The 56,111-nt window shown below is 49.0% G+C and overlaps 3 protein-coding genes and 1 non-coding gene across 7 annotated transcripts in view; all 4 read left to right on the top strand.

Annotated features, from left to right (window-relative positions):
• Window positions 1-18,771: 18,771 nt before the first annotated feature.
• MSL1 (MSL complex subunit 1) lies at window positions 18,772-29,540 on the top strand. Of its 3 annotated transcripts, none has more exons than XM_004591167.3 (9): window positions 18,772-20,310; window positions 22,722-22,945; window positions 23,898-24,280; window positions 26,206-26,253; window positions 26,710-26,774; window positions 27,655-27,722; window positions 28,065-28,189; window positions 28,356-28,428; window positions 29,183-29,540. In XM_004591167.3, the coding sequence occupies exons 1-9, from the start codon at window positions 19,543-19,545 to the stop codon at window positions 29,271-29,273; spliced, it is 1,845 nt and encodes a 614-aa protein (XP_004591224.1). In that variant the 5' UTR covers window positions 18,772-19,542; the 3' UTR covers window positions 29,274-29,540. The 3 variants fall into 3 exon arrangements, with proteins under 3 accessions (XP_004591224.1, XP_036352085.1, XP_058531204.1); XM_058675221.1 differs by lacking the exon at window positions 18,772-20,310 and adding an exon at window positions 21,490-21,725; XM_036496192.2 differs by lacking the exon at window positions 26,206-26,253 and having other exon boundaries at window positions 18,777-20,310.
• A 4,639-nt stretch (window positions 29,541-34,179) lies between these two features.
• On the top strand, window positions 34,180-48,035 carry CASC3 (CASC3 exon junction complex subunit). The gene is made up of 13 exons (XM_004591169.2): window positions 34,180-34,468; window positions 34,736-34,763; window positions 35,263-35,300; window positions 40,400-40,552; window positions 40,649-40,800; window positions 41,363-41,539; window positions 41,713-42,395; window positions 45,672-45,736; window positions 46,228-46,342; window positions 46,549-46,647; window positions 46,888-47,105; window positions 47,717-47,839; window positions 47,972-48,035. The coding sequence occupies exons 1-13, from the start codon at window positions 34,238-34,240 to the stop codon at window positions 47,993-47,995; spliced, it is 2,106 nt and encodes a 701-aa protein (XP_004591226.2). The 5' UTR covers window positions 34,180-34,237; the 3' UTR covers window positions 47,996-48,035.
• On the top strand, window positions 37,953-38,059 carry LOC118759678 (U6 spliceosomal RNA). The gene has a single exon (XR_004996336.2). It is a non-coding gene; the product is annotated as a U6 spliceosomal RNA (small nuclear RNA).
• Window positions 48,036-54,267: 6,232 nt separating the features above from the next.
• The window catches only part of RAPGEFL1 (Rap guanine nucleotide exchange factor like 1), an 11,631-nt gene continuing 9,787 nt past the window's right edge, over window positions 54,268-56,111 (top strand). The window contains exons 1-2 of one of the 2 annotated variants that reach the window (XM_058676097.1): window positions 54,268-54,824; window positions 54,912-55,235. In XM_058676097.1, the coding sequence (XP_058532080.1) occupies window positions 54,716-54,824; window positions 54,912-55,235 (433 nt within the window). In that variant the 5' untranslated portion in view covers window positions 54,268-54,715. Of the gene's footprint in view, window positions 55,236-56,111 lie in introns of both variants that reach the window. The other variant, XM_058676096.1, reaches the window with a different exon arrangement.

Here is a 56,111-nt window from a genome sequence, read left to right as displayed (position 1 = left end):
TTTCTTCTACAAGAAATGAGACAGAGGAGAAAAGGTTCCTCCTTGGCTTCAGAAACTTCTCATCTGCCACTCTTTTCCTTTCTCTGCTGGAAGAAGGGATGAGGCTGTGCAACCCCTGTTGTCTGTTTGGCACTTGGGGAAATGGGGACCTGAAGTAAAATCTTGGCCTCTGTTTGACCTCAACCTTAGCTTTAAGTCAACAGATGCATCTAAACACATCCTCCCTCTCCCTCTTATCAGGTGAACATTCCAGTTTGCCACTACACACACACTCACACACACACACACGCCATTCTTTTCATAGCCAAATTCAGAACAATAAGAGACTGGAAAAAAATTTCATGAGCCCGGCACTGTGGCCTAAATAACTGAAAAAAAGTCTTCAGCTTGAATGTGCCAGGATCTCATATGGGAGCCAGTCCTAATCCTGGCAGCGCCACTTCCAATCTACCTCCCTGGTTATGGCCTGGGAAAGCAGTTGAGGATCGTCCAAGGCTTTGGGACCCTGAACCCACTTGGGAGACTCAGAAGAGGCTCCGGGCTGCTAGCCTCAGATCAGCGCAGCTCCAGCCATTGTGGCCCGTTGGGGAGTGAAGCATCAGATGGAGGATCTTCCTCTCTGGCTCTCTCCCTCCTCTCTGTATATCTGCCTTTCCAATAAAGATGGATAAGTCTTTTAAAAAAAATTCATTTGATGGGGGCCTGGCACGATGGCTCAATGGCTAAATCCTCACCTTGCAAGTGCCAGGAACCCATATGGGTGCCAGTCTGTGTCCCAGATGCTCCATCTCCCATCTAGTTCCCTGCTTGTGGCCTGGGAGGGCAACAGAGGATGGCCCTGCACCCACATGGGATATCTGGAAAAGGCTCCTAGCTCCTGGCTTCCAATCAGTTCATCTCTGGACATTGCAGTCATTTAGGGAATAAGCCAGCAGATCCCCTTTCTTTCTCTGTTTTTTCCTTCTTTCTCTGTTTTTTCCTTCTTTCTGTGAATCTGCCTGTGAAATAAAATAAATACTTTTGAAAAAAATTATTTGAGAGGCAAAGACTGAAAACTCCCGTCCACTGGCTCATTCTCCAAATGCCCACAACAGCTGGTACTGGGCCAGACTAAAGCCAGAAGCCAAGAACTCAATCTGTGTCTCCTATATGGGTGGTAGAGACTCAAGTTACCTGAGCCATCACTTGCTGTCTCCCAGGGTGTGTGTCTGCAGGAAGCTGGAATTGGGAACTGAGCCAGAACTTGAACCCAGATACTCTGAGATGTGAGCATCCTAAGCAGTATGCACCAAATGCACAGGCTGAGCTGGACGCTATTTTTTTTTTATTTTATTATTATTTTATTATTTTATTTTATTTTTATTATTGTTTCATTATTATTTTATTGTTATTTTTAAAGTTTTTTCTTTATTGAAAAGGCAGATATACAGAGAGAAGGAGATACAAAGAGAAAGACCTTCTGTTGGCTGGTTCATTCCCCAAGTGGCCACAATGGCCAGAGCTGAGCCAGCCCGAAGCCAGGAGCTAGGAGTTTCTTCAGGATCTCCCACGTAGGTGCAGGGTCCCAACACTTTGTGCCATCCTCTATTGCTCTCCCAGGACACAAGCAGAGAGCTGGATGGGGAAGTAGAACTGCCAGGATTAGAATCTGCGCCCATATGGGATCCCGGCGTGTTCAGGCGAGGACTTTAACCACTAGGCCACCACACCGGGCCCTTTTAACTTCAGTTTAAAAGACAGAGTTGTGCCCGGCGGCATGGCCTAGCGGCTAAAGTCCTTGCCTTGAACACTCCGGGATCCCATATGGGCGCCGGTTCTGATCCTGGCAGCTCCACTTCCCATCCAGCTCCCTGCTTGTGGCCTGGGAAAGCAGGCGAGGACAGCCCAATGCTTTGGGACCCTGCACCCGCGTGGGAGACCGGGAAGAGGCTCCTGGTTCCTGGCTTCAGATTGGCACAGCACTGGCCGTTGCGGTCACTTGGGGAGTGAATCATCGGACGGAAGATCTTCCTCTCTGTCTCTCCTCCTCTCTGTATATCTGACTTCGTAATAAAATAAATAAATCTTTGAAAAAAAAATAAAAGACAGAGTTACAAAGTGAAAGAGAGACAGAGAGAGATATCTTCCATTTGCTGTTTCACTCCTCAAATGGCTGAAATGGACAGAACTGGGCCAGTCCAATGCCAGGAGCCAGTGATTTCTTCCAGATTTCTCATGTGGGTACCAGGGATGACACAAGGAATTGGACTATCTTTCCCTGCTTTCCCACACACATCAGGGAGCTAAATTGAACACAGAACAGCCTGAATTCAAATCAGTGCCCAAATGGCTTATTGTTACCACAGGGGGAGGATTAGTGTGCTATGCCGTGGCACCAGCTCAGGGACTGCACTTGTGATCACAACGCTCAGCTTGGGTCTGCGTAGAACAGATGTATACCCGAGACTTGGCACAGCAAGGTGCGCTATGAGATTCCATCCAGATCCCAAGGTATTCTGGGGACTGAGTTCACCATGGCAGGGGAGTGTTGGCTTCTTGGTGTATGTTTCCAAATGTGTATTTCATGCTGGATTCTTCGGACTAAGACAGCAGAAATCTAGTAGAAGAAGGATTGAGTGAGCAACCGTATGCTCTGGCCACTGTGTGTTAGAGAGAGAGAGAAAAATAAAAAGAGAGTGTAGGAATTGTGAGCATGGGCTGTGTGTCTGTGTGAGGGCAAATGCTAGGCATATACGTGGGTGTGTGCATTTGACCCATGATCTTTTCTCCTTGTCAGTAGGTTGTTTTAGGTAACAGGGCAACGCCCTGTGCCAGTCCAGAGTGTCCTACATCTAGGGCCCACTGCTTCACTTACTGACTGAGGGCGGATCCTTGTAGAAAGCAGGTCATGCTTCGCTTTGGGAGGTGCCTTCCCATCCCCCTCCTTTCTCACCAAGGAATCCTTACCCAAAGTAAAAAACCTGTTTGCCCAGGTGAGGTAAACCTGGGACAGAAACCCTGGGGATGCCCTTGAACCAGAGAAGCAGCCATGTGTGGGGGGAGCCTTATCCCCTGGCCTCTTGGATCCTTCTCCTGGTCTATGAAAGACTGGGTTGCTTTCCTCAGCCTCACCCAAAACCTCCAGGTCTTGGAGAGAAATCCCACAAGGAGGGGCAAGGTTGAACCCACTTGATCTTAGGGGAGAAAGGCATGACCCAGGCCTGGGTTCCACAAAAGCATTTTGCCTCAAAGTCTATCTCATCCTCATTTTTGGCTCTTTCCAAGGAAGGGAAATAATAAATATGTATCCAGCACTAACTGTATGCCAAGGATTGTGCTAAGGGCTTTACACACATTTTCTCACTTAATATTCACAGTCATCCCATGCTGTGGGTCCACATTCTTATTTTAGAGATGGGGAAACACACTTAGAGATGCCTATGAACTTGCTCAGGGTGCCAGATCCTAGGCACTCGTCTTGAAGCTGCACAAAGCACATTTCTGAAGATGGAGAAGATGTCCCCTCAAGGAATGGCGGGATTGGTGGAGATGATTGGAAAGGCTGAAGCTCCCCGACACACACCAACACCTCTTGAAAGTATCATTATCATTGTCACAGTGAAGGTGCAGGGTTGGGGACTCAATCCCAGGGTCCCAAAGAGGAAAATTTCCACAATCCACAGCTGCCCTCTCTAGAGAGAATAACGGCCCCATGCAATGCCAGATTCTGGCATTTCCCAAATGATGATGGTGCCTGGTTGGTAGCAAGCTGAATCATGGAGAAAGGAGCCTGAAGTGCCCTCTGCTCCCAAAAGCTCTGTTCATGCCACACTTTCTCTGTCCTTAAACTGGTCTCTTTCTCCAACCCACATTCTCCTCTTCTGACTGTACAAGGGAAAGGAAGCCAGGGTAGGGTACAGAAAGCAAGCCCACGGAGGCCAGCATGGTGGCATGGAAGGTGAAGCTGCTGTGATGCTGGCATGCCACATGAGTGCTGGTTAAAGCCCTGATTGCTTTGCTTCAGCCCCTGCTCCCCGCTAATGCCCTGGGGGTGAAAGCAATAAAAGATGGCTGGAATGGTTGGGTCTCTGCCATTCATCCAAAGTCATAATCTAGAGTTCCCAGCTCCTGGCTTCAGCCTGACCCAGCCCTGACGGAGTCATTTAGGGATTAAACCAACAGACGGAAGCTCTTTCTAACTTCTCTAACTCTGTCTTTCAAACACATTTGGTTTTTTTTTAAAAAAGATAAGAAAACCTGCTGTGCCACGTGTCATCCCAAAAATGAATATATCTTTTAAAAAGATCAATAAATTGGACTCAGCATGATAGGCTAGTGGCTAAAGTCCTCACCTTGCATGTGCTGGGATCCCATATGGGCACCCATTCGGGTCCTGGCTGTTCCACTTCCCATCCAGCTCCCTGCCTGTGGCCTGGGAAAGCAGTAGAGGACAATCTAAGACCTTGGGACCCTGTACCTGTGTCCGAGACCCAGAAGAAGCTTCTGGCTCTCCTGGCTTTGGATCAGCTCAGTTCCTGCCATTGTGGCCATTTGGGGAGTGAATCAGCAGACAGAAAATCTTTCTGTCTCTCCTTCTCTCTCTAAAATCTGACTTTCCAATAAAAATTAAATAAATTAAAAAAAACTTTTTAAGTCAATTCACTTTAAACAAGTAAAACCAACAAGCAAAACTGTCCCATATGGAAGCCGGCACGGTGGCACAGCAGACTGAGGCCTTCAGTCTGCAATGCCTGCATCCTGTATGGGTGCCAGCGGTGCGAAAAGTTGTAAGGAAGCATCTAGCCTTCTATGTGCCTGCTGCAACAGCATACCCTTCTAGAACTAGCTCTTCCTGACCCAATGCTGTTCCAGCAGATGCTATGGGAAGCTCCACGGAGGGCTCTCCTTTCAGATTCCAGCCATCTCCCACACCATAGGACCCTGGAGAGGTCAACTGTACCTCAGGCATCGCTTCTTCTATCCTTGGGAGCCTCATTGTGAGCAGGGGGCAGTGGCATCCAGGTCATGCAATGCCAACGCCTCTTTCCCAACGTTTGCCCTGCTGCTCCTAGAGCCCACTGGTGATGTCATCTTCCAAGCCTTTGCACCTGCCCACCAGCTGTCCTTGAGGCAGGGAAATGTGTGTGTGTGTGTGTGTGTATCTGCCTGTGCACATATACACAGTGTATGTGTGTGTGTGTGGGGGGGTGAGTACCTATGTTCTGTTTTCATCCCAGCCTCTTACCCCAAGCTCCATCACCAGCCCTCTCCTTATCTGGCATCTCTCCATTCCTCAGACTTCTACATGCAGCTGCCTGGGGGAGGCCAGAGACTCATGACAGTCCTCGTGAGTAGGCCATGGCCTGGGCAGGCATTAGGGGCCGTGTGTAGCTTCTGGGAGACTTACGTAAACACTGACTGGGGTGAGGAGGAAGGGGGGTGTGTGTGTGTGCAGTGGGCTGCCAGCCCAGGCTGCAGGGAAAGGCGGCAGAACAGGGCTCACTTTCCCTCCTCCCACCCTTCTCCTCTGGTCTGCAGCTGTTGGGCTGGAAAGACTGCAGTTTCTTGGGGGAGGGAGGAAGGGAGGAGGTTGGAGAGGATGAGATTTTGCAAACTCGGGATCCCTCCTCCTCTTCTAAATGAAGGGGGGAGGGGAAATAAGCAATTTGCCAAAGAGATTTTCAATGCGGCAGGAAGAAGCTCTGGCTCATTAGAATGCGCAGTTTGCACCCTGTAGAAAAAAAAAATCTGTGCTGGTTGCAAAAATGCAGACGTGTGTAGGGGCCTAGCAGAGATTAGGAAGAGAGAAAGAGGAGGGGGAAAAAAAAAGCGCTAGCTCTGCAATGCAGGATCTGCGAAGTTTTGGTGCGATGAGGAAATGTGGGTCGTGCTCATTTCATTCACTTGTTCCTGCTAACCTACTGTCCGCCTGACTCCAGCACAGTCTCATATCCCAGCAAGAGGCATTGCGCACAGAACAGGGTCACGGGCTGTGGGGGCAGGGAGCGGGAGCAAAGCCCGGGGAAGGGGGTGGAGAGGTTAGGGTGCTAAGTGGGTGACAGGGGTGGTATGGGGAGGACATTTAAAGGAGGTACGGATGCTGAACTTGTGCCTATCGCTCCTGTTTGTTCTCCAGCAAGGCAAGGGTTAGCAGCACGAATGCTTTGCTGGGTCTTCCCCAGCTCTGGGCTCCTCCCCACCCACAATCAATCTGCAGAGGGACTGTCTGCTTCCTGGACCCGCCCCCTTACAGACCACTGTTGCAGAGAACCCTCGGTTCGTGTCCCTGACCCCACAAATCCCTGAATTCTTGTTTTGATCTTGGAATGGGCCGTTGCTGCCTTCGCGGCAGGGGGCGCGGAAGGCGGCCAGGCACCCTCCGTCTTAGAGAAAGAGGGGGTTGGGTGGCCTAGTTGGGCTGGGACGGGCCGGTCTGTGTTCTTGGCATGGGGATCTTCCCTTGGTTCTTTGGGGGCATAGAGCCCTGAGTGGTGCAAAGGAAACCGGGTTGTCTGGGAGCAGCATTTCTATGCTGTGTGTTTGCTCGCCTGGCGGCTTGGGCCAGCCCAACCACCCAGGCCGAAGAAGCAGGCAGAGCCAGGAGCCCAAATGCCCTTTTCCCTCCTTCCCTGTTCTTGCCTCCTGTTTGCCCGGCCCGTGGAGGACAGGGCCGAGTGTGTTTGTGCGGGCGCTAGGCTCACGCGGGCTGCCGGGGTCACATGGCCTGGGCATGTGCAGCCTGCTCCATTTCTACCACAACAACTCGCTCATAAACAGCCCGGCTGCTGCGGCGGTGGCGGAGGAGACATGTGCGAGCGAGGGGGTGGGGCACGTGGCCCTGCCCGAGCCAAGGGAAGGTGCTCGCTCAGCACTGCCTCCACCCCTCCCCGCGCTGGGGCTGCCGCGCCACAGGAAATTCCTAGTGCTCCCTCCGCCGCCGCCCGCTGCAAAACATGTTTTTTGGGAAGTGACTTTCAATAAGGATGGAGTCAACCGGACCATTTAAACAAAGGCAGCCTGAGACCGGTTCACACTTGCCCTGGCCCCTGGACACATATTCTAGGGATGGGAGACAGAGCGGGAGTCACTGGCTCATGAGCCTCACTGTTCTTTTCCTCCTAAATCACACAACTCGGGAATCCATCTAAGTCTACCCGGTGAACACTGGTGGTCAGGGGCTGGGGGTTCTCTAAAACAACTCCAGCATCACCTTGGGAACCTGGTAGAAATGCACGTTCTCAGGCCTGAAGTTAGCTGACCTGGCAGAGTCCCGCAAGCCCTCAAGTGATTCTGATGTAGGCTGAAATCTGGCACCCACTGTGGAGATCTCGGATCTCAGGGACGAGAACCCGTGGGTGCTACCTGGCTCTGGGGCACGTGTTGCATGATTCACCCACTTATGTTACTGTCAACTTTGCAAAGATGCCAGCAACAGAGTAAAGATGGAGATGGTTTAGGACGCAGCCATTGGCACTGCATGGAAATCCTGCAGTCCGTGACAGGGATCCCTTAGCTGAATCAGTCCTGCCATGCCCTCAGCTGCTGACTCAAATATGGGAGAACCCTTTCTGAGGGTAAAAAACCTGAGTATGTCACATAATACAATGTAATAAATAAATAAATAAATAAATAAATAAAACCTGAGTAAAAAACCTGAGATGCTGATCTAAGTAATCTCGAGTCACAATAAACCTCAGTCCCAATCTTTTAGACTTCACCAATCAAGATGGAGGGTCCATATGAACACAGAACAGTCACTGCACAGAAGGATGGGTGGAATGAAGATTTGGATATAAAAACCCAGGGTTACGGGTGTGGCACAATAGTTCAGTGGCTAAAGTCCTCACTTTGCATGCACCAGGATCCCATATGGTTGCTGGTTTGTATCCCGGCTCCACTTCCCCTCCGGCTCCCTGCTTGTGGCCTGGAAAAGCAGTAAAGGGCGGTGCAAAGCCTTGGGACCCAGCACCCACACGCGAGACCCAGAAGAGGCTTCTGGCTGCTGGCTTCGAATTGGCTCAGCTCTGGCCGTTGCATCTACTTGGGAAAAGGAGCTGGGTACAATTCATTAAATATAACAAATAGATCATGTAAGATAAAATGCTAGAGCCCAGCACAATAGCTCAACTGGCTGATCCTCCACCTCCAAGTGCCAGAATCCTGTATGGGTGTCAGTCCGTGTCCCAATGCTCCATTTCCTGCTAGTGGCCTGGGGAAAGCAGTAGAAGATGGCCCAAAGCCTTGGGACTCTACACCCGCGTGGGAGACCTAGAAAAAGCTCCTGGCTCCTGGTTTCAATTAGTGCAGCTCCAGCCATTGTGGCCATTTGGGAGCGAACCAGCAGATGGAAGACTTGTCTCTTCTCTGTCTCTCCTTCTCTCTGGAAATCTATCTTTCAAATAAAAATCAATAAATCTTAAAAAAAAAGATAAAATATTAACAATAGGGGGAGATGGGTGAGAGCTTTTTTGGGAACTATTTTCTGATGGCTACCACGGTAGTAGGAGAAGGGTGGAGTTTGCCTCCAACCAAACCCGGAATGGATGGCAGAATTCTGGCGGGCCCCTCAGGGTGTGAGGCCACCGTTGCACCAAGGAGGGGCACAGACCCATATCCCCCCACCAATAAGGGCTGAAGCAACCCCAGTCTTGGCTTCCATGTCAAGGAGAGTTTAAAAGGGCCCCTTCCCTGTCTCCTTTGCACTCTTCTTCCTCTGCTTCACTCCTCACGTCTCTCCTTTCTGCAGCATGGGGAAGGGAAGCCTGTGACCGTAGTTCCCTGAAATAAAGGCCATGTAAACTTTTTTTCATATATTTGGCTGAGTTACTCTTTTCCTGGTGGTCAGCAAATCTGACATTTTGGCGAGCGGCGAATCTAACACTTTCTTTTTCACAATGTTTGTTTTGTACATTTAAAAACTATCCTGAAAGAAGACACACACACACATAACAAAGTTCAGCTGGAGAGCGTGGCCAAGTTTACTCTGACTCAGCATAAAAAATATTTGCTGAGTGCTTCTTGTGTGAGGATTCTAGAAATGGGGGCAAGAGGCACACCAGTGGTGGGAGAATGAGCTGTTGGGGGAAGAGAAAATGTTAGAATATAAAATTTTAAAAAAAAGGCTAAATACTCATTGTTGATCTTTCCTCTGTCTTAACCTAATGCTCTTCTCATCCTGGGGGTTCCACAACTCATTGTGACTGAAGTGGACATCAGGTCCCTTATTTATTTTTTGTTGGCCATGGGGACCCCCAAACTGCCTACAGTCATAGGTCCTGGACTCTCCAGGTACTCCTAAACTAGTACCAGGAGCAGGCATACGCCTCCCTCTCTCAGAGCCAAGTGAAGGAACAAGGCTCCAGAGGACTGGAAGTTCCCAGGGCCAAACGACTTTCACAGATAACAAGCAGGAAAAGTCTCAATAGAGAAGGGTGGAGCTAGTCAAGCCTGCTCCAGCTTCCGGAGACACATAGGCTTGTGGCCAGAGGGTTCAGAGGGTCTCTAAGGCCAGTCCCAAAGGCTCCTGAGTCTTCAGAGGGGTTGGAGATTGGGGGATCACACAGCAGGCTCCAAAGGGCTCCCTTTTGCAGAGGCAAACCGAGCACAGCACAGAGAGGATGGGGAGGAGGGAGGAAGGTCCTGGCCCTCTCCGCCCTCTTTCCCTCCCTCACTCTGCACAGCAGGGCTCAAACCAGGCCGGGTGACTCTTGGCCTCTCCTCGCCTCATTTTCTGAGCACTATGCTTTGCTCTGATTCTCACGGCACCCTTTTCTTTGGCGTCTTTGCAAGCTCTCCTCTCCCTTCTTGAAATGCTCTGGGCTGAAGCAGCCAACAGCCCTGCAGGCTCAGCGGCAGTGACCTACATGGGCTTCCCCTAGGCCCTGGGTGTGGGGGCTGAGGTTTCAAGACAGGAACTTGGGAATCTGGCACAGCTCTAGCAAGAATGATGTCAGGCAGAGGAGGCTGCAAAAGTGGCGTGGAGGGGATGAGAAGCAGGGGGCACCACAACACTGAATGCTCACTCAGTTGGGGAGGCTGTGAGTGGGAAATACCAGAAGATTCTTCAAATGCAGACATGCTTTTGAGCAGTGATCCCTTGGAGAGGAGCCAGAGATCCCTGACAGGCCTGCTCTCTATCTCGGAGATTTGGGAGTGATTTTGGCCTGTTCCCCACACTGAACCCAGCTGTCTGCTGCAGTGGGCTGGAAGGAGTTTCTTGGTCTTGAGGTGGAGGAGTGAGTTCAGACTTGAGCTGATTTATTGGAGGGAAATGGAGGCTGAGCTGGGGTTAGCTATGCAGAAACCCATGAACTTCCAGGCTTAACTCTGTATGAAGATCTGCAGTTTCTTTAGCTTCCAGGGTTCTGAGGACTCCCCGGGGAGGATTGCCATTTATAGCCCTTGACCTTGGGATCCCAGCAATTGAATTCCTCCTTCCAGCATCTTGCCTTTTGGAACAGGGAAGGCAGTTTCTGAAATAGGTGCTTACCCCCAATCACCCGATATAAACCATATGTTTCAGGACGACCATTGCCCTCCTCCCCCATTGTGCATGTTTTGTTCTGGAAAGGAAATCCTATTGTGGGAGAAGGAAGTTAGGTGTCGGAGACAGGGAATGATAAATGGGCTTTTTGCTTAGCACAGAAAGTGGGCAGGCTCCACAGGACTGGGTGGTTCTCCTGTCCAAAGGGCTTCTCCCTAGCCAAGTTCCACCCCACAGCCCAGGAAGTCTACAGCTTGATACGCAGACAAGCTGACACCATTCCTTGGGACTCCCACAGACCTGGGAATGACTCTCACCCTGCGGTGGGGGGGAGGGAAATGAGGACATGACCCCAGAATGGAGGATGAGGACAATAGGTGCCGGCTATTACCCAGTGCCACACATCTCCCGAGGCCCGAGGCTGGATGCCTTCCGGAACAGCCACGAGCAAGGTTTGCATCCCTATAGTAGTGACCCCTGGGTCACCTCTACGTTCAGGGTCATTCCTGAAGTATCCGGCAGTCAGTTCCCTGGCGGTTCACTGGCTTGCTGTCTCTCCCCTTTGCTTGAGGGCTGTGGTTGAGCTCGGGAGCCTCTGAGTGGCTAAAAGCGAGAACTGCAGCTGTGGTGGGGGAGGAGCCCACTGGGTTTCCCTCTGCCTCTCCACTTCCGCTCCTCCCACTTCCTCCCCCAGCCCAGGCTTCTGGAAATAGCGCCTGGTAATGGGAGCCCGGACAGATGCCGAGTTAGAGGAGAACAAGTGTCCTGGACACAGGCCTCAACATTCTAGCTTGATTGATTTTGGTCGTCCGGCCTTGAAAGTAGATGTTCCTCCCATTCTCTCAGCGATTGCTCCTTGATTCGGTTCAGGGCAGTGTGTTTGACTACAATGAGATCCCTGTTAGGGTCCATGCCTTGTAAATGTTTCACCTTGTTATTATGAGTCGTGACCCCCATGACCTTGGAGGAAAATGGCACCTTGTCAAAACAATTCTAATTTCAGACTGACCATTCCTTGTACACACAACGTAGCCCTACTTTTCTTCTCTGAGCATTGCCCATGACCCTTTCTCCCAGTCAGCCACCCCAAGCCAATCGACTCCATCTTCAGTGTGGGGAAAAGCCCAGGTCAGAATTTTTCTCAGAGAAACTGATTCTCTTTTTGGCTTCGCTTGACCTTTTTTTTTTTTTTAAGATTTATTTTTATTGCAAAGTTTTATATATATGTATATATATATATACACATACACACAGAGGAGGAGAGACAGAGAGGAAGATCTTCTGTCCCATGATTCACTCTCCAAGTGACCACAACAGCTGATGTTGTGCAGGTCCAAAGCCAGGATCCAGGAACTTCTTCTAGGTCTCCCACACAGGTGCAAGGTCCCAAGGCTTTGGGCCATCCTCAACTGCTTTCCCAGGCCACAAGCAAGGAATTGGATGAGAAGCAGGGTTGCTGGGATTAGAACTGGTGCCGATATGGGATCCTGGCGTGAGCAAGCTGAGGACTTTAGCTGCTAGGCTACGTGCCAGACCCCCAGGGAACTTTTTTTGGGGGGGGGTAAGATTTATTTTTTTAATGGAAAGTCAGATTTACAGAGAGGAGAAACAGAAAGACCTTCCATCCGTTGGTTCACTCCCCAAGTGGCCACACATGGAACTTTTTATTTTTTTATTTTTTAAAGATTTATTTTATTTTTATTACAAAGTCAGATATACAGAGAGCAGGAGAGATAAAGAGGAAGATCTTCCGTCCGATGATTCACTCCCCAAGTGACCGCAATGGCCGGTGCTGTGCCGATCCGGAGCCAGGAGCCAGGAACCTCTTCCAGGTCTCCCACCGGCTGCAGGGTCCCAAAGCATTGGGCCGTCCTCAACTGCCTTCCTAGGCCGGCCGCAAGCAGGGAGCTGGATGGGAAGTGGAGCTGCTGGGATTAGAACTGGTGCCCATATGGGATCCCGGTGCGTTCAAGGAGAGGACTTTAGCCACTAGGCCATGCAGCCGGGCCCGTAACTTTTTTTTTTTTTTTAAGATTTATTTTATTTTCATTACAAAGTCAGATATACTGAGAGGAGGAGAGATAGAGAGGAAGTGGAGCTGCCGGGATTAGAACCAGCGGCCATATGGGATCAAGGCGAGGACCTTAGCCACTAGACCATGCTGCTGAGCCCCGGGCCCGTAACTTTTTAAAATAAGATTTATTTGTTAGGGCCAGCACTCAGTACAGCACACTCATGCCACACAGGTGTCAGTTCGAGTCCTAGCAGCTTCACTTTATTTTCATTTTATTTTTTGTTTAACATTTATTTTTTAAAATATTTATTTGTGTTTATTGGAAAAGCAAATTTACTGAGAGGAGAGACAAAGATGTTTTACCTGCTGGTTCACTCCAAAAATGGCCATAATGACCAGAGCTGAACTGAACCAAAGCCAAGAGACTTTTTCTTTCTGTTTTTAAAAAAGACTTTATTTATTTTTTATTTGAAAGTCAGATTTACAGAGAGAAGGCAAAACACAAAGATATTCCATCTTTTGGTTCACTCCCCAGGTGGCTGCAATGGCCAGAACTGAGCCACTCTGAAGCCAGGAGCTTCTTCTAGGTCTCCCAGGCAGGTGCAGGGTCTTGGGACTTTGGGCCGTCCGTTACTGCTTGCCCAGGTCACAAACAGCGAGCTTGATAGGAAGCGTAGCTGCCGGGATTAGAACCAGCACCCATACATAATCACGGTGTGTGCGAGGACTTTAGCTCCTAGGCTACCGCTCCAGGCCTGCAGGCAGTACTTTTACTTGCTACACCACAACACGGCTCCCATCAGGGAGCTGTTAGTTCTTGCTTGGCATGAGGGGATCAGATCATCATGCTAACATCACCAATAGTTCTAGTGGAAACGCAGCTGAAGTGGCATTATCGTACGTTGCCGCCTTGGTTTGAAAAGTTTACCTAACTCCACCCCAAAGCAGTTTCTTCTGAAGAGATCCATTTTTAATTTGTCTGCGTTTTTACTTACACTCCTTAGTCATTAAGCAGCCATGTGGCCTGGACGCTGTAAGCATTAGCAGCCACATTTCCCTGTCGTGCTGTGCCACACACAGCCTGAAGGGGGCGCTTTAGTCCAGTCTTTTGCTGGTGCCAGAGCCCCAGGAAGGAAACACAACAATCGGTCACGTGCTGCGGGGCGGGGGAGGGGTGCTCGCAACGGCTGCCGGGACCGGGAAGGGAGGTCCACGTGGAGTGGGCGGGGCACGCTGGAAGTTTTGGCGGGGCTAGCGGACCGAAATCCAAATTTGAGCAGTGGTTTCATTGATGTGGAGGGAAAAAAAAAAAGGGCAGCAGGGAGGGTGTGTCCTACCTACGTAGGGCGAGGGCCCCGCGGAGGAGGCCAGTGGCCTGGGACGCTCCGCTCGCGGCGTGGAACGCAGGCCGGCTCTGCCAGAAACGTCCGGCCCAGGGGTTGGGGACCGGAAGCCGTCGCCCGCAGCCCTGGGGAAGGGAAAGGGACCATGGGCAGCTCTGCCCCGCGGTGAGCTCGGGCCATGGGTTGCTCTGCCCCGCGGTCTGCTTTAAGCAGCCGCCCGTTGAGCCCTTCCCATGGGGGGGAGAAGCCAGAAGAGCTATCTTATTTAGTTCTGTCCCAAGGTTAGTGGGGGGAAAGCTGTTGCACAGGGAGCTGGAGAGGACCCGGCGAGAAGGCTTGCGGCTTCCCTTCCCACACCGTGGGCTTTGCGTTATGGAAATGAAATTCTGCCCCTCCTAGTCAGCATTGGAGCAGCGGTGAGTGCTTAACTCACCCTTAGCCAAAGGGCAAAAGGATTGGTCCTTATCCCATTAAGGACAAAGCAGACAACTGTTTGTATGCATCCTGGTTTTTTCCCCCCTTAGGTTCCTTCACAGCTAGCAACTACCTTCTCCTGGTTGGCCCTCACCCCACACCATCCTGGATCACCAGAGTTTACAACCTAATGGTTTGGAAGCAAGAATTTTCTCTCCTTCTTGGAAGATCTCAAGTGTGGGTTTTCTGGTGGTTTACCCTGTGAACTAAGATCAAGACGAGACCTTCAACTCAATTCCAGCCATGGCTTTTAGGGGGAGAAAACCATGTTTACTTAGTCTGAAGTAGTAAAATCCTAGACTTGGGATCTCTGAGCTGTAAACTTGCCAAGGGGGAGAGAGTGTGCGGACTGATGAAACTGCCAGCTTTTAATTTTGCTAGTAAGCACATTTAAAAACTATTACTACCAAATGCTGTTAACTGTCACTACCATTTCACAAAATAAGGCTTTGATATGCACAAATAGGAATTTGTAAGCTCAGAATTAATAAGAGCCCACAGCCACCTTCTAGGGACTCACCGGAGTACTATATGGTGGCTTTTTTTTTTTTTTTTCCACTTAATTTTGTCCTAGACTCTCCAATTTGGGCTCAGTCTTTAGACTGGGGCTTGGCAAACTTGAAGTCCAACAGCTTGTTTGTATGCCCCATAAGCCAAAAATGTTTAAATACTTTGAAATTTGAAAAAAATGTATTTCAGGTCCAGCACAGTAGCCTAGTGGCTAAAGTCCTCACCTTGCACATGGCAGGATTCCATATGGGTACCTGTTCTAATCCCGGAGGCCATGCTTCCTATCCAGCTCCCTGCCAATGGCCTGGGAAAGTAGTCAAGGATGGCCCAAAGCCTTGGGATCCTACACCCAAGTGGAAGACAAAGAAGCTCCTGGCTTCAGATCAGCTCAGCCCTGATCATTATGCTCATTTGGGGAGTGAATCAGCAGGTGGATCTTCTCTCTCTTTTTTTTTTTAATTTATTCATTAATTACATTGTATTAGGTGACACAGTTTCATAGGTACTGGGAGATCTTCTCTTGTATCTCGTCTGTATAGCTGTCTTTGCAATAAAAATAAATCAATCTTTGAAAAAAATTGTATTTCATGATAACAATTACATGAAATTCACGTTTCATGCAACAAATTGTGTTACTGAAGGTAGCTACATGCCACTTCATTTACTGGGGTTGCTTTTGTACTGCAATGCCAGAGGTAGCTAAGAATGTCTAAAAGCCCACACAACAGGGTAAGCCTTAGTGCAGTTGTTAACATGTCTCATGGGGAGTCTATGTACTCTCATTGGACTACCTGGGTTTTAGTGCTAACTCATTTCCACTTTTTCCTTTTCTTTCTTATTTATTTATTTATTTATTTAGGCTTGGCACGATTGCTCAGGATCCCATGTGAGCATCAGTTTATATGTTTGTATCCTGGTTGCTCCACCTCTCATCCAGCTCCCTGCTTGTGGCCTGGGAAAACAGTAGAGCATGGCCCAAAGCCTTGGGACCCTGCACCTGCGTGGGAATCCCAGAGGAAGCTCTTGGCTCCTGATCAAGTCAGCTGTAGCCATTGGCAGCCATTTGGGGAGTGAACAAGTGGATAGAAGATCTGTCTCTCTTTCCATCATATCGACCGGCACCCATATGGGATCCCAGCGTTTGCAAGGTGAGGATTTAGCTATTGAACTATCTCCGTCAACTTGAGCACAAAGCCCAGGTTTCACTACTTTTTTTTTTTAAGATTTTTTATTGGAAAGGTAGATACACAGAGAGAAGGACAGATAATGATTTTCCATCTGCTGGTTCACTCCTCAAGCGGCTGCAATAGCCAAAGCCGAGCAGATTCAAAGCTAGGAGCCAGAGCCTCCTCTGGGTCTCCCACACAGGTACAGGGTCCCAAGGGTTTGGGTCGTCCTCCACTGCTTTCCCAGGCCACAAGCAGGGAGTTGGATGGGAAGTGGAGTAGTTGGACATGACGCAGCGGCCATATGGGATTCTGGTGCTTGCACGGCCACTGTGCTTGGCCCAGGTTTCACTATTTTTAAAAAATATATACCATTAGTATAACATGGCTGCCAACCTCAACCAAGCTAAAGGTTGAGGGTAGATGCTTTTTTACTATAGCTGGACAGCTCATTTAGTCTTTTTAAAGATTAATTAAAATTTCTTTTTTTTATTGGAAAGATTGATTTGCAGAGAAAAGGAGAGACAAAGATCTTCCATCCACTGGTTCACTTCCCAAATGGCCACAGTGGTAACTGGAGCCAAGTTGGTCCAAAACCAGGAGCTTTCTCTGCATCTCCCATGGGGGTGCAGAGGGGCCAAGGTTTTGGGCCATGTTTTACTTTCCCAGGCCACAAGCAGGGAACTAGATGAGAAGTGGGGCAGCTGGGACATGAACGGGTGCCCATATGGAATCCTGGTGCTTGCAAGGTGAGGATTTAGCAATCGAACTATTGTATCAGGTCCTCATTTGTCTTTCAATCGTGAGTACTTAACAGATGCCAGCCTGATGCCACTGTGTGATTTTAGATAATGAGGCCAGAGCATGAAGCAAAATAGGACTCTAGCTGGGAAGGACCATGAACCAAGTGAACTGCTATGAGTCAGTAGGGAATTCCATGGAGAAAGATAAAGCCAAAAAGGGGAAGAGAATTTGGAAGGGGTTGAGAGCTTCTTCCGTTGGTGTGACCAAATCGTATCACTGAAAGGATGACATTTTAGAAGAGAGCATTCAGAAATGAGGAGGAAAGTTGGGTGGATATTTTAAGTTTGAAAAAGAATCCAAGTGGAGCGAAGAACATGTGGAAGGTCCCAAGCAGACACATGTGTGAGGATACAGACAGTGGGCCTGAGGCAGGAGCTGGAGGCCCAGGAGTCACAGCTGTGCTGGTGGATGGGGTGGATCCTACAGGTCATTCCCAGGAGTCTGGGGAAGCCAGTAAGGGGTTTTGAGCAAAGAGCATCTGATCACATCATGCACATTTCACCCAATCCATATGGTCGCTGAGAGCCAACTTAAGTAGATCACAAAGGTTGAAACATAGAGGCCAATTACAAGGGTACTGCAACTTGAAAGTGTCTTACACTAAAGTGGAAGTTGTGTTTTTGGCCATGTGTAGGATTTCCGATACACATACTGAAGGGCAGTAGGATGCATGGACAGGTTATAGGGTGGCAGGGAAAGAGAATCCTGTAGAAGCAGGATTTGGGTGGGGACAATTTTAGAAGTTTGAGAAGACTTTTTAGATGTCCAGTTGCATCTGAATGCTCAGCAATTGGAAACTTTGGAATTGGGTTGAGTTCAGGAAGGATTTCAAATCTGGGATTTGGCAACATAGAGCAAAACAGGTAGTGTGCGACTTTGTGAGGTAGCCAGTTAAACCTCTGCCTGATATGCCATATTGCCACACTCCAATCCAAATCTCTGCTCAGGTATCTGGCCAAGTGCTTGGGCCCCTTGTGCCCACGTGGGAGACCCCACATGAAGGTCCTGGCTTTGAACTGGCCCAGCCCTAGCCCCGGCTGCTGTGAGGGAGTGAACAGTGGATGGAAGAGGGCTGGAGTCCTCTTGATTTCTGCATACACTCACAACCCATTTTGTTCAAGGCAGAGACACAGCTTTAATTAGAAGTTTTTTACACCAGACCACAGAATGTTGGTCTTCTCCATCTCCATTTATATTTTACAAAAACACACCTCGGACAGAAAAGAAAAACAATTAAGGCTTAACTCAAACTTCTTCGCTGGAGAAATTCAGTGAGCACTTGTTGGCTAAAGTCGCTGGGCCATAAAATGAACACGGAACAATAGGAGGAAATGCTCGACAGAGAATTCCCTTAAGTATTCCTATTACCCTGCAAAGACCGAAGTCCCTCCAACTTCCAGAGATTTCCTCCATGAACCCCTTCCAGAACAGGCCTCGGGTAGCTGGCGGACAGCCTGCGGGAGGGAACTCTGTGCAGTTGGCACCACCTCCTGCCAAGGAGGCTGTGGCAACAACTCCCTGGGCAGCAGACTCGGTGGGTCTGCCCCGCTCCGGGGACTACAAGTTCTGGTCCGGATCCTCAGAGACAAAGAACTTCATTCTCTCCCACGCTAGTGTGGGGCTGCGGGGAGCACTGAGGTGGCGGGGTCAGAATTCTACGCCACCAGAGCTACTCGGGGTAGCCAGGATCCTGACTGATCCAGGAGGCGTGCGGGGAGCTGGGGCCGGCGCGGGCCGCGTGCGTGGCCAAGGTGCTCCGGAAAGGGCTGCCACCAACGGCGCCTCTGCCTTCGGCGGCCTTCTTCCTCCCTCCCTCCCTCCCTCCCTGCTCTCCCGCGGCTTTCTCCCGGGGCGCCTCCGCATTCCCCAGCTCCCCTCGGCCGCCCTCGCCCTTGTTTCTTCCTGACCCTCTCCCGCTTGCCCCTCCCTTGGCAGCCCACCTTCACCCCGCTCCTCCGCGCGCGCTCCTCGGTCCTCGCCCCCTCATCTCGGGCCTCCCCTCGCCGGCCCCTGCGGCCCCTTCCCCGCCCCCCCACGAGGCGGCCGCAGCCCCTTTCACAATAGCGCGGCCCGCCTCCCTCCTCGTCGCCCCCGGGGCGCTCCCGCCCGCTTCCCTCGTGGCGCATGCGCGCTCCGGCCGCGGCGGCTGCGGCGGTGGCGGCTCCGAGCGGCTCCGTTTTTTTAAAGGGAAACGCTGAAGCACTGGGGGTGGCTGTGGGGGAGGGGGACCCCGAGCTGCGGAGACCCCCCAGGGGTGGCGACAGAGGGGCCCCCTCCCGGAGTAGGAGGGCTTTGGGCGGATCCATCCCTCCCACCCTCTTCTGAGGAGGAAAGGGGGGGAAAAATGGAGGCTCGGGGCGGCTGAGGCGAGCTCCGGGGCGGGGGGCCGGGGCGGGGAAGGGGGGTGTGGGGTGGGGAGACGAGGCGGGCCCGGCCGGGCCAGGGGGGGCCGAAAGCGAGCTCCGGGGATGAGCTCGGGGGCGGCTGGGTGCGAGCTCCTGCCTCTGAGGCGAAGGCGGCGGCGGCAGCAGAGGCGGCGGCGAGGCCCCCATGGGCCGGCGGCGGGCCTCAGCCGCGGCCTCCACTTCTCCGCACGCCGGCGGGATGGCGCCCAGGCCCCGGAGGAGCCGCGCTAGCGGAGGCCTGCTGCCGCGCTGCTGAGGCGAGCCCGCCAAACTCCCCTCCCCCTCCTCCGTCCTCGACCCCCCGCACCTCGCCCCTTCCCCACCCCCTACTCCGTCTCGGTCCCCGGCGCTGCTCCGGACCACTATGACCATGAGATCCGCAGTGTTCAAGGCGGCCGCGGCGCCTGCCGGCGGCAACCCTGAGCAGCGACTGGACTACGAGCGGGCTGCGGCGCTGGGTGGCCCTGAGGACGAGCCCGGGGCGGCCGAAGCCCACTTCCTCCCCCGGCACCGTAAGCTCAAGGAGCCGGGCCCCCCGCTGGCCTCCGCCCAGGGCGGGAGCCCCGCGCCTTCCCCGGCGGGCTGCGGCGGCAAGGGCCGGGGCTTGTTACTGCCGGCCGGGGCGGCCCCTGGGCAGCAGGAAGAGAGCTGGGGCGGTTCGGTGCCCTTGCCCTGTCCGCCCCCAGCCACCAAGCAAGCCGGCATTGGCGGGGAGCCAGCCGCGGCCGGAGGCGGCTGCAGCCCCCGGCCCAAGTATCAGGCGGTCTTGCCCATTCAGACGGGCTCTCTCGTGGCGGCGGCCAAAGAGCCTACGCCCTGGGCTGGGGACAAGGGTGGGGCGGCTTCTCCAGCTGCCACCGCCTCGGACCCGACGGGACCCCCCCCACTACCTCTACCCGGGCCTCCACCTCTGGCACCCACCGCCACCGCCGGGAGCCTGGCGGCCAGCGAGGGCCGATGGAAGAGTGTGAGGAAGAGCCCTCTTGGAGGTGGCGGCGGCTCAGGAGCCTCCAGTCAGGCCGCCTGCCTCAAACAGATCCTTCTACTGCAATTGGACCTCATTGAGCAGCAGCAGCAGCAGCTGCAGGCCAAGGAAAAGGAGATCGAGGAGCTCAAGGCCGAGAGAGACACGGTACGGGAGGGGTTAATCTGCTTTCGGGACGAGGAGCGAGTTGTGCGCATGCCCGGGGGAAGGGGGGGTGCTGGAGGAAGCCCAGGTGTACCCCCTCGGTTAAGGGGTCAGAGGAGCTTGGCTCCCAGCCTAGGGGTATCATGGATGCTGGGTCGTTGGGAGCCCGGCTCGCCCACTCATTGGCTTGGATGAAGGGTTAAAGGGCAAGCTCCCAGGGAGAGGGTGGGGTGGGGGAGGGGAGGCCCAGGGGCCAAAGGGTTAATTTAAAATGACAGCTCGAGACTTCTGGGAAAGACTGTATAGAGTAGAAGACGAGCTGATGTGCGAGAGGTTCAAAAATGCAAGGATGCTGTGCCTCGGTGGTAGCTTTATGGAATGGTTCAAGAGCTGTTGTTGGAAATTCGTTGTGGAGGAGAGGGGCTTAGCAGCTGTTGCTGTAGGAGCCGCTGCAAGATCTTCAGCTAGGAGGGTCGGAGTCCCTGTGGCGGGCGGAAGGATGGAAGTGATTGCTGTGGAATGGCAATTTAGTGCTCTAAGAGCGCTGTCTTGGCTCCCTGACAGTTTCTAGTAGTCATCTAAGGTAGAAAACATATGCAGGTGCCTCAGAGTGTGAAGCGGGAAGGTTTTTTAAGGACTGTGGGGAAAGTCAGTTTATCGAGTGTGTTAAGTAGAAGCTCCCCGCAGCACACACCAAATCCTTGCTTTAGAATCCTGAGGTAGTGTGGAGGTTATTTCTTATTTTGTCTGCTTCTGAGGAGTGTGAATCCGCAGGCTTGTTTTGTGCTGCAGCAGTGGTTAAGGGCACCTCTGCATGAAGACATGTTCCTTTGGATATCAGGGACGCTGAGGTGGTGGGTTATTACTGTGTTTTGCTACCTTACAGCTGCCTAAAAATAAACACGGTTTCTACAATTGTATTCAGGCTGCAGCGATATCTCTGTCTCTCTTTCTCTCTTTCTGTTTCTTGTCAAGGACTGAGCAAGGGAGCTGAGGGTTATTCACTGTGTTTGCTTTTTAAATGAATCGCATCAGGTGGCTGTTTTTGTGGCAAATCCATTCTGCAAGGTGGGCTGGGACCTGGAGAAGGGCTCCTGAAAATATGTCAGGGTGTTGATTTGTGGAAGTTACTCAACATGGAGGTGCACTGCTCAGCTACTGTACTGCAGTCTAGGGGAGCGAGGGTACTGTAATTACAACAGAGCACCTCCATACATGGTGCTGAGGGGTGAGACCAGTAAAGGAGAAGAAATCAAGGAAATGTCAACCACAGCCCGTGGTGAAATAGTGCTAAGACTGTGAATCAAACCAGATATAAGGAGGTGAAGCGAGAGGATGGCTGACAGAGACGTCTCTGCTCAATGTGGAGGCTTCTGTTCAGTTCTTGAGGTCATGCCCCTTTTGGCAGGCTTTCCTGGGTAAGAAAACTGGAGTGAATGAAGGATGGTGTGTCAGGGTGAACTTGGCATTCACTGCTTGTGTTGTGTATTGCAGTCTTAAGTGTTGCTTACTTGTTTTCTCTTATTCCGGTTGTTTGGTTTCAGCTGAAATCTATGTAATGCATGTAATTAAGGCAGCATTAATATCACTGCCTAACCCAGATAGAACTCTTAGAGTCTAAGTGGCACAATTGGCACCTTTCCTCAAAACTAAATTGATTCTGAAGTTTTCCATGATACTAGACTTCCATTTTCTGTTTCATTATATAGCCCTCCCTTTTAATTAGAATTAAAGGAATTCGATTTTCATCAATATTTAGATAAATAGGTATAACTTTTTTCTGTTATCTAAAACGTGAAGGGATAGGTATATGTCATAATTGTTGAGGTTTGTGGGCCACTGACTTTTGTTAGAGTTTTTTCAAATGGATGCTCGTTGTTTTGGAAGTAACCCCACCATGCCTGCACACATTCAACCCTTTAAGATAACACTGCCATTCTTAATGTTACTATAGGAACTCTTGATTACCTCCTGGTATACTGACCTTGCCATGATAATGTATAGTTTTTGAATAGAAGTAGAGAGGTTAGGATTTGGACAGCCCTAGGGGCTCTCAAAAAAGTATGCAGGTATGTAAGGTAAATTTTAGAAACTCCCAGCTACCACATGTTAGCAGTAGTAGAGATGCTGTCATTAAAATTTCTGTATGGGCCCTCTTGGTAGAGAGAGTCTTTCAGAAGAAGAAGCTCATTCCCCAGTGTTGTCCCTTGCCATCTAGGTTTAAAAGATGTACCTTGTTTTCCCCAGTATATTTAAGTAAAGATATTCAGGTTGAAGTCTGCCAGTAAGAAATGAGTTGGGTTAATGTAATCCACAGAGAGAGGGAGGACTGTACTGATTATTTTAAATGGGGCCAAGTACCTGCATTTAATTTTTTGTGTTCTAAGTTTACACTTTGCCATTCTCTCTTTTAGCTCCTTGCTCGGATTGAACGCATGGAAAGGCGGATGCAGCTGGTAAAGAAGGATAACGAGAAAGAAAGGCACAAGCTGTTTCAGGGCTATGAGACTGAAGAGAGAGAGGAAGCAGAGCTATCTGAGAAAATTAAACTGGAGTGCCAGCCGGAGCTTTCTGAGACATCCCAGACTCTGCCTCCCAAGCCCTTCTCATGCGGGCGGAGTGGAAAGGGACACAAAAGGTGTGCTGATGACTGTTACACTCTGGACACTGGTTACTGGTGACTGCAAGGAAGGGCCTGGGACTTAGGATTGGATTTTTTAGTAACCATAGCCTGAATTACAAATTCTCATTCATCTGAGAATTCTTGAGCAGGCTATAAAAGTCTGTTAGGAACTAACAGCTTGATCACAGTAGTGTTTTTAGAATGCGAAATACATCATAAAGAGAATAGGCAACAAATGTGACCGAGTTTCAGACTAGAGCAGGTCCCTTCAAGTTAAGAGATATGAAGTGCTATGGTAGGCACCAGTAGAAAAAGACAGAATTTGAACAGAAAGAAGTTAGACTGTAAGGATGGGCAATTGAGTTTTGAAAACTCAGAATTCAAAAGCGGTGAGACATGCAGATACATGACACAGATGCAAATGAAATTTTGTAAGATTCAGGGATATTAAAAAATAATGTTAGTACTGTGAAATTTTAATAAAGAGAGGGATCTTGAAAAAGGCATAGAATTTAGGTTGGTGGCGTGGCAAGGAGGTGGTGTCTGGGCAGAGGCAGGAGAGTCAGCAGCAGGCAGCTAGGAGGAAAGACTGAGGGATTGTAACTGGCATGGTACAAAGGTGGGAGGCAAACTAGAGCAATGTTGGGCTGACAGTGAAATAGGTGGCACAGAGTAGTGTTGGTTAAAGTGTTGAATACAACAGGAATCTTTAGCAGACAACAAATACTACTAGGGATTCTTACGCATGGAAATTGGTTCAGCAAATGTTGACTAAGAAGGGCGTATTCTGAACACTCTTGAGCATGAGCTGATGATTTCCAGATGAGCACCGCTTATTTCAGGTATCTGAATACTAGTTATTGTGGAACAAGAGAGCGAGCTAGCCGTCTTGTCCCTAAATGTACTCATATCAGATTTTGTGTAAGAGTGAATAAGTTTTCATAATGTTTTCTTCCCTATCTAATAGGAAATCCCCATTTGGAAGTACAGAAAGAAAGACTCCTGTTAAAAAGCTGGCTCCTGAATTTTCAAAAGTCAAAACAAAAACTCCTAAGCACTCTCCCATTAAAGAGGAACCCTGTGGTTCCTTATCAGAAACTGTTTGTAGACGTGAATTGAGGAGCCAAGAAACCCCAGAAAAGCCCCGGTCTTCAGTGGACACCCCACCAAGACTCTCTACTCCCCAGAAGGGATCCAGCACCCATCCCAAGGAGAAGGCCTTCTCAAGTGAGATAGAAGATTTGCCGTACCTTTCCACTACAGAAATGTATTTGTGTCGTTGGCACCAGCCTCCCCCATCACCGTTACCATTACGGGAATCCTCTCCAAAGAAGGAGGAGACTGTAGCAAGTAAGGCATAGAGAACACTTGCTCTTATACCCTAGTGGTGGCGGTCAAGCTAACAAGTGTGAAAATGCCTTTGGCATTTTTAAAAAGTACAATCAATAAAGCAGAGTTCTGTCAAGAATGAGTAAGTTAACAGCCACAGACAGACACTGTGCAGGCATTGCAAATAGATGGAATTACAGCAAAATGTGCTCAATGTGTTTTGCCTGCTTACAACACTGGGAGATGTGTTTGCCAGTAAGTTGCTCATCACAAGAGCACCAGACTTGGGGGTGTGTAATCTCCGGCAACTTGCATGCCCTCTGAAAGAAGGGTTTTCTGTGCTGTGAAATGCATAGAACTTATACTTTGCCATGCACGACTGTTCCTGCAATTGATACTGTGTGAAACCTGGGAGGGTGGTCTTTGGGTGTTCTCAGGGGCCAATGATAATTTTTGGGTTGGGGAGCCAGCTTGGGGTGGGGAAGTTCACTTGGGCCTCCGCTCTTTAACTATATAAACATTTATCTGTATCTCTATGTCCCGGTCTGGGGGGCAGGAGGAATCTGCCAAAGACCAACAGTCTTACTTTATCTTCCTATACTTCACACAGGTTCTAAAATGTGGAGAGTTCACTTGGATTGCAGTAGCCCATTGGTTGTTCATATATTTAAATAAAATGGTCTACAAACTATTTTTCAAACAATAAGGACTATCTTGGGATATCTGAGCTGCTTGGGGAGGGTATGGGGTGTGGGACCTTGGTCATTTCCTCCCCCCTTTTATTTGATTTCCTTTTTTTTTTTCTTTATGGCTTCCACACAGAGATGCTCCCCTATCTCCTACATCAACCCGTAACTGGAGTGTGCCTTCCATCATCTATTAGTCTATGACAGTCACTGTGGGTGTTCTGGGCTAATGGGGAAAGCCTTCTTGGATCGAGCTGCAGCCCCAAGTTTCTGTCACTGTGTCTTGCCTTAACAGGGATGGGAATCCATTCCAGTAAGACAAGAGCATTTTCCAGGCTTTGTTTGGCTCTTCTGGTGATGCAGCTAAGTGGCAGAGATAGATTACTCTTTTTAATTATCTAAGATTCATTTGGCCTCACCTTTGAGTACATGAGATAGACCAGGATCCTGATCTAGATTCAGATTTTTTGTTGGTTCAATCAGTTGAACAAGTTCATCCTTCATGTGCTTAACCTTTTTGCTGCCATGGCAATGCTGTGTAACATCTTGAGAGAAACTGTGAAGCAACTTTCCATCTGGGATTGGGAAATGGCTTGGTCCAGACCTGTTCTGTGTGACTGGCTGTTTTTGAAAACTGTCTGCCCTAGCACAGAAAATTCCAAACACCTCTGAGATTTGTGGGCATAACAGTCCGAATGAGTCTGACTGGGTAGCTCCTAGCCCCTTGTGGAGCTTGAGTTGTGGATGAACGTGTGGATCCTAATTCTTGATGCCCCTATCTCGAGGAAATCTCAATGGCTTAGTCTAAGGTAGCCAAAGTCTTTGTGCATGTTGTTCAGGCTGGACCAGCAAGGTAGTTTGTTTGGAGGGAGGAGGGAGCTGTTAAAGAAGACTTCATCTGTAAGTTTTGAGAACACTGATATTTTATTTGAAAAATAGGGTCAACTTTTACTCACCTGCCATGTTCTGAGTTTAAGGTTTGATATCCTTGGCCATCAGCTGTTGCAGGGAAACCACCCTAAATAATGAAGAAAAGAAGTCGTCTCAGTGTAAAAAAAAAAAAAGTGGTGGGCTTATTTTCTTTTCTTTTGTCTGTTGTTCCCTCTGCCCCTCCCCCAAGAGAGAAATTCTCAATAGAAGGACTCAAAAAACAAAATGGCTTGCTAGTGAGAACTTCAGTGATGATCCTTTCCTCCATTTTGGGTATGGACTTTTTTTCTTTTTTACACTGAGATGATTCTTCTTTCCTGCATTATTTAGGGTGTCTGATGCCATCAAGTGTTGCAGGAGAAACTTCAGTCTTGGCTGGTGAGTAGAATAGGAACTGTGCTGGCTGGGCCTGGGATGGGGGTAGGTGGGGTGGTGGACGGTTGAGAGCTGCGTTCCCCATCCACTGGATGGATGTGGGAGAGTGAGTGATCAATGGCACTCCCGTAGCCTTCCAAATGACAACACATTTCAGTTGTTTTTCAGGAACTGCAATAGCATCCATTTATGAATTGTCAGGTATTGGCTTAGGGCTTTTTTTTTTGTGATCCTGAGTTTGGCAGACTCCAATGGCATTTTAGGTTGTTTAATACCATAGCAAGGACACTGAAAATGGCTTCAGGTGAGGCCAGAGATTGGATTTCTATCACTTAATAACTCTGTCTTTCTGGGGAGAGACCTCTTGACCTAGTGAATAGTTGGAAGGTTGTTCAACTTTGAATTTAAAGGTGGCTCCACCCCCTCCTCCCTCTCTTGTTCTTTTTCTCTTTTTTTCAGTTCCTTCTTGGAGAGACCATCCAGTAGAGCCTCTAAGGGACCCAAATCCTTCAGACCTTCTGGAGGTAGGTACCCAAAAGATATCAATGGAAGGGAATGAGAAACTGAATAGGACAGAGGGGTGTGTGACTGGAAAATAACAGGATCCTGTGGACAGGTTAAATGCAACTTTGAGGCCAGCAAGCAACTTGAGAGATTATCTAATCCAACTGGTTTTTATTTACTTATTTAAGAGAGAGAGGAAGAGAGAATACTCTCATCCACCTATTGGTTCACTCCCCCAAGGCCTACAGTAGCCCCCAGTTGGGGCTGAAGCCAGGAACACAATCCAGGTCTACCTCATGAATTGCAGGGACCCAGCTCCTTGGGGTCTGTATTTGCAGAGGCTGGAGTCAGAAGGCAGAGTCAGGTATTAAACCCAAGTACTCTGATGGGGACATAGATGTCTTCATTACTAGACTGCCAGCTGCCTTCATTTTATATGGGAGAAAACTCAGATCTAGAATGGTTAAAAGATTAAAAAAGTAATCAGGTAGTGGTAGTGTTCAAAAAACAGGTCAGTCTCTTGTAAGTAGAAAAGTTAGTGTATGCCATTCAACAACGTAGTTATGTGTTCCAAACTCATTTGACTCTTAAAAAGTGTGTTTTGTTTTACAATCATATTTTCAGAAAATATGGAAATAGCAATGGCTTATAGTAAATGCCAAGATTGTTTCTGTTTGATCTTTCACCTTGGAAATTATTTTAAATTTGAAGATTCTTAGAGGGTGGGAGTGGTGAAAGGAGCATGTTTTTTGTTGATTCTGTTACCCAGAAATTAAGATACCCAAGGAACCACCAGACTCAGAATCTGAAGGTGAAAACTTTTACATTTCTGGGAGCTGGAAGTTAGTGAATGTGGGTAAACAGTGATAAATAGTTTATCAGCTGCTGTTCTTTACACAGAACCTGGATGACAGTGTGTTTTCAAAGCGGCATGCAAAACTGGAGTTGGATGAGAAGAGAAGGAAAAGGTGAGGCTAAAAATGTCCCTCCATCCTGGGAACAACAGTCCGTTTCCATCTTGTGGAGAATCCCAGAGTTCTTAAGTCAACTGCTTCTCGGTTGGTTGATACTTGCTATAAGTAGAGATATTTGGTCTCTTTTTCCTCATTTATGCCTTTCCTTGCTTCCACCCCATGTGGAACTACCCACATGGGATCTGGACTGCTGCACCGGAGCAGCTCTGCCCTAACCAGCCAGTCAGTTCTTGTTACCCTTTCCAGAGGAGTCTGGATTGTGTGAGTTGGTTTTATGGGGCAGGTTTTGGGTAAGCAATAATATTGGATTTGTTTTCTTTGTCTGGTTTTCCCCAGATGGGATATTCAGAGGATCAGGGAACAAAGAATTTTACAGCGACTGCAGCTCAGAATGTATAAAAAGAAAGGAATTCAGGAATCTGAGCCCGAGGTTACCTCATTTTTCCCTGAGCCAGATGATGGTAAGTTTTGCATACTTAAAAAACAGATTTTTTTTAAAAAAAAAAGAAAAAGCGTACATACAGGTTCCAGGATAGTTTTCTCTGAGTGGATGAACTGGGGTGCTGTAGTTACTAGACATTTCCCATCTGTATCACTAACAACGTCCTATTTGACTTTCTTCCATAGTTGAAAGTTTGATGATTACCCCCTTCTTGCCTGTTGTAGCATTTGGACGACCATTACCAAAATTAACTCCACAGTGAGTATGAGTTATTTTCCGCTCTTCTCAGGTAACAGGAATCTCCCTTTTAGACTTCACAGAAGTCTAGGTACTAAGTGGAACCAAGTGGCTTAGGGGTAGCCTTGATTCTTTGACAGTGAGGCTATCTGGGTGATCAGTTTTTGTGCTAAGAGTTCCATTCTAGGAATTAGGGTTTTTGTTTTGTTTTGTTTTGTTTAGATTACAGATAGATAATTATTTCGCTTTGTTTCCAAAGTATTGACTGTGGTTTGACTTAGAGGCAGAAAAGAGCCTCCAAACTGGGAACTTGGGAATCAGGGATTAGTAGTGGTGAGGAGTTTTGTGGAGTCACAGTTAACATTCACACCGACTCTCTTTTAGTCTTTTTTTTAAAGATTTATTCATTTTATTACAGTCAGATATACAGAGAGGAGGAGAGACAGAGAGGAAGATCTTCCATCCGATGATTCACTCCCCAAGTGAGCCGCAACGGGCCGATGCGCGCCGATCCGATGCCGGGAACCTGGAACCTCTTCCGGGTCTCCCACGCGGGTGCAGTGTCCCAATGCATTGGGCCGTCCTCAACTGCTCTCCCAGGCCACAAGCAGGGAGCTGGATGGGAAGTGGAGCTGCCGGGATTAGAACCGGCGCCCATATGGGATCCCGGGGCTTTCAAGGCGAGGACTTTAGCCGCTAGGCCACGCCGCCGGGCCCGACTCTCTTTTAGTCTTACAAGTTGATTTCCTCATCCTTTTTTTTTTTTTTTTGCCAGGAATTTTGAGCTGCCCTGGTTGGATGAGCGTAGTCGATGCAGGTTGGAGATCCAGAAGAAGCAAACACCTCACCGGACGTGTAGGAAATAGCTGTGCTGGCAAGAATGAGCCCTGTCTTCAGATAGTTGTAGCATGCCATTCCCAGAGAGTGGCAGAGACCTGTGTATGTGACCTGTGTCCTATGCGTTGTCATTCGCTGGTAATGCCCTTTCATACCCCCTTGAGTTTGTTTTGTTTCTTCGTCACTGATTTCACCAGAACTTTCATTGGACTAATTGTGAATTATGGAAGATGATTGAGATTTCTTTTCCCTTTGTGGGAAAATGAACTCTCAAGTAAAATTTGCATAATAGCAGATTTGGAAGTTTCAGGGGTCTACTTCTTTACATTTGTTAAAGCGGTAGAGTGGCTGTCTCCAGGGAACACATCAAAGATGAAGCAATTCTTGCTGCTGGAGTGTGCCTGCATGGCACTCTTTTCACCTTGGAATGCTCACCTCATCGTTGGGATTATAGTGGTTTTACCCTAAAATAAAAAGAAGCAAAAGAACCTCACCATGAGCTTTAGGACCAGATCAGGAATAACAGCTGAAGTGATGAAGAAAGTTAGTCTTCAGAGTAGAAAGGAGATTGTTGTTAGGTGAATATCTGAAAAGCCAGGTTTTCTCTGAAGATTATTCTCTGATATACCCATGTAGGAAGGGGTGTTTGTGATTATTTTCTTAGTTAATGGGTAACTGAATTATTTCTCCACCCTTCAGAAAATAAAATTTCTGGAGAATACAGTGGGGATGGTTAGTATCAGAAAGGTTATAGTGCTAAACGAGCAGTTGGCACTTGGAAATGCATGCCACAGAACCTGTATAGGTAGGTGTCTATGTGTCACATCGCTTCTCAAGGATTATAATTTTCAGAGCTCTGGGTGAGAGGGGGAGGAAACATTGGTCCTTTGGCTGGCAAATGTCTGTTTTGAAGCAGATGTACCTAACATACTTCTCCATTCACTTTGGAAAAATGATTTTGTAAGTGTGCCGTTTTGGTCCCCCTTCCCTGCCCCCATTTTGTTTAAGAAACTATTTCATGACAGCACTCCCAGGCCACTTTGGTCTCTGAAAGATCCCTATTAACTATCTAGAAGGAACACAGAGCCAAGGGTTATGGTCTCAAATACATAGGAAATGCCTTTCACTAGTCTTCAGGACAACTGTGTGAAAATGAGGGGGTCTAATCTAGAAGGTAGGGGCTTTTATCCTTGCAGAGTATGTCCCCAGAGTATTAGCACTTTTAGAGGAGAAGCCAAGGTATGTAGGGTGTGTGTTTGGCCCATGAGTGGAGCGTGACAGAGGATGGGACACCATTGTGGGAAGAGAAGTTCCTCAGGGGCCTCCCACTGCTTAAGCTTTTTGTGAGATGCTGATCTGTGCTCCCTGTGTTTGACTTTGAAAGAAAGTATTCTGGCAGCACATGTAGTATTGGATGATCTTGTTGCTTTTGTTTCTCTCTCTCAGTATGTGTGTGTGTGTGAGTATGTGTGTTTGGCTATGGGTTTTCATTTGTTAACTCCATTTGCTTAGGAGAGTGGGGTCTTTATAAGGGAACCTGCTGTAAACTTCATCGCAGCAAGGATATAGAGAGAAATAGGACTTACTCCACTAGGGGCTCTCATCTCACACCTTGAGGAGATTTCTAGAAAAACTGGGCCAGCTTTTCTTTGTTCTCCATCATTTTAATGTGGCAAGCGGATTAACTCTCCTACTCTTACCTATGTTGTTATGTTCCTTCATAACATGCCCAGAAAGAAAAAACACCCCAATCAGTGTCTCTTTACTTTATTCCTTGATCCCTCTGTTTTTGCTTGGTTTAAGTGTTTGTCAGATTCTGAGTATTGGCTGTGGGCTAGCGAATTTAACCTGTTTGTGTCCTATGCAGGGGACTCCCCAGATACTGTACTTGAGCTAGGCTGAGAGGAATCCATGAGGTGCTATCTGGCCAGACTTACGTGGATTCTGTTTCCTTGGTTCTGCATCCCCCTAAGGACCTCTTGTTTTAGTGTCCCCTTGTCTAGATCAGTTCTGCTTTGATTTTGAATATTGTTGAGGTCTGTTGAGGAGGTTGGAGCAAAGTAAGAGCAAATTACAGTGTGTTAGTGTGTGAGGGGAAAATTTGTCTTATTTTTCCCTACATGGGATACAACACTGTGAAATCCAGTCTTCAACTGAAAGCCCTGCGTTCTCCTAAAACATAGTCCTTTGTTTCTTTAACAAAGTTTAAGCTAGTGTTAATAAATTAAAAAAAAATTGCTTGTCTACTTCGGCTTTGTTTTATGCCCATTTCATATTGTTGTCTGTGTTGTAATTCATACTTTTGATACCATTTCTGATGTGTAAAATTGGTTGTCTTGTAAATATCTTATAAAGAGTTGAATTGTAAATAAACTATTGTGGCTGTTAATTTTTGAACTTCTGCTTCATTCAGTTTATTAGATTTATCAAGAAACCAGTCTGCTTGTACATTCGAAAGACTAAGTAGACCAAAAGATTATCTTCTATTTAAGGTACTCACTTCCTTTTGTGGGTGAGTACATCTGTGTTTCTTCCCTCTATGTTGTCCTGCATTAACATGGATTTAGAGACTTCAAAAGCAAGAGACTGTAGGCTGTTTGGTGCCTGCTGTCTCAGTGATGTCTCCTGGTTGGGAAGACCTTAATGGTTGTCTAGTTAACCCTCGAGACGTGACTTCTTTTGGACAGCATTTCAGACTAAAGAAGTCCAGCCTTTGCATCCTCAGGATGTTCCCTCTTCCATTATTCCAAATGTTTGATCTTCCTCATTTTTTTTTTTTAAAGATTTATTTCTTTTTTTTACTACAGCCAGATATACACAGAGGAGGAGAGACAGAGAGGAAGATCTTCCGTCCGATGATTCACTCCCCAAGTGAGCCGCAACGGGCCGGAGCGTGCCGATCTGAAGCCGGGAACCTCTTCCAGGTCTCCCACGCGGGTGCAGTATCCCAAGGCGTTGGGCTGTCCTCGCCTGCTTTCCCAGGCCACAAGCAGGGAGCTGGATGGGAAGTGGAGCTGCCGGGATTAGAACTGGCACCCATATGGGATCCTGGGGCGTTGAAGGTGAGGACTTTATCCGCTAGGCCACGCTGCCGGGCCCTGATCTTCCTCATTGACAAGAGTCTGACTTGTTGTAACTTGAACCCATTGATTCTTCCAGGTTGATGAAAAATACACCCAAACCCCCTTTTCCTATACTCAGTCTGATTTGCTATGGCTACCTCAGGTCTTTCCTTCATCTTAAATATTAAGAATCTTTACCTCAAAAAATAAAAAGGGTTGTAAGTTTTTTGATCCCTCTGGGTAAATGGACAAATTTCCCATGTCCATTTAGTAACTGACCCAGACCACTAAAGGACAAAGTGGCAGACTTCCCCCACCTCTTCTTTTCTTTCTTTTTTTTTTTTTTTTTTTTTTAAGATTTATTATTATTGGAAAGCTGGATATACAGAGAGGAGGAGAGACAGAGAGGAAGATCTTCCGTCCGATGATTCACTCCCCAAGTGAGCCGCAACGGGCCGGTGCGCGCCAATCTGATGCCGGGAACCTGGAACCTCTTCCAGGTCTCCCACATGGGTGCAGGGTCCCAAAGCTTTGGGCTGTCCTCAACTGCCTTCCCAGGTCACAAGCAGGGAGCTGGATGGGAAGTGGAGCTGCCGGGATTAGAACCGGAGCCCATATAGGATCCCGGTGCGTTCAAGGCAAGGACTTTAGCCGCTAGGCCATGCCGCCGGGCCCCTCTTCTTTTCTAAGATTTGTTTTATTTTTATTGAAAAGTCAGATATACAGAGAGGAGGAAAGATGGGAATATCTTTCATCCACAGATTCGCTCCCCAAGTGGCCGCAATGGCCAGAGCTGAGTCAATCTGAAGCCAGGAGCCAGGAGCTTCTCCCAGGTCTCCCACGTGGGTGCAGGGTGCCAAAGTTTTGGGCCATCTTCAGCTGCTTTCCCAGGCCACAGGCAGAGAGCTGGACAGGAAGTGGAGCAGCTAGGATATGAACCAGCGCCTATATGAGATCCCGGTGTGAGCAAGGCTGTACCAGACCCTACTTTCCCTTGTGTGACAGCTGTGTTTGCACCCATTTAACCTGTGGTTTCAACATTAAAGCCTACACCCTCCATTTTGAACTGAGGCCGTTGGTCTCTGGAGGTGGACTCAGAAGTCCCGTTTGGCCACCAGTTGAAATTGTTTGGATCTTGATTCAATTCCAGGGCTTTCAGAACTCTAGGTTGAAACTTTAAGCTTGATCAGATCAGGATCCTTAACGATGGATAACACCTACGAAAAAATTGCAGTGCAGAATGCTGTGCTTTGCAGTGACGTTCATCTGCACTTACTGACATACAACCCCCTAGATGCACTAATGACATCTTGTGTATCTGACTTATGATCCGAAGAAAATACACCAATTTCTTTCATGGCCTTGCCAAATCAAGCCATTTTCCTCTAGTAACCCTGAACAAGAAGGAAATCTTGTCAGGACTTCAAGCCAATATCTGCTTATCTTGTCAATTCAGTTGTAGAATCTTGATAAGACAACATTCTGCCACCCTGTATTTTGGGAGAGGGAAGAAATGACAGAGGAGAAATGCAACACGTACATCCTCTGGCTTGACTGCGGACGATCGGCTTCTCCTTGGCCCTTTCCCTAAAAGTGCGCTGGTGTGACAAACCTGATGCAGCTCCCCGCTCTAGAGTGGTTCCTTATTGCTGATTTTACCAAGCAAACGAATGCAGCTAGACATGAAAAAAGCAAACCATGAACCAGGCCCCCACCCCGAAAGCATAAGATGGCTGGGTCACGCCCCCTCGCGGCGCCGGTGACGTCACCCTCCGCAGCCGTGCCGCAGGGCGCAGGCCCCGCCCTCCGCCCCGCCCCGCCCCGCGTCGGGGCCCGTCGAGCATGCCGGGACCTCCGCTCGGGTCTCCCGGCAGCCTGTGCGACGGGCGTGGTGCGTTGGGAGCTGGCTGGCGGCGGCCGTTCTGTGTAAGATGGCGGACCGGCGGCGGCAGCGCGCCTCGCAGGACACGGAGGATGAGGAGTCGGGGGCTTCGGGCTCGGACAGCGGCGGTTCCCCGGCGCGCGGCGGCGGCAGCGGCAGCGGCAGCGGCAGCGGCGGCGGTAGCGGCTCCCTGCCTTCCCAGCGCGGCGGCCGAGCCGGGGCCCTGCATCTGCGGCGGGTGGAGAGCGGGGGCGCCCAGAGCGCCGAGGAGTCGGAGTGTGTGAGTGCGCGCGGCGGGGCGGGGGGCCGGGCAGCCGGGCAGCAGGGCTTGCGTGTCCTCGGAGCCTGGGGAGGCCAGAGGGGCTGCTGCGAGGAGCGAGGGCAGGTTTATTCACGCGTTGGGGCTGCGGGTGCAGAAGCTGCACCTCCTTCCGATGCTGCAAGATTGTCCTTTCCCCATCTTCCGATCGAACCATTTTGTGTTGAGTCTTAAGGCACCCACCCCTGGAAATCACAGCGCTAACCCATGTCCTCTGGTTTCCTTCAGGAGAGTGAAGATGGCATCGAGGGCGATGGTGAGTAGCGGCTTTGACCTGGTCGTGTCGAGTGTTCTCACACAAGCGCGGGTCATCTAACAGTTGACTCAGCTCACCCTGGCCTGGGTTTGCAGGAGGAGCCCATGGGAGGAATCTGTCAACGGGGCTGGAGCATCGGTTTAGCAGTGTGTGTGTGTGTGTGTGTGTGTGTCTGTCTGTCTGTCTGTGTGTGTCTAAGCTCATCCTGGCCTGGGTTTGCAGGAAGAACCGATGGGGCGACTCTCTTAAAGGGGCTAATCTCTTAAAGATCAGCTCTGTGTGTGTGTGTGTGTGCATGCACGCGCTGGTTCTTGGGGAAGTCACTCCCCAAATGTTTCCCCAACGGTAACTGGGAACTGTAATTTTATCCCCATCATGGGTTAATGTTAGGGAATTAGCTTTACCTTGACTCACAATAAGCAGTGAGAAAATGTAATTATAAATTGTAAATTGCTCCCCCCCCCGCCTCCATCCTCATATGTTTCACTTTTCTTTTCAGCTGTTCTCTCAGATTATGAAAGTGCAGAAGACTCAGAAGTGAGTGTGACAGGTTCTTTTTCCTATGGTTTAGGCAGAAAATGTGTTTTTAAAATGTACGTATACATGGTGTAAAACTCGCACAACCTACGTGTTTCTCCCCTTGTGCCTTTCCTCATTGATATTTCTCTAGAAAGCAGTGACAGAATGTCTCGTTCAGTAGGAGTATGGGCAGCTTGGACACAGCGCAGTTGTCTCTTCTACATATTTAAGGAAAATAAGCTTCTGAGAGAATGAGGACATTCTGCAAGTTCTTCACAGAAAGGGAGCAGTTCATTTCCTGCTCTTGAACTTGACAAGCCAACAGGCTGGATTTTTTTTTTTAACTCCGCTTCCCAGAGTGATTCTGAAAGTTTTGAATGGTAGGATTGTGTGTACCTTGTTTCAAAAGTAGACCTCATTGTATAGTTGGACTCTGTAGAGAAAGTTTCCTGAAGGGAGACTTTAGTGTGCTTGTTTTGATTAGGTCAACAACAAGATGTCAGCAGAATGGTGGTTTGTTGTTGAGTGGCATCCTGGCTCGTTAGGTCATCTGATGGGGATACGGGGAGAATTGGATTGTCAGGCAGAGGTTTCCCTTGTAAGCATTATATATGACCATATTGCATCCTAGACTCTTGAGTCCTTGCAGCTCAAAGTCAAAATAAAACATCTGAGTGCTGTTGCAGCTTGGTGATTGATGACGGTTCGTTTTTCACCAGATTAGGTGTTGGCTGGGCACTGAATCCAAATTGCACAGTCAGGAAAGAGTAAGAGTTAGCTAAGCAAAACATGTTCTGGAAGAAAGGAACAGCAGACAAGAAAGCCAGGACATAGGAAGTAAGATGGAGCACTAGAGGACTGCAGGGAACTTGGGGTTGTTGTTGGGACAGGCTGGGTGCCAGAATTGAAGGCAAATTTGGGCCCAGCACAACGGACTAGTGGCTAAATCCTCAAAGTGGCAAGTGCCAGGATCCCATATGGGCACTGGTTCATGTCCCAGCAGCTCCACTTCCATCCAGCTCCCTGCTTGTGGCCTGGGAAAGCAATAGAGGATGACCCCAAAGCTTGGGGACCCGGCACCCACATAGAAGACCTGGAAGAAGTTCCTGACTCTTGGCTTTGCAATGCAAGCTCAGCTCTGGCCTCTTGAGTGAATCACTAGTGGATGGAAGATCTTTTTCTTTCTCTCTGTAGGTCTGCCTTTCCAATGAAAATAAATAAATAATAGAAAAGAGGGGGCCTGGTGCGGTAGCCTAGTGGCCAAAGTCTCCGCCTTGCATGCGCTGGGATCCTAAATGGGCACCTGTTCTAATTCAGGTGACCCCCTTTCCATCCCGCTCCTTGTTTGTGGCCTGGGAAAGCAGTTGAGGACAGCCCAAGACCTGGGAGAAGCTCCTGGTTCCTGGCTTCGGATCAGCTCAGCTCTGACCATTATAGCTGCTTGGGGAATGAATCATTGGACTGAAGATCTTCCTCTCTGTTTCTCCTCCTCTCTGTATATCTGACTTTGCAATAAAAATAGATCTTTAAAAAAGAAAGAAAGAAAAAAGAAATGAAGGCAGACTACCGCAGGGGTTGTATTGTAAAGGGGCTTACCTGTTATTTCTCTTTCATACCTGCTCTGTGCCAGGTTTATAATGGGCACTGGGTAAAAAAAAAACCTATGGTTCTCCCTCTGTGGAGTTCACATTCTGCGTTGGAGAGGGCAAGAGATAGTTCAGCAAGTATGCAATAATGTTTGAGAAGTGCCTTAGTACTGGAAGTATACAGTGCTTTAGGAACCATAGCTGGGGAAACTAATTTGATTTAGGGTATTTGTGTTTGTTTTTGTTTGTTTGTTTTAATGGATTACTCTATTGAAAGGCAGAGATTTTTTTTTTTCATCCTTTGGCACATTCTCCAATCCTAATAGCTAACTCTGCGCCTGGCAACTCCAGCTCGGTTCGACCACTCGGGCTATATCTGCTACTTTTCTCAGACACAAGCGGGAAACTGGATTAAAAGTGAATAGCTGAGAGATGAACCAGTGCTAGCATCACAAACAGTTGCTTAACTTGCTGTGCCACAACACTTAGGAAAGATGTTTATATAAATGGAGACCTGAAAGATTGAGTATGACGTAACCACGGAGAGTTACCTTAGTAGAGGAAGCACAGTGTGAAAAGAAGGTCTTGAAGGCGTGGGTTGCATGATGACTTGGAAAGATGTAAGATGTTTAAAAATTGTATTTATCTGAAAGATATTGTTAGAGACGAGACAGAGGCAGAAGCACATCTTTCATCTGTTCATCTCCCAAGAACTGGGGCCAGGCCAGGGCCAGGAGCCAAGAACCCTATAACCCATGTGGATGACTAGGCCCCAGGTACTTAAGGCTTCATCTGCCACTTTCCAAGGCACATTATCAGGAAGCTGGGTAGGCAAGCGGAGCAGCCAGGACTCAAGCCAGCACTTCATCATGGGATGAGGCATCTCAGAGTGACACCCACCCATATGTGAAGAATTTTTTTATTAATTTTATCTGAAAGCTATACACAGAAAGAAGTGTTTCATCTCTTGGTTCACTCAAAATGGTTGCAGTTGCCAAAGCTGAGCCGCTCAAAAGCCAGGAACTTCATCTGGGTCTCCTACATGAGTGCAGGGGCCCAAGCCATGTGTAAAATGTTTAATATGGTGCTCGCTTCGGTAGCACATATACTAAAATTGGAACGATACAGAGAAGATTAGCATGGCCCCTGTGCAAGGATGACACGCAAATTCGTGAAGCGTTCCATATTTTTTAAGAAAAGCATTGGAAAGAATTAGCAAACTTTGTACCTTGTGATATGTGTCATTGAAGTCCACCTAAACATTATGGGGAGAGGGGTGCTATTTTATGAGTCATACTGTAAATGCTCTTAGAGGTGACAATTTTAAAGAGAATAAAATCAAATCTGAAAGAAGTGTAAAAAAAAAAATGTTTAATATGACTAGAACATAAGAAATGAAGTACTAACAGATGACCCGAAGCCAGATCTCAAAGTACCTGATAAGCAAGGTTACAGTGTATTGGGTTGGGTTGGTTAAGGTGCCTGCATCCTGCCTTGGAGTGTCTGGATTGAATTTCCAACTCCTGCTCCTGATTTTAGCTTCCCAGCAATACAGATCTTGCAGGGGGGTAGAGGTGATGGCTCAAGTAATTGGGGCAAGAAATGTTGGTGTGGTGCAGTGAGTTAAACTGCAACTTGTGACACTAGCACTCTATATAGAAATGTAGTTTCTGCCCCAGCTGCTCCACTTCCAAGCCACCTCCTGGCTCCTGAGCCTGGAAACCAGGTAAGGGCCCAAGTATATGGGCTTCTGCCACTCATATGGGAAACCAGGGTGGAGTTCCTAGCTTCAGCCTGTCCCTCACTGCTTTTGTGACCTTTTGAGAGTGAGTCAGCAGATGGAAGTGTGCTTTCTCTTGATCTTTCTCTCTCTCTGGGGCTCTGTCTACTTTTCAAATAAACGATTAGAGTTGGAACTGGGACTGTTGGGGTGTTTGGGGAGTGCATCAGTAAGTGGGAGTGTTCTGTCCCTTCCCCTGCCTCTCTGCTTCTACAACAAGAAGGAAAACACACACACAACTATTTGGATTTTGTTATAAGTAAGTGAAAAGGCGTAACAGTGTTTTAAATCTAGGAGTAGATTTAAATTTTATTTATTTTTGATTTTATGTATTTTAAAGATGGATTTGGGGACAGTGTGCATGGTAGTATAGTGGCTAAAATCCTCATCTTGCATGCACCGGGATCCCATATGGGAGCTGGTTCGTGTCTGGCTGCTCCACTTCCCTTCCTGCTCCCTGCTTGTAGCTTGGGAGAGCAGTGGAGGACAGGTCAAAGCTTTGGGACCCTGTACCTGTGTTGGAGAACAGGAAGAAGCTCCTGGCTTTGGATCGACTCAACTCTAGCCGTTGTGACCAGTTGGTGGGAAATGAACCAGTAGACAGAAGATCTTTCTCTGTCTCTCCTTCTCTGTAAATCTGCCTTTCCAATAAAAATAAAAAAGGAAAGAAGGGCCCGATAGTGAGACTGATGAGATGTGAATGGGTTTGAGAGGGTCTAGTGATGCAGGTGAAATGCTTTTGACTGAGAAGCTCGTGTTCGTTGATGACAGAAAAAGCCTACCTGATCTTATTTGTCAGTAAACATGTGGGGTCAGGACTGCTGCCCCCAGGGTTTGCCTTGGCAGGAAGCTGGAGCCAGGAGCAGCAGGCGGGTGTTGAATCCAGGGATGTGAGCAGCCCAGTCAGCATCTTAGCCACTAGGCCAAATACCTGCTGTGGCATATTTGCTTTAAATTTTTTTATTATTATTATTTTATTTTGATAATCTTTACATAGTTGATTAGGGCAGAAAGGGTCAAGAGCTACATATTTTTTTTAAGGTTTATTTTATTTTTATTGGAAAGCCAGATATACACAGAGGAGGAGAGATAGGAAGATCTTCCGTCCGATGATTCACTCCCCAAGTGAGCCGCAATGGCTGGAGCTGAGCCAATTCGAAGCCAGGAGTCAGGAGCTCTTCCGGGTCTTCCACGTGGGTGCAGGATCCCAAGCCTTTCGGCCATCCTCGACTGCTTTCCCAGGTCACAAGCTGGGAGCTGGGTGGGAAGCAGGGCCGCTAAGATTAGAACTAGTGACCATATGGGATTCTGACACGTGCAAGGCAAGGGCTTTGACCACTATGCTATTGCACCGGGCCCAAATTTTTTTCTGAAGATGCATTTATGTGTATGTTAGAATGACAAAGAGATCTTCCATCCACTGGTTCATTCCTCAAATAGCTACAACTGTTGATGTTGTCCCTGCTAAAGCCAGGAGCCTGGAGCTGTGTCCAGTTCTCGTATTTGGATGGCAGGGGTCCAAATCCCTAGGCCATCTTCTGCTTTCCGGGCACATCAGAGTTGAATCAGAGTGGAATATCTGGGTCTCCATCCCTATAGGGAATGCCGGCATAGCAGGCGATAGTCTTACATCGCATCACTCTGCCAGCCTACTTTTAATTCTTGGGTTGTAATGAGTTGTTTATTGGCAGATAAAGAATGGGAAATAAAAATACATCATTGAGATCTTATTTCCTGAAACCTTTTTTCAGGGTGAAGAGGAATACAGTGAAGAGGAAAACTCCAAAGTGGAGTTGAAGTCAGAAGCTAATGATGCTGTTAATTCAACAAAAGAAGAGAAGGGGGAAGACAAGCATGACACCAAAGGAACTGTGACTGGAGAGAGACAAAGTGGGGATGGACAGGTCAGTCCACAGCAGGGCCCTCCGTTCTGGGGGCTGCAGTAAGGACACTCAGCCTTGAAGGAGTGAGGAGTAAGGAGCCCTCTGTCTGTCCTCCAGGAGAGCACAGAGCCTGTGGAGAATAAAATGGGTAAAAAGGGTCCCAAGCATTTGGATGATGATGAAGACAGGAAGAATCCAGCGTACATACCCCGGAAAGGGCTCTTCTTTGAGCATGATCTTCGAGGCCAAACTCAGGAGGAAGAAGTCAGGTAACATCCACTTGCTGCTGCTGCTGAGCGTATGTTTAGTGCTCACTGTAGCCACACACCTTACTGAGTACTTTGCTTGAACTGTCTTGTTTTCACTTGATGAACGCATTGAAGCTAAGTGTTAGAATTATCCTTATTGTACAAAGGAGGAAAGTGAGGTTTAGAATATTCCGTTTGGGAACCTTGGATAGAGGGGTGGAGATCCGCACCTGGAGAGGACAGGCTGTCTGCAGAACACAGGTGTTCTGGTTTTCATTCTCCTGATTTGCTGCATCAGAGCTCAGATCCTCTAGGATACAAGGTAATTACATAGGCTGCCTTTGAAGAGAGTGACATTTCAAAGCCACGAGTAGCTTCAAGTGAAGTCCCCTCATTTCTATTCCTGTTGCATTTGAATAGGCCCTGAGGTGTTGTCATTTACTCTTGTTTTGTATAATCTGCTGAGGCATGTGGGCAGCCTACATGAAGTTCCTACCATCTCCCTGCCTGAACCCATTTGTTCCACAACCATCTGCTTCACAGACACTGCAAACCTAAGTCACTTTTCCTTGGTTTTGTCTAGACCCAAGGGGCGTCAGCGGAAGCTGTGGAAGGATGAGGGCCGCTGGGAGCATGATAAGTTTCGGGAAGATGAGCAGGCCCCAAAGTCCCGCCAGGAGCTCATTGCTCTTTATGGCTATGATATCCGCTCAGCTCATAACCCTGATGACATTAAACCTCGAAGAATCCGGAAACCCAGGTGAGGACATTTTGGAGCCTTAAATGTTGTGTTTTAGAAAGAACTCCCTTGTTTTCCTGAATGTCTTCCTAGCCAGTGAGAGCTATGGGAAGGCTTCCTGACTAGTTTGTATCACTCATGATCCCTTTTGTTGTTTTTTTTTCATAGCAGTCTCTCTGTTCCATTTTTATTAGATATGGAAGCCCTCCGCAAAGAGATCCAAACTGGATTGGTGAGCGTTCAAATAAGTCCCACCGCCACCAAGGTCCTGGGGGCACCCTACCGCCAAGGACATTTACTAACAGGAGCGCTGCAGGTACCGGCCGCATGTCTGCACCCAGGAATTACTCTCGATCTGGGGGCTTCAAAGAAGGTCGTGCTGGCTTTCGGCCTATGGAGGCTGGGGGGCAGCATGGAGGCCGTTCTGGTGAGACTACTAAGCATGAAACTGGTTACCGGTCCCAGCGCCTGGAGCAGACTCCGGTGAGGGATCCGTCTCCTGAAGCAGATACGCCGGAGCTTGGAGGTCCTGAGAAGGAGGAGGCAGCCCCCGAGACACCAGCCACGGCTCCTGAGCCTGTACCACCAGCCCCTGACAGACCTGTCGAGAAGAAATCCTACTCCCGGGCGAGAAGAACCCGCACCAAAGTAGGAGATGCTGGCAAAGTTGCAGAGGAGGTCCCCCCTCCACCTGAAGGGCTGCCCCCAGCTCCTGCAGTTCCAGAGACCACCCCTCCTCCACCTGCTAAGACTGGAAGCTGGGAGGCTCCGGTGGATTCTACCAGCGGACTGGAACAAGATGTAGCACAATTAAATATAGCAGAGCAGAGTTGGAATCCAGGCCAGCCTTCATTCGTGCAGCCCCGGGAGCTTCGAGGTGCGTGTCTCTGGGATGGTGGCAGCTTGTTTCCCTTTGCGTCCTTGGGTCTTGAATTTCTCAGGGATTTGTTATCAGACAAATAACCAGTCCTCACAGTAGTTTGTTTAGTTACTAATTACTGTGGTACTACTTTGCCTACTTATTTTATTTTATTTTACCCTCACCCTCACCCTCCTCACCCTCCTCACCCTCACCCTCACCCTCCTCACCCTCACCCTCCTCACCCTCACCCCCCTCACCCTCACCCTCCTCACCCTCACCCTCACCGTCAGAGACACAGAGGAAGATCCTCCGCTCACTGATTCATTCCCTAAGTGGCCACAACAGCCAGAGCTGAACTAATTTAAAACCAGGAGCCTGGAGCCTCTTCCAGGTCTGCCACGCTGGTGTAGGGTCCCAAGGCTTTGGGCCTTCCTTGACTGTCTTCCCAGGCCACAAGCAGGGAGCTGGATGGGAAGCGGGGCTGTTGGGATTAGAACTTGCGCCCATATGAGATCCCAGCTCATGCAAGATGAGGACTTCAGCTATTAGGCTACTGCGCTGGGCCCTACTTTGCCTACTATTACCTGATAATTTTTTTTGATCAGTAATTTTTAACCTTCCTCTTCTGCTCTAAAACAGAAGAAGACAATGTTCTTACTTAAGCTAATAATTAAATCTTTGAAGGCAGAAACCTAGACATTTAAATTTGGATTGGGATCTTTTCTAACCTGTTTAAAAGCAAAACCTCTCCAGTTTTCCTAATCTTATGGAGGCGGACTGTCCATTAGACTGTGTGGTGATAGTGCTTTTAGATACAGTCCCAGTCGACGGCCATACTACCCTGAACGCACCCGATCTCATCTGATCTCGGAAGATACAGTCCCAGGACTATCGTTTATTTCAAAATCTGTAAATGCTTAAGTCCCTTACATAAAATACCATCCGTCCGTATAAACCACGCAAATTCTCCCTTATACTTTAAATCACTTGAAGGTTGTTTAAAATATTTAGTAAAATGTAGAGAGAAGAGATTGCTATCTTTCATCTGCTGGTTCTTTCTGAAATGACTACAATAGTCCTGGAGTCGTGACCCAGGTCAGGTCTCCTGGGAGGGTAGCAGGGCCCAGGTTCTGGAAGCATCATCCACAGCATTGTATTAGGAGGAGTCAGAAGCACGTTTACTGGGACATGAACCAGCATTCTAGTATGCGATTTAGGGAACCCCAGGTGGCAGTTTCACCTGCCGAATCACAGTGCTCACCTTCCCAAGCATTTGTTTGTGTGTGGCTGGCTAAATCCATGGATTCAGAACTTCAGATACAGAGAGGCTGGCTGGGTAGAGGACCAAGCTGCTCTGTGCAGCTCTGTTCCAGCTTCCTGCTTATGTAACAGCCTTGGAAGCAGCAGATGATGGCGCAAGTGTTTGAGTTTCTGCCACCCACATGGGAGACCCAGATTGCTTCCTAGCTCCTGGCTTTTGAAATTCTGGGCCAGCCCTGTATAGATTGTTAACCAGCAGATGGAAGAACTCTTTCTACCTCTGCTTTTCAAGTAAAAATGATAATAAATAAATAAATATATATATATATATATTTTTTAAGAATGTGACTAGGAATCAGCATTCTGGTGTAGTAGGTAAAGCTGCCACCTGTGGCACCGGCATCCCAAATGGGCACTGGTTTGAGCCCCAGCTACTCCACTTGTGACCAACTCCCTGCCAAAGTGCTGAAAATGCATCCAAAGAAGATACAAGTTCTTGCATCCCCACACACTCATGGGAGGCCAAGGTGGATCTCCAGAGTCCTGGCTTTGGTTTAGTTGACTCCTAGCCATTACAGCCATTTGATGGTGAATCAGTAGATAGAAGGTCCCTCTCTATTCCCATCCTTTGTAACTCTGCCTTTTAAGTAAATAAAATAAATCTTTTACAAAAAAAAATGAGGCTAAAGGGGGCCCCGGCGTAGTGGTTAAGGTCCTAGCCTTGCACGCCCCGGGATCCCATATGGGTGCCGGTTCTAATCCCGGCAGCCCCACTTCCCATCCAGCTCCCTGCTCGTGGCCTGGGAAAGCAGTCGAGGACGGCCCAAAGCCTTGGGACCTTACACCCATGTGGGAGACCCGGAAGAGGCTCCTGGCCTCGGATTGGCTCAGCTCCAGTCGTTGCAGTCAATTGGGGAGTGAATCATCGGACGAAAGATCTTCCTCTCTGTTTCTCCTCCTCTGTGTATATATTTGACTTTCCAATAAAAATAAATAAATATTTTTTAAAAAAAATGAGGCTAAAGGGAGGAGCTGAACTTAGAATTTTAATTTTTGAAAATAGCACATATGGTTAATGAATATCATATTGAATGAGTATCATATTGGTCAGCCTAATTCTAGAAAGTAGACCAGTAGGGCCTGTCTCCTCTTTGACCCAAGTGGCTTTGTTTTCCCAAAACCACATAAAGTCTAGGTTTGGTATCTTCTTTGATACAGGTGAATTTTTTAAAAGGTTTTTTTTGTTTGTTTGTTTTGTTTTGAACTTACCTCAGTGGCTGGGGTTGGGCTGGGACAAAGCTGGAACTTGGTAACTCAATCTAGGTTTCCCACATGTGTGTAGGAATGCAGTTAATTGAGCCACACTGATGCCTTCCTGATTCTACATTGATATTAAGTTGGAAGACCTGGATTGGGTATCAGACCCTGGTGCTCCAGTAAGACAGCTGGGCAAGCATCAAAGGATAGCCCAAGTGTTTGGATTCCTGCACCCACAGGGGAGCCCTGGTAGGAGCTCCTGGATCCCATCCTCAGCCCAGTCCAGCCCAGCCCAGCCCAGCTCAGCCCTGCCCTGATACTTTAAAAGGAAAAGAGGACGGGCCCGGCAGCGTGGCCTAGTGGCTAAAATCCTCGTCTTGAACACCCCGGGATCCCATATGGGCGCTGGTTGTAATCCCAGCAGCTCCACTTCCCATCAAGCTCCCTGCTTGTGGCCTGGGAAAGCAGTCGAGGAAGGCCCAAAGCTTTGGGACCCTGCATCCGCGTGGGAGACCCGGAAGAGCTTCTGGCTCCTGGCTTCGGATCGGCGCAGCACCGGCCGTTGCAGTCACTTGGGGAGTGAATCATTGGATGGAAGATCTTCCTCTCTGTTTATCTGACTTTCCAATAAAAATAAATCTTTAAAAAAAAAACAAAAAACGAAAAGAGGAAAGACATTCCCCATGTAGGCTCCAGCCTGTCATGTTCTTGATGGCATTTCTGAGTAACACTCACATATGTCTGTTCTTCAGCACTGACTTTTTCATATTACAGGTATGCCCAGCCACATACACATGGGAGCAGGACCTCCACCTCAGTTTAACCGGATGGAAGAAATGGTATGAAAAGGCAAACAGGGAGGGCTTGGCAGCGTGGCCTAGTGGCTAAGGTCCTCGCCTTGATCCCATATGGCTGCTGGTTCTAATCCCAGCAGCTCCACTTCCTCTCTGTCTCTCCTCCTCTCAGTATATCTGACTTTGTAATAAAAATAAAATAAATCTTAAAAAAAAAAAAAAAAAAGAAAAGGCAAACAGGGATACGGAGGGGGCTTATAGTTATCAGCTTGTGCACTGAAAATGATAAGATCTTGAAGTTCTTCTTTCTATTAATCTTTCTTGCTTAAATTTCCATCTCAGAAAGATAGGATAGAAAGTTTAGGTTCAAATATTAATGCTTTTCATAAATTTTGCATTTTGCAAATACATGATGCAAATAAGTAATAGAAGTCTGTTAGGTAGCAGGTGTTTTGCAGCACCTAGTGGAGGGTAGCTCTTGAACATCAGCCCTCTGGAAGGTGTCTCTTGTTTAGGTTTCTCTCTCTGTTTCACAGGGTGTTCAGGGTGGTCGAGCCAAACGGTATTCATCTCAGAGACAGAGACCTGTTCCGGAGCCCCCTGCCCCTCCTGTGCACATCAGCATCATGGAGGGACATTACTATGACCCACGTGAGATTTTTCTTATTGTTGGGCTAACTCTAGGCAAGGTGAAATGAACTAAGATTATCTGTTTGCTGGGTTTTTTTGTTGTTGTTTTGGTTTGGTTTTTTGTACATATAAATTGAGAGCATCTTTTAAGGGTGTGGAGGTAAAAAAAAAAAAAATGCCCATTTTTAAAGTGAGGGTTAGGAGACTCTTAATGTGTTATTTTACAGTGCAGTTCCAGGGACCAATCTATACCCATGGTGACAGCGCTGCCCCACTGCCTCCACAAGGCATGATTGTGCAGCCAGAAATGCACCTTCCCCACCCAGGTGAGTCTTGCAGCTCTGTCTGTATTCTTCTGGTATATAAGGAGGGGTGTTGGGGTTCCACAAACTCCACCTTCCTGAGATATGTGCCACTCACTAATGGTTCTCGCCCTGGCTGCTTGAGCAGCAAACTCCTCTTGAGTCCATCCTGAGGACTTCGATCTCAGTCTGTTCAACAGTCCAGCCTGACCATCCCTTGAAAATAACAGTATTTCTTTCGTTTTCTGTTTTCTCCTCGCCTAGGTTTACATCCCCACCAGACACCGGCGCCTCTGCCCAATCCGGGCCTCTATCCCCCACCAGTGTCTATGTCTCCAGGACAGCCACCGCCTCAACAGCTGCTTGCTCCCACTTACTTTTCTGCCCCAGGGGTCATGAACTTTGGTAATCCCAATTACCCTTATGCTCCAGGGGCACTGCCCCCTCCACCACCACCTCCTCATCTGTATCCTAATACGCAGGTAAGACATCTAAGGAGCAGATTCTTCTCATCAGATAGGAATATGGACTGGGAGAAGGCTGAAGGGATTTGAAAGAGTTTTTCAGGGGCACTGATTTGTATGTGGAACTGGGATGCCTCTTGGTGGTCAGGAGCTGGAAATGCAGCTCATATAATGCCCATCATCTGTTTATTCTCTTGGGGTTTTTAAATGTTAGGTGTTTTTGGTGCATCGTAGGCGGTCACATCTGCTGTTCATTCAGCTGGATAGAGAAGCTGTTTCCTGCTTATTACCAGGCCTACCTGTGTCCTGCTGGGCTCCTGGAGGGTTGCTACCACTTGGTATCTGGAGTGTCACCACTGGGCTCATCCTTTGCATTTGTCAGTGGATGATAAGAATCAGAAAAGGTTAGGGGGTGGAAGAAATAGGAACGTTGAAGAAATAGGAACCACAGTATAATAATGACACTTTAAGGCAGAAATAATAATTAGTCACTTTATTTTGCAGGGGGCATCTTAGAGATTTTAAAAAGTGTGAATTTTCCACTATTTTTATTTCTGTGGCTGAATATTTCCTGTTCACTATAAGTTGAATGAATTAATTCCTGTTTCTTCTGACTTGTGGGCCTCCAGGCCCCATCACAGGTATATGGGGGAGTGACCTACTATAACCCAGCCCAGCAACAGGTGCAGCCAAAGCCCTCCCCACCACGGAGAACCCCCCAGCCCGTCACCATCAAGCCCCCTCCACCTGAGGTATGAGAGCTCCTCCCTGTACTTTAGGAACATACTGCATTGGTGTGCTTTCCTTTTCTTAGTGTGTGTCTACAGGGGGGAAAAAAGGTCTTTTATATAGCCTGATAACAAATTTCAACTTTGTTATTTCAGGTTGTAAGCAGGGGCTCCAGTTAATATAAGTTTCTGAATATTTTAAAACTAACATCATATAAAAGTAAGTACACAACTCCTCAAAACCAGTGCTTTTGCTTGCGTTTTAATCAAAAAACAAAATCAATTACTGTTTGAAGCTATAACCTGGGACCACTCAGGAGGCTTAAGGAGTGACAGGTGCATTAGGCAGAGTTGAAACAGAAACTCTTGTTAACCTGATGATTTCATTTGGGAAGTGTCCAGGAAAAAGTACTGAAGTGTAGTCTAAGCCTGATGAAGGAAAAGGGCAATCTAACTTTAGCAGCACAAAGGACCAGTTCTAAAATCCATACAAGAGGTTTTTTTGGGTATTTCATTTGGTCTGGTATGGGTTGATTTGGTTTGTATCGGCAGGAGAAGGGGGACTGTGTGTGTGTGGTGTTTTTGTCGGGCATTTTTATTTTTGTTTTGGTGGGGTGGTAGTAGTGTTGTTTAGAGATATCATACTTTTGAAAACAGTTTGTAAATAATTTAAAGATCCACTAACATTTCAGCGGTTCTTCCCTTTTCTCACACCCTGTCAGAACATAAAGGTGAGAACTCAGAAGAGAAATACAGCTGGCTGTCCACTCCAGGTGGGCTACCAAGGTACAGGGTGTCTCCTACCAGCGACAGCTGAAGGAGGAAGACCCACGCCTTCCTCTGAGGACAGGCTCATTGGAGAGGGGGAGAAACGATGGACTTCCTCCCACCTGCACTCTTTACTTGAGGCGGCTGTACTCAGGGGAGCAGAGATCCAGGCAGCCCAGACTTCCGAGTCAACATCCAAAAGTCCACATCTTTCTGCTTGACTTTGTCCTGGGAAATTCAAGTGTCTTCTGTTCCCAGGGAAGTTCCTTCCTGTTTTTGTTTTGTTTTCGGATATATTCATTTTTAAAGTCTAGCTTGCTGTTCTTAAGTTAATATTCTATTCCATTAGGTTGTTTTATTTGTCTGTTGCTTTTTCTTCCGTGCAAATGAACCAAATTTGTTCTGGTTTGCTTACCGCTTCAGGCTCCTTTTTACTTCTTCCCTGCAGCCCAGATAATGGAGAACAAATCAGCCAGGGTTTTCCAACTCTCAGCTGGCGTTTCGTTTTTTTTTTTAGCCTTGGCTGTTCACTTGTAAACTTGGATTTTCAGCTCCTCCAACCCTATGTAAGCAAAGTTGTCTGTATAGTGTGTTCCATGGTCAAGAAAGCTCAGAGGGGATGAATAGGACCCTTTCTTTTTGGCTTAGTTTTTCTACAAGTCTGAGCCTCTGTTAGTACCTGTAATCTGGTGGGCTTTGGTCCTCTGTTTAGGGCAAAGTCTATACTGTGGGAGATGACCAGCCAGATGCATTTGCATGCAAGAGAGGGCGGGGTGAACCTTTGCACTTTAGGGGTATCTGTTTGCACAGTGCTCAGGGCTCCATCTTGGAGGTAAGTGAGATCAAAGGACCCTGCTTCTCTTTTGTCCTGCATCCCCTTTCAAGTTGCTGTGGACCAATGCATCTCTCTGAGAGGCAAATATTACCCAGCAAGTAACTTATCTTGTCCTTTGCCATTCATTGCTCTTCTCCACGTCTTTCCTGCTACAAATGTCCTAGATGTGCTCCTGGTCTTGCAAGCAAGTACTATACCTGGGCTTTAAGGTTTAAGGAAGCCAGTCACCTTCTGGGCCAGGGCTCCCTCCTGTCCATGGCACTGAACCACTCCCCTGCTGCCTCTACAGAAGAGATTCCTGTGACTGGACGACTTGTGTCTGCCTGGGGTGTTTTGGCCACTGTCCTTGATGTCTGTGTCTCTTCCCCAATAGTGTCGCTGTCTGTTGTTACTCTTTTCCTCCAGCAGCTGGCCTAACCACTCCCGAGTCACAGGTGTGGGGTGGGGAGTGGGAGGGACACTTAAAGCTGTAACTCCCCCCCTTACCACCACCACCACCAGGAGGAAACTATATTCTCCTAGGGGTAGCTGGTGATTGTGCCTTTTGTAGGCTTCCCTTTGCCTTAAACCTAAAAATGTCTCCTCAAGCCTGTGGGCAGCATGCCCAGATCCCCAGACCTTATGACACTGTGACAGTTGTCTCTGTTGGTCCACTGTGTTGAGTTGCAAAGATTTCTCCCTATGTGTTGTTGTGGTTTTTTGTTGTTGTTACAGTTTTAAAGGGTGCACATTTATGATCTGCATTGTGACTTGGAGATAATAAAATTTAGACTACAAACTTGTTTTTTTTTTTTTTTTGCCAGTATGTTCTTGAGTGTTTATTTGGGTGGAAAGGATGAGGATTCCCTAAATCCTTACAAAGTCACAGTCACAGCTCAAGCCGCCTCAGACTTGTCAGGTGGCACAGGTCCTTCTTAAAAAATGAAGATGCAAGCCTGGTGCAGTAGCCTAGTGACTAAAGTCTTTGCCTTGCATGTGCCGGGATCCCTTATAGGCACCGCGTTCATGTCCTGGCTGCTCCACTTCCCTTCCAGTTCTCCTTGTGGTCTGGGAAGTCAGTGGAGGACGGCCCAAAATCTTGGAACCCTGCACCCACACGGGAGACCCAGGAGAGGCTCCTGGCTCCTGGTTTCTGGTCGGCTCAGTTCCGGCTGTTTGTGGCCACTTGGGGAGTGAATCCACGGATGGAAGATCTTTGTCTCCTCCTCTCTCTGTCAATCTAATTTTCCAATTAAAATAAATGATTTTTTTTAATTAAAAAAGTAAAGATGCCAGGCCTGGCAGGGTGAAGTAGTAAAAGCTGAACCTGCTGTCATGGTATCTCATGAGTGCTGGTTTCTGTTTGGCCTCTCTGCTGACTCAGCTGTCTTCTAATGGCCTGGGGAAACCTGCAGCAGACGGCCCAGGGCTTCAGGCTCGGCCAGTCATGTTAGAGACTCAGATGAAGCTGCTGGCCTCTGGCTTTGGCTTAGCCTCTCCCTGGCTGCTGGAGCCATGTGGGAAGTGAGCCAGCAGCTGGAAGAGCTTCGTGTTTATTCCTCTGCCTATTGAGTGTTTTTAATATTGGTTTTAATATCTAAGAAGTTGCTAGGGTGTTAAGGACTGGAGTCAAAGTGATAGCCTGTTAATCTTAGTACAGCTAAAGGAAAGGGAAATCAAAAGGCCATCCACTGTAGCGTCCTTTGTCCATTCATGAAGGGCAGTTCTCAGTTTTGAATAACTTTTTAAAAGATTTATTTTTTTTTATTGGAAAGTTATATTGACAGAAGGAGAGACAGATCTATCCACTAATTCACTTCCGAAGTGGGACCAATAGCTGTAGCTTCTCCAATGTGAAGCCAGAAACAGGAACTTGGAGTTCTCCCATGCCGGTGCAGGGTTCCAAGGCTTGCGTCTGTTCTCTACTGCGTTCCCAGGCTAGAAGGAGGGAGTTGAATGGGAAGTGGAGCAGCTGGGATTAGAACCGATGTCCATATGAAATCCTAGTGCATGCAAGGTGAAGATTTAGCTGCTAGGCTGTCACGCCAGGCCCAGTAGGTTTTTAAGATTTATTATTTTGATTACAAAATCAGATATACAGAGAGGAGGAGAGACAGAGAGGAAGATCTTCTGTCCAATGATTCACTCCCCAAGTGAGCGCATCGACCAGTGCTGTGCCAATCCAAAGCTGGGAACCAGGAACCTCTTCCGGGTGCAGTGTCCCAAGGCTTTGGGCTGTCCTTGCCTGCTTTCCCAGGCCACAAGCAGGGAGCTGGATGGGAAGTGGAGCTGCCAGGATTAGAACTGGCGCCCATATGGGATCCTGGGGCATTCAAGGCGAGGACTTTAGCCACTAGGCCACGCTGTTGAGCCTGTTATTGAGGATCTCGCTTCATTCTTCCTGAGTTCAGCAGAAATCCTCACAGAAAAAGGCACATCATAAAATGACAGATGGGATCCCCACAGCCTTAGTTGCTGCTATAGGACCATAACTCTTCCTTAGAAATCTTGTCAGTTTACTTCCCTTCTATCCCTGCAGGGTGATGGAGTTGCAGACCTGACCGCCTGGGGTCAAGCAGAGAATGCCAGCCATCCTTGAGGTTGTTCCTGGTAGGAGGAATGAAAGTGTTAGGATGCTTCCCCTTACTCCTGCCTTCTTTAGTCCTGCAGCTAGGTCCCATTGCTGTCTCTGTTGCCCTGGTAACTGGCTCAGCAAGAAGAAACTGGAGCTCAGCAAAGCCCCCAGGTTCCCTGCCCTCTCAGCCTGCCTCCTGATGGGCAGAAAGAAGTGGGAGAGTTTGAGGGGCAGACCAACCTCAGGGAGCCTGCCAGTCCCCTTCTAGAAACCCATGGAGATGGTCTCAAGCTGTTTAGGACCCCATCTGCCCACAGTTACCCATACCGCTCTGCCTTCCTCTCCATCCCTTTGTAATATGCAAATACCCTGCCACCCTTGCTCCCCGACCCTTGAAATCAACACAAAAGCCTTATATCAGTAGTGACTTAAAAAGCAAAGTTGAAAAATTCCAAAGTCATCCAAGCATTTATAGGGCAGTGATTTTTCAGCCTTGGTTATTTGAATATAACCTGGTTCAAAATTACACTGGTTCATAAATGCAAGGGGCCATTGCTGTGGCACAGTGATTTTTAAGCTGCCTCTTGCAGTACTGGCATTTGATAGGGGTACCAGTTCAAGACCCAGCTGCTCCACTCCAATGCAGCTCCCGGCTAACGGACCTTACAAGGCAGTGAAGAGTGGCCCAAGTATTGGACCTCTGTACCCATGTGGGAGACCTGGATAAAATCAAGAAAAATTAAAAAGGCAGCAGCAATCTGTGACCCTGAGTGTGCCTGGGGCTTGCTGGAGCTTCTGTGTGATTCCAGCATGCAGTGAAGTGGAAAAAACTGCTCTGGAAGGACTGTGACTTGATGCTGGCTCCATTCTTTGATTCAGGGTCTTTAACTTAGTTCCTGTCTGATGCTCTCAAGTAGTTGGAAGGGTGCTGGGGTTGTGTTTCCCCAGATTGTAGTTCACAAAAAGTCTGTCAGCCCATTTTGTTTCCAGCCCGCACATCCTCCACACTCCCCAATTCACCCTTCCTAACCAACAATCCCAAATCCTACTTTGAGAGGAGGTTACCAAGGCAACCAGCTTAATCTGGTAACTGTGGCATGTGCTGGGCGAGAAACTCTTCCTCTCTTCCCATTTGGTTCATAAAAATGCTATCTGGAGAGTTCCAAGCCACTTCAGCCAGTGTCCTTCCCTCTCCCACCTTCCCCACCCATCCGGGGCTAGTGTTCAGTAAAGGGAGCCCTGGAAGCTTGATGCTTAGACCTTTAATCCAGCTTCTTTACCAAAATTGCGTTCTTTTTACTGTTCCCTCTACAGACCCACAAACAGATGGGTGTGCAAAACCTTATTTCTGTGAACACATGCTCTAGCACACACGTGACCAGGCATGCACACACAGTGACACATGCGTAGTACATACCCTGTTCAGTTCCACCACCACTCCCAAGCCATTAGCATTCCTGTGCTTGCCTGGCTGGGGCGCAGTAAACGGGTGGGGCGCTATCCAAGGGGCCACAACCCATCCAGAACCGGGTGCCACTCCCTCTGTTTGTAAGCCTCATTGGGTATGTTCACACTGCAAGTGTGCTCTTCTCCTCTGGGGCAGTGCTCTTAAGGACAGAAGGCGCATGACCCAGGAATCGGGAGGAATCGGTGGAATGCTCATTTGGCACCACTTCTCCCACTCTATGACTGCGTACAGTCTGGGCTCTGATGTTGGCAGTTCTGGGACTTACCATCCCCATGACCCTGTTTGCTTCTGCTGTCAACTGGGCTCAAGTGCTCTTCTGGTCTCCTCCCTGCCCACTATCTCTTCTCACCCCAAGCAGACCTGCTACAACCTGCTGTGCCCTACCTGGCTCCTCCCTGCCTGTCAGTACCTGCCTCACAGGCCAGGCCAGCACCACCCATTGAGCTCTACCCGAGAGGGCAGATGGGCACCGCGCCCAGTACCAGTGCACCCAAGAGGCTCTCCCAGCCCTCCTCACAAAGGTGCACACTCTTGGGGTCCAACAGACTTTGTAGGCCTCACCTGGTACAGGTAGCCAAGGTAGTCGTGCAGGCCACAGACCTGTCCTGATTCTTTGAAATGAGGCTAATCGACCCAGGAATCCCCCGGAGCCAGGAACACTCTGTCCGTTGGTTAAGTCACTCCCTCACTTAGACCCTTCATTTTTGTGACCCCCGCCCCCACCCAAGCCCTTTAAGGTTTCCTTCGCGGTCAGCCACGGGCGCCCAAATTTAAGCCTCGCGCGGCCCAGAGGGCGGGCCTAGGAAGGGACGGGGCGGAGACTGGGCGGAGACCCGGGGAGGGGGCGCGGTCTGCATTCTGCCACCTTCCCCGGGGCCAGGAGCGCAGCCGCCGTTGCCGCCGCCACCGCGTCCTCTCAGCCTTGCGCTGCTCGAGCTGCCTTTGCCGCCGCAGCCCGGCCCAGAAAGGCAGAGCCGGGGACGCCGGCCCCACAGCCTGCCAATCCTTCGGCCGCGGGCCGGCCGCGGCGACATGGGGAGCTACTGAGAGCAGGCGCTCCTTCCCCCTGGCACCACCCACGGCCACTGGCTACTGGCCTTAGGCCAGAGAGCCTCGGGCACCTCTGACCCCCCACCCCCACCCCCAGTCCGGCGCTTGGCACGGCCCTCGGAGCTGTTCCTCTGGCTCTGAGCATCGTGTCCCCACCCCCCGCCCGCGCCCGGGACACCTGGGTCCCCCGGCGGCCTCTAGGATAGGGGCGGGCGGGGGGGTGGCATGAAGCCACTGGAGAAATTTTTGAAGAAACAGACATCGCAACTCGCAGGACGAACGGTGTCGGGAGGTCCCGGCGGGGGTCTAGGGAGCTGCAGCGGGCCCGGAGGAGGTGGGGGACTCGGCGGGGGCAGCAGTCTGGTTGGGGGACCGCGGCCACTGCAGCGGCGGCAGAGCGTGTCGCGTCTGCTGCTCCCAGCTTTCCTGAGGGAGCCCCCGGCCGAGCCGGGGCTGGATCCACCAACGGAGGAGGAAGCAGCCGAACTGGCGGGGGTCACGGAGGAACCGGGCAACGGGGGACCCTGTTGGCTGCAGCTCGAGGAGGTGTCGGGGCCGGGCTCGCTCGGGGGTGGGGGTCCCCTGCGCTCCCCGTCCTCATACTCCTCGGATGAGCTGTCCCCCGGAGAGCCCCTAACTCCGCCGCCCTGGGCCCCCCTGGGCGCCCCCGAGCGGCCGGAGCATCTTCTGCACCGGGTTCTGGAGCGGCTGGCCGGAGGGGCCACCAGGGACAGCGGCGCTTCAGGTAAGGAGTGGGCCCGGAGCAGAGGGCTTGCCCGGGGTTCCTCTGCCTTGCCCTTGGAGAGCCGGGGTGGTGCTGTGCTGGAGGCTGGACTCGAACCGACCTAGCTGAGACCCCACGGCGGAGGCTGGGGAGGTGGCCGTTGTGCCACCCACCTGCCTCCCTGCTGAGGAGGAAGCTGTGGAACCTCTCTCCCCCCCCCCCCCCCCGCCCCTTGGACCTCTCAGCCCCAGGCTCTCGTGGCTTCCTGATGTTGACTACCTCCTCGCGTGACCCAAAATTAGGGCCTGACATACTAAGATGGAAGCCGCGTAGCCCAGCCTGCGCCACCCTGCAGGGGTGACCTAGCCTGAGAACCCCATCTGGAGTCCCCAACTCTTCCCATAAGCCCCAGAACCTGGGCTGGCTCAGGGGAGGGTGTGGAGGGGGAGGGACCCTGGTTGCCTTTTGGGGTTGAGCAGCAGTGTGATGCCATTGTCCTTAGCAGTTTGGGGGGTAATGGGAAGGGGGGTTCTCCCCCTGAGGGACTCAGCTGTCAGTGAGGGAAAGAGTGGCCAGAGGGGTGTGACTTCTCTGACTCCTACCTTTCTGGTGAGTGCAGGCCTGTTTAAAAAATAATTGCCACACCCTAAGAGGATGAATCCCTCAACGCAAATGCTCTCCCAACACTTGCCACCAGCATCCCTGCTAAGGGAGGGGCCTTGGAGGGAACCAAGACCCCAGATTTGTACCTAAGACCTAGAATCTTCAGGTCTAGCTCCAGGCATTGCACTAAGCCCAGATGTGTGTGTGTGTGTGTGTGTCTAAGGCAGGACCCCAAAGATGGGTGGTCCCCCACTTTGCCCTCAGACATCTATGGGGAACCGCAGCCCAAGTGTG

The sequence above is a fragment of the Ochotona princeps genome, chromosome 17 (genome assembly GCF_030435755.1).
Source record: "Ochotona princeps isolate mOchPri1 chromosome 17, mOchPri1.hap1, whole genome shotgun sequence".
NCBI classification, from domain to species: Eukaryota; Metazoa; Chordata; class Mammalia; order Lagomorpha; family Ochotonidae; genus Ochotona; species Ochotona princeps.
This window is presented reverse-complemented; position numbering and strand designations above follow the sequence as displayed.

Coding starts and splice junctions, on each gene's coding strand:
- MSL1 (XM_004591167.3), top strand. CDS start 19,543: ATGACCATGAGATCCGCAGTGTTCAAGGCGGCCGCGGCGCCTGCCGGC. Junction 20,311..22,721: donor TCAAGGCCGAGAGAGACACG/GTACGGGAGGGG, acceptor TCTCTCTTTTAG/CTCCTTGCTCGGATTGAACG. Junction 27,723..28,064: donor GATGAGAAGAGAAGGAAAAG/GTGAGGCTAAAA, acceptor GGTTTTCCCCAG/ATGGGATATTCAGAGGATCA.
- CASC3 (XM_004591169.2), top strand. CDS start 34,238: ATGGCGGACCGGCGGCGGCAGCGCGCCTCGCAGGACACGGAGGATGAG. Junction 34,469..34,735: donor GCGCCGAGGAGTCGGAGTGT/GTGAGTGCGCGC, acceptor GGTTTCCTTCAG/GAGAGTGAAGATGGCATCGA. Junction 40,553..40,648: donor GACAAAGTGGGGATGGACAG/GTCAGTCCACAG, acceptor TCTGTCCTCCAG/GAGAGCACAGAGCCTGTGGA.